At 40.5% G+C, this 72,089-nt stretch overlaps 4 protein-coding genes across 4 annotated transcripts; 1 reads left to right on the top strand and 3 right to left on the bottom strand.

Annotated features, from left to right (window-relative positions):
• Positions 1-22,094: 22,094 nt before the first annotated feature.
• Positions 22,095-24,090, top strand: LOC104096033 (two-component response regulator ARR22-like). Its single transcript, XM_009602316.4, has 3 exons — positions 22,095-22,255; positions 23,028-23,301; positions 23,684-24,090. Exons 2-3 carry the CDS (start codon positions 23,032-23,034, stop codon positions 23,861-23,863), a joined length of 450 nt encoding a protein of 149 aa, XP_009600611.1. The 5' UTR covers positions 22,095-22,255; positions 23,028-23,031; the 3' UTR covers positions 23,864-24,090.
• A 307-nt stretch (positions 24,091-24,397) lies between these two features.
• LOC104096034 (abscisic-aldehyde oxidase-like) lies at positions 24,398-31,619 on the bottom strand. The gene is made up of 10 exons (XM_009602317.4): positions 31,227-31,619; positions 28,780-30,435; positions 27,681-27,940; positions 27,378-27,587; positions 27,052-27,270; positions 25,957-26,922; positions 25,766-25,861; positions 25,461-25,559; positions 25,134-25,323; positions 24,398-24,921 (listed from the first exon to the last, which is right to left on the bottom strand). The coding sequence occupies exons 1-10, from the start codon at positions 31,366-31,368 to the stop codon at positions 24,698-24,700; spliced, it is 4,062 nt and encodes a 1,353-aa protein (XP_009600612.1). The 5' UTR covers positions 31,369-31,619; the 3' UTR covers positions 24,398-24,697.
• A 6,805-nt stretch (positions 31,620-38,424) lies between these two features.
• On the bottom strand, positions 38,425-38,820 carry LOC138901887 (uncharacterized). The gene has a single exon (XM_070189684.1). The coding sequence runs from the start codon at positions 38,818-38,820 to the stop codon at positions 38,425-38,427; it is 396 nt and encodes a 131-aa protein (XP_070045785.1).
• A 6,810-nt stretch (positions 38,821-45,630) lies between these two features.
• Positions 45,631-47,840, bottom strand: LOC138901886 (uncharacterized). Its single transcript, XM_070189683.1, has 3 exons — positions 47,298-47,840; positions 45,991-46,470; positions 45,631-45,894 (listed from the first exon to the last, which is right to left on the bottom strand). Exons 1-3 carry the CDS (start codon positions 47,838-47,840, stop codon positions 45,631-45,633), a joined length of 1,287 nt encoding a protein of 428 aa, XP_070045784.1.
• Between the last annotated feature and the right edge of the window lie 24,249 nt (positions 47,841-72,089).

Below are 72,089 nucleotides of genomic sequence, written 5' to 3'. Positions count from 1 at the left end.
TTCGGATGCGGCTCCGGATGCTTCACATCCGCAGTTCACTCCTCTGCCAGCCTTTGGTAATTTGGTCATAACTTCTTGTAGAAATGTCCAAATGACTAACGGTTTGAAGTGTTAGAAACTATAATCAAAGATCTTTCATTTGATAGGTTGTCCATCACATAATATATATATATATATATATATATATATATATATATATATATATATATATATACTCGTATTAAGTTAGATCTTGTGCCGAAACATAACAAATCGATCTGGAATGACCTCAAATTTTGCACACAAGTCATAAATGACATAACGAAGCTATTCAAATTTCTAGAATCGAAGTCGAAGCTCTATACATCAAGGTTAATTCCCGGTACACACTTTTCTTTTAAGCTTCTTAAATAAGGATTGTTCTTCCAATTTAATTCTGAACCTTCCAAAACCAACCGCAACCGCACACGCAAGTTATAATATATATTACGAAGTTGATCGGGACCTTAAGTTGCTGAACGGAACGTTAATTATCAAAACAATAGTCGGGTCGTTACATTTGTCTTACCAATTTTGTCCATATTTGACCACTTGTGGTTCTCATTATGTGTTTCCTTATTGTTGCCTCTTTGCTTAAAAGTCTGTTATTAGCTGTGATGATCCGATAGGTCATTTATAGTTTTAAGCTTCATTTCTGTGTTCTGAAACCTCAACTAGCTCCATTTAGCTTTTCTTTATTTGCGTGCACAGTCCGTGTCTTTTTCCAAAAGGGTTTTATGTGAAAATTTTATAAAAATATGAAATCGTACTTTAAAAATCATTTGAGTTGACTTCGGTTAACATTTTGAGCAAACAGACTCGGATCAGTATTTTGACGGTCCCGGTGGGTCCATATTATGATTTAGGACTCGGGCGTATTCTCGGAATCAAATTTGGAAGTCCTTAGCTTGAATTATCGCCATTTGTTGAAAATTAGAAGTTTAAAGGTTTAAAGAAATTCCAAATTTGACTGTACTTTGACTTTCTTGCTACCGGTCCAGATCCGGGTTCCGAGACTTGGTGTTCATTACTATATTTATGACTTTTCTGTAAAATTTGGTGCAAAACGGAGTTAATTTGACGTGATTCGGATGTCCGGTTGAAAACTTACAAGTTCTTAAGTTTCATTGAAAATTTCATTCGTTTTGGTGTCCGATTCGTAGTTCTAGGTGTTATTTTGGTATTTTGATTATGCGAGCGAGTTCGTATGATATTTTTGGACTTGTTTGCATGTTTAGTTTAGAGCCCCGAGGGCTCGGGTGAGTTTCGGATAGTCTAGGGACCATTTGGACTTAAGAAAATTTTTGGTTTTTAACTTCTAGTGTCAGATGGTGTGTCTTTCTTCGTGATCGCGAAGATACTACCACAATTGCGAAGAGTTGTTGGGACTGTGGTGGATTTTCTTAATCGCGAACGCAGAGCAATGGGGGATTTACCCTTCGCACACACGACCAGCTGTTTGCGAATGCGTAGGGCTTGGACCTGGGAAAGGGGACCAATGTTTTACTCTACGCGAATGCGAGCATGGGCTCGCGAACACGTGAGTAAACTCGCGAACGTGTAGGCCATTGGGCTGCAGTGTATCGCGAACGCGGCAGGCCCTTCGCGAACGCGAAGAAGGCCTGACGCCCAGACCTTAAATATTTCCAAATAGGGAATTTCACTCATATTTCGCCATCTTTTCATTAGAGCTCGGCCTAGAGGCGATTTGAAAGAGAAAATTCATCATCCTTTCATAGGTTAGTATACTTTAACTTATTTCTGTCACGACCAAAATTCACTATAGGCCATGATGGCACTCAACTTCGCCGTTAGGCTAGTCAACACTTAATTATTCATTTTATCATTTTTAAAATCATAGATCTTTCTTGGATAACGAGGTTAGTGCATCAGAATAAATCGTAGTCATGTACCGTTTCGTGAAAATAATAAGTGAATCAGTGTAAAACAATCTATGACAAATCCTAGAACAGCCCCAAAATCTGGTGTCACAAGTTCATGAGCATTTATTAAGGAGTACAATAATAATACAACATCTATCCAGAATATAAATAAGACAGGATAAAGTAAATGGTACGATGGAGACTCTGTGGGCTGCGATACGTAGCCTGGAATGCAGCTCACCATAAAGTCTCCTCTCTAGCTGCGCCTACGCGCCAAAATGACTACCAATTGAACCTGTCAGATCGTGCACATTTAGTGCAAAAGTGTAGCATAAGTACGTAAATCAACGCGTACCCAGTAAATATCTAGCCTTACCCCAAAAAAGTAGTGACGAGGGGTCGACATCGACACTTACTAGAGGTCCAACAAAGCAATATAATAAATCATAAGTAGATGTGAAGCACACAACAATAATGGGCTAAATTTGTAAATTACCTAATCTTCCAAATATTTCTTTTAAAGTATGAATTTCTCAGTCTTGTATTCTACCTCAACAGCTCAGATTTATCAAGTACCAGTAACAAACGGATAAGAAATACCATATAAAATGCCGGACATCAGTGGAAAGATAATCTCGTGAATGTTCAGACTACTAGCGATATAACGCACGATTATGCCGAGGTCGTTCGGCCCAATCCAGAGTAATGTGCACACTGCCGAGGGTCAAGCGGCACAAACCATAGATGCATCTATTATACTGCCGAGGCGTTCGGCCCGCTCCACAAGAAAGGAAGAAAATTACTGAATTACGAGACACGTGCTTACAATACAGTACATGAGCACAAAGTGAATATAACCTTTACCGTTTCTCAAATAACTTGCCAACAACTCAAGGTGATAAGGCTCAGCCTAATATATACATATATTTTCACATCAATTTCAATTATAAATTAAATTAATTAAGCCAGCATAATGAGTTCAAATAATTCAAATATTACATGATAAAGTCCTAAGTCTACCCGGACATAAACATACTTTAGCCACGTATGGACTCTCGTCACCTCGTGCGTACATAGCGCCTACAACTAGTAGCACATAACAATTACATCACCTAGGGGGTAGTTTCCCCCTCACAAGGTTAGTCAGGAGACTAATCACGCTCTGAAGTTCCATAACCGGCTTCAATGCCTCTTTAACTTCTCAACTCAAATACAAACGATCTGAAACTAGTCAAAAAATATGCAATTCAATCAAAATATACTCCATTGTTTATAATTAATCATTTTATAAAAATTCCCTAATCCGCTCGAAAAGTCAATAAAGTAAACCCTCAAGCTCACGTGCCCGGATTCCGAAAATTTTCAAAGATAAACTTTACCCATGACGCCACGAACTCAAATATATGATTTATTTCAAATTCCATGTCCAATTTCGTAGTCAAAATGCAAAAATACCAAACTCTACATTTTCTACAAAAATCCCACAATTTCTACAAATACTCATATTTAAATCCTTATAGAATCCATGTATTTAACTTATAATATATAGGAATAACTTACCTTACAATAGATGATAAAAATCTCCACTGCACATCGACTTTCTCACATGCGGTCAACTAGCCGCTTCTGTGGCTCTGCACCTACGAAAAAGCCATCGCAGGTGCGGCGCCAGCTCAAGTCAGCAGCCCTCACTTCTATGCCCCAAGTAGCACATCTGCGCTTCCGCTTCTGCAGACCACAAGCGCTTTTGCGCTCATGCATCTGCGTGACCAACTCTATTCCTGTGGCCCAGGCATTCTTAGCCAACCTCTACTTCTGCGATCTCATCTCCACCTTTGCGACTTTGCAGGTATCGAAGTTTCCTCGCACCTACGCCCCCAGACATCCTCCGAGAAAATCGCACCTACAATGACCCCTACGCACCTGCGGCCACTCCTTCTGTAGGTGCGATTACACCAGTCTTCAGCATCACATCATCTTCTCAAATTTGAATTCCAATCCGTTTTCAAATCCGAGGCCCCCAGAAACCCATCCAAACGTACCAACACATCCTAAAATACGATACGGACTTAGACAAAGCCTCAAATCACATCGAACAATATCAAAAATTATGAATCAACAAGCAAAACTTTCTGTAAACTTTCAAACATTCCAACTTCGTTGAACGCGTCCGAATTATGCTTAAACAACCCAGAATGACGCCATATTTTATGTGCAAGCCACAAATCACGATACGAACCTATTCCAAGGCTCGGAACTCCAAACGGATATTGATAACATCAAAATTCATTTCAAATCAAACTTAAGAAATTCTTAAACTTCCAAAATGCCAACCTTCCATAATAGACGCTGGAATGCTCCCGAACCACCCGATACTCAACCCGAACATACGCCCAAGTCTGAGATCATCATACAAACCTATATAAACCTTCAAATCCTGATTCCGAGATCGTTTAATCAAAAGTCAAACCTTAGTCAATTCTTCCTACTTAAAGATGTTGAATTTAGAGTTTTTCATCCGAATCAACTCTGAACTTCCCGAAATTCAATTCCGACTACGCATACAAGTCATAAAACATGAAGTGAAGCTACTCAAGGCCTCAATCCGCCGAACGACATGCATGAAATCAAAACGACCGATCGGATCGTTACAGTTTCCTTCCATTTCAATCCTCACCCATTAATTTCTAGCCTTAATATTTGTTCTTTCATGGTAGAAAATTAGGGATTTGGGACGAATTGGGGGGTTTTGCAAATTTTGGATTTAGACCTCAAATTGGGGTCAAATTTAGAAACTAATTACATAATCGGGCTCGGGATGAATGGGTAAATGGGTTTTGGTCCGAATCTCGAATTTTGACCAAGCGAGCCTGGGATTGACTTTTGTGGAAAAGTGTAAAGATCTTAACTTTATGTATTGTAATTTAATTTCCTAGCATTATTTGATGTTATTGAGTCGATTTGGGTTAGATTTGATTGGTTTGGATGCAGATTTTAGAGGAAAGGCCCCGGTAGAGCTTTGATTTGCTTGTGGAGCGCGGTAAGTGTTGGATTTAACCTTGATTTGAGGGAATTAGGAACCCTTGAGCTATGTGCTATGTGAAATTCATGTGTAGCGGCGTATATGCGAGGTTACGAGTGTATATACGACGCCAAAATACTTGTTTCCCTGCTTTTTTCCGTATTTCATTAATTATTTCATTCTATGTCTTAACTGTTACATGCTTTAAATGCTTCCCATTCTTTTATTTGCTACTTTTTATTTATAATTCTCGTGTTAAAAATGTTAGATTCTCCCATGCTTCCACGATTTACTACTACTTGCCTTAATTGACTTACTTGTATCCTTTAGTTGTCACTTATTTGACTTGTCTTACTACTTAGTATTAATTATAGCGAATTATTAATTTGGGACGAGATTTCCTTCTGGTTCTGCTTCATATCCGTTAATCGCAGAAATTCTTGTGATTCGAGTTGTCAAATTGGTTGCACTTATTGATTTATTTATATTAATACGGTGGGATCGGGTTGCGCGCCGCAACAGGTGAAATAAGGGTGGATTGGTATGGTGAAATAAGAATGAATTTATATTGATATGGTAGGATCGGGTTACACGCCACAACATGTGAAATAAGGGTGGATTGATATGGTGGAATAGGGGTGAATTATGATATTGATTCTAATTATATGATGGGATCGGGTTGCGTGCCGCAACATATATTTACTTATTATTATTGATAATTATATGGTGGAATAAGGGAGGATAGTGTTGTACGGTAGGATCGCATTATGCGCCGCAACAGTTTATGTGTTTGTATTCCTTGTTGTGTTGTGTTGGCTTCGGTACTTTCATACGAGACTCTAAGGATTGGTATTTCTGGCATTTACTGGTTTTCTTCGAGGATTGAGTTATTTTCATGAGTTAACTACTTTATTTTGTTTCCGTATTTTCCTTTCATGTCATTATTTTAGACTGCGTACATGTTATTGTAAGTGGCCCGCCTTAGCCTCGTCACTACTTTGTCGAGGTTAGGCTCGGCACTTACAGAGTATATGTGATCCATTGTACTCATACTACACTTTGCACTTCTTGTGTAGATTTTGGAGTCGCTTCCAGCGGCGGTAAGTAGATTGCTCGGGTTGACTATAGTGTGGAGACTTGAGGTACAACAGCTCAGTGTTCGCAGCCCTGAAGTCCCCTCCTACTTTATCTTAGTTGTGTATTTTTCTTACAGACAGCTTTACTTTTATTCATACCTTTATATATAGTATTCTAGTAGCTCGTGCACTTGTGACATCAAATTCAGGGTTGTATTAGATATTTCAGTTGTTATGGTTTTTCGCACTTTACTTCAGATTTATTTCAGTTATTTCGGCTTCATTATTATTGAATCTGAACTGTTAAAAATGGATAAACTATCCTAATGTTGGCTTGCCTAGCAAGTAAAATGTTAGGCACCATCACGGTTTCGAGGGTGGGATTTTTCTATCGTGACAAGTTGGTATCAGAGCACTAGGTTGCCTAGGTCTCACGAGTCACGAGCAAGCTTAGTAGAGTCTCGAGGATCGGTATGGAGATGTCTATACTTATCTTCCAGAGTCTATGTTGTTTAGGAAAAATAATGTCACTTCTTTCCTACTCTGTCATGCGATTTTATTCTATCATTAATGATTGAACCCTTCAATTCTTGTTCTCTCGCAGATGGCGAGAACACGCACTGCATCTATCGCTATACATGAGCTGGATCCCCCTGTGGAAGCTATGACTAGGGGCAGAGGTCAAGGCCAAGGTCACGCCAGAGGCTGAGGATGAGGCAAAGCTCATCCTAGAGATTGAGCAGGAGCACCGACAGTGGAGCCTTAGGTAGATTTTGATGAGGAGGTTCTATCCCAGACTGTACCTATTGGACCAGATCAGGTCCCGGAGGGGTTCATAGCCATTCAACTACTTCAGGATGCTCTATTCCATTTGGTGGGCCTTATGGAGAATGTGTCTCAGACCGGTACCTTTCCAGAGGCACCAACTATCTCTCAGACTAGGGGGAGGAACACAAACTCCTACTACTCACACCCCAGAGGAGGTGATTCCCCAATATCAGACTGCAGCAGCCCCGCCAGTAGGGGTAGTTCGGGCGATTGTTGCGGTACAGGCCGGTGATAGGCCCACTTTGTCTTCTAAGGCTATGTTGAGGTTGGATAAGTTCACCAAGCTCTTTTAAGGCTATGTCTTCTAAGGCTATGTTGAGGAGATAGGGAGTGATATTTCCTTTTAGACGACCGTCGATATTCCCAGATGTATCGAGTTGGTTCATGCTCAAGAGAGGAGCCCTGTGTCAGATAAAAGGCCCCGTCATTCTGGTAGTTTCAGTGGTGCCTCATCTGGAAGCAATAGTGCTTTTGGTAGAGGCCATCCTCCCAGGCCATTTCATTCAGCGCTTCAGGCATCTCATAGTTATCATTGTAGTTATCCGGGCAGCCAGCCTACAGTGCACCATCAGCTCCCATCAGTATGCCTTCTATTCAGAGTTATCATTGTAGTTATCCGGCCCGTTCGGTTCAGTTTCAGCTTCAACAACCACAACAGCAGGATGGGTATTTTGAGTGTGGTGGTATTGAGCACATCAGGAGGTCCTGTCCGAGATTATTAGGCGGTATGCCACAATAGAGTTCCCATGCCATTGTTTCGGCACCGGTTGCTCCATCGCCCGCAGCCAGCCAGGGGCAAGGGTCAGGCAGCTAGAGGTGGGGGTCAGGCTGTTAGAGGTAGAGGTCAGGCCATTAGAGGTGCAGGCCAGCCAGCTAGAGGTTGTTCCAGAGATGTAGTTCAGAGTGGTGGGGCCCAGCCCCAATGCTATGCTTTCTCAGCTAGACCTGAGGCCGAGTCATTTGACGTCGTTATCACATATATTGTTTTTGTTTTCCATAGAGATGCTTCAGTTCTATTTCATCCGGACTCTACTATTCCTACGTGTCATCCTATTTTTCTTCATATTTGGTTGTGCCTTGTGATTCTTTGAATGCTCATATGTATGTGTCCATGCCTATGGGAGATTCTGTTGTTGTAGATCGTGTCTATCGCTCGTGTGTGGTTATAATTGGGAGTGTTGAGACTAGTGTAGATCTTCTACTTCTTGATATGGTAGATTAGAGTGGATAGGGACTCCTGGCCACTCTACCAACAGAGTTATTTCTTATGTGAAGGCTCAACGTATGGTCGAGAAGGGGTGTCTAGCTTATTTGGCTTATGTCCATGATTTTAGTGCGGAGGTTCCGTCCATAGATTCAGTACCAGTTGTTCATGAGTTTTCTGAGGTATTTCCTGCAGACCTACCGGGGATGCCACCCGATAGAGATATTGATTTCTGTATTGATTTGGCTCCAAGCACTCAGCCCATTTCTATTCCCCCATACCGTATGGCCCCACTGGAGTTGAAGGAGTTAAAGGAGAAGTTACAAGATTTACTTTATAAGGGCTTCATTAGACCTAGTGTCTTGCCTTGGGGTGCGCCCGTGTTGTTCGGGAAGAAGAAGGATGGGTCGATGAGGATGTGTATAGACTATCGGCAGTTGAACAAAGTCACTATCACAACCAAGTATCTGTTGCCGAGGATTGATGACTTATTTGACCATCTTCAGGTTGCCAAGGTGTTTTCGAACATTGATTTAAAGTCTGGCTACCATTAGTTGAGGATTAGGGCATCCGATGTCCCTAAGACGGCTTTTCGGACTCGGTATGGGTATTATGAGTTTCTAGTAATGTCGTTTGGGTTGAAAAATGCCCCAGCAACATTTATGGATTTGATGAACCAGGTGTTTAATCCCTACTTGGATTCTTTTGTGATTGTATTCATTGATGATATCTTGATCTACTCCCGCATTCGAGAGGAGCATGAGCAACATCTTCGGATTGTACTTCAGACTCTGAGAGATAACTAGTATTATTCCAAGTTTTCAAAGTGTGAGTTTTGGTTAGACTCAGTCGCCTTTTTGGGACATGTTGTAACGGCAGAGGGCATAAAGGTGGATCCTAAGAAGATTGAGGCAGTTCAGAACTGGCCTAGACCTACTTCAACTTCAGAGATCTGGAGTTTCCTGGGTTTGGCGGGTTATTATCGTCGGTTCGTGGAGGGGTTTTCATCTATAGAAGAACGCCCTATTGACTAGATTGACCCAGAAGGGTGCCCCGTTCAGATGGTCGGACAAGTGTGAGTTGAGCTTTCAGAAGCTCAAGACTGCTTTGACTACGACGCTAGTGTTGGTATTACCCACCAGTTCAAAATCTTACACGGTGTATTATGATGCATCTCGTATTGGGATCAGTGCAGTATTGATGCAGAATGGTAGGGTGATTGCTTATGCGTCGCAGCAGTTGAAGGCTCATGAGAAGAATTACCTTGTTCATGACTTAGAGTTAACATCCATTGTTCATGCGTTGAAGATTTGGAGACATTATCTTTACGGCATGTCTTGTGAGGTATTCACTGATCATCGGACTATACAGTATTTGTTCAAACAAAAACATCTTAACTTGAGGTAGAGGAGATGGTTGGAGCTGTTGAAAGACTATGATATCACCATTTTGTATCGTCCCGAGAAGGCCAATATGGTGGCCGATGCCTTAAGTATAAAGGCAGTGAGTATGGGTAACCTTGCGTATATTCTAGTTGGTGAGAGGACGCTTGCAGTCGTGTTCAGTCGCTTGGTGAGAGGACGCTTGCAGTCGTGTTCTAGCTTGCGACTATGCAAGCTAGAACACGACTGGACTTGCAGTCGTATATTCTAGCTTGCATAGTCGCTTGGTCTTCCTTATATGAGCGCATCAGAGAGTGCCAGCATGATGATCCCCATTTGCTAGTCCTTAGGGGCACGGTGCGACATGGAGGTTCCAAGCAGGTTACTGTTGGAGATGATGGGTTTTTGAGGATGTAGGGTCGTATTTGTGTGCCCAATGTGGATGGGCTTCGTGAGTTGATTCTTGAGGAGGCCCATTGTTCCCGGTATTCTATTTATCCGGGCACCACCAAGATGTATCAGGACTTGCGGTAGCATTATTGGTGGAGGAGGATGAAGAAGGATATAGTTGCATATGTAGATCAGTGTCTGAATTGTCAACAAGTAAAGTACGAGCATTAGAGACCTGGTGGTTTGCTTCAGAACTTAGAGATTCCTGAGTGGGAGTGGAAGCGTATCACTATGGATTATATTGTTGGACTCCCATGGACTTAGAAGAAGTTCAACGCGGTATGGGTCATTGTGGACATATTGACCAAGTCGGCACATTTCATTCCAATGGAAGTTACCTATTATTCAGAGCGGTTAGCTGAGATCTACATCCACGAGATTGTCCTTTTTCACGGTGTGCCCATGTCTATCATTTTTGATCGAGGTATGCAATTCACCTCGCACTTCTGGAAGGCCATACAATGTGTGTTGGGCACGCAGGTTGAGTTGAGTACATAAGTTCACCCTAGACAGACGGACAATCCGAGCGCACTATTCAGATATTAGAGGATATGTTTCGCGCTTGTGTTATAGATTTCAGGAGTTCTTGGGATCAGTTCTTACCGCTTGCAGAGTTTGCCTACCATAATAGCTACCAGTCGAGCATTCAGATGGCTCCTTATGAGGCATTTTACGGGAGGTGGTGTCATTCGCCATTTGGATGGTTCGAGCCAGGGGAGGCTCAATTATTGGGTACAGATTTGGCTCAGGATGCCTTGGATAAGGTCAAGATTATTCAGGATCGATATCGCACCGCTCAGTCTTGGCAGAAGAGTTATGCTGACCGTAGAGTTCGTGATGTTGCATTCATGGTTGGAGAGAGGGTGTTGCTCCGGGTTTCACCCATGAAGGGTGTGATGAGGTTCAGAAAGAAGGGCAAGTTAGCCCTAGGTATATCAGACCCTTTGAGATTCTTGAGAGAGTTGGTAAGGTGGCCTACAAGCTCGCATTACCACCTATTTTATCAGCATTCCATCCAGTGTTCCATGTGTTCATGCTCTAGAAGTATCACGGTGATCCGTCCCATTTGTTAGATTTTAGGTCGGTCCAATTGGGCAAGAATTTGACTTATGAGGAGGAGCCGGTGGCTATTCTAGCCCGGCAGGTCCGACAATTGAGTTTTAAGAGTTATCCTTTAGTTCGAGTACAGTGGAGAGGTTAGCCGATCGAGGCATCCACATGGGAGTCCGAGTCGGACATGCGGAGTAGATATCCACACCTTTTTACCAGTCCAGGTACTTTTCTATGTCCATTCGAGGACGAACGTTTGTTTTAGAGGTGGAGAATGTGATGACCCGATAGGCCATTTATAGTTTTAACCTTCATTTCTGTGTTTCGAAACCTCGACTAGCTCCATTTATCCTTCCTTGATTTGTGTGTGCAGACCATGTCTTTTTTCGGAAGGTTTTAAGTTAAAATTTGATAAAAATGTGAAATCGTGCTTTAAAACTCATTCGAGTTGACTTCGCTCAACATTTTGAGCAAACCGATCCAAATCACTATTTTGACGGTCTCGGTGAGTTTGTATAGTGATTTGGGACTCAGGCGTCCATACCTATCTTCGAGAGACTACAAGGCATTTAGGATAAACTTCCCATCTTTCTTTCATTATCGTGCGACATATATTCACCTTGAAGCGTAACTCTTTGAATTCCTTCCACGCACTTGTATGCACATGTGAGCGCTCGGTATCAACTGTGCATCATTGGCTTGTGGATCCCATGAATGAGGTGCAAGATATGATTTTTGTGTTTTGGTGATGGTCCAGTCTGGAAGACTTGAGGCCCGATTTGGACCGCAACTTAGGCTCGGTAGTTTCAGTTATGTGAGCATATGCTTTTGGACTTCCATGTACAGTGGTGTCCCTATGAATGAGACTGGTGGATCAGTGAGTGGTTTGATGGCTATATGACGAGAAGGATGTGACTACGGGATGTGTTCAGCTGGTTTGAATATGACGGGGAGAGTTTTCCTGAGATGTGAAAAGGACTATTGGATGCTCGATTTCTGTGGATGTGTCATACAGTCTTGAGTTATGAAGAGTTTTGAGATATTCTTTCATGTTATTTCAGTTTGAAGCTAAGTATGTGGGTTATCACCTGCGCTGTAATCTACGGATATGTGATCCTTATGATGTTATGTGGAGTCTTTCTTTTCTACTAGTAGGTATAGGTGTTGCGATTTGAGTTTGGATTGGTTGAGAAAGTTGACCCGACCGTCGCGAGGATGAATGCGAGATTTGTAGATGATTTGAGATATTAGATGGTTTGTGTTACACGAGCTTAACAAGGATTTAGTTGAATCTCATTGCGGTATTATGGAAGTAATAGGGTATGGTTATTGTAAGTTATCAAATGTTTTATTCTATGGCTTTGAGCTAAGTGGGGGAGTCTGTTATTGACGATTTGATTGCATGGTTACGTGTTGTATTGGTTTCGGTCTGAGGCATACTCGTGTATCGGTTATGACTTGTAGAGGCTAGTTTGGAGGATGACTTAAACAAGAAAATTTCTAGATGCATGGTGTATTACACTTTATGGGTATATGGAAATCATGGAATGATTTGAATGGTTATTCATGAGGGATGTAGTGCGCATGAAGTAGGAATTTACTCGATTACTTAAAGGTGTGGATTACTTCTTTGGGTGTTATTGTGTTAATGGGGCATAGGTCGTTCGGCCCGTTTGGGTGGTGCAATTGAGGTTTGGGCAGAATATATGACTCTCGAGAAGGTTCTAATGGATTCAAGATTTATATTTAACAATTGAGAATTTATTCGGATTTGTATATGGCAAGAACTAGGATCTGTATCGGATGGTGTCGAGACTTGCGGTATTTATGTATCACTATGGATTCTACATTTCAATATCAGGAAGGTAATGGAAACAGTTTTAGGTTCACATGAGGTCTCTTTAGAGTGGGTGTCTCGATTGTGGTACCTTGGGGTGCTAAGAGGGAATACATCGTCTTATGGGCCTTAGGGCGGTGTGGTTTTATGCTAGGGTCTTGTGTGGTTAGTTTTGGTTGAGGATCGTGGTGTTCTGGCAAGGGGAAGTGTCAACTTGAGGGTAATTTGGAAGGAACTCAGAGAAATAGGACAACTTGGTAGTAGTTTGGATCATCACGGTAATGGATATAATCAGTTCTTTGGGTACTTATGATGTGGTGAGTCTCTACGGGTGTTTTGGGGCAATACTCTTGGGTTTGGCGACCTGCGTGACTTGGTTGAGTTAGAGAGATTCAGTTCTGAGGGCTTGGTTATATGCAAATTGGTTTCAAAGAGTTCTCGATGATTTCTACCACAGTTTGAGATGAATATTTCCTATCGGCGTGAGGAACAAGTTGAGTATAGTGATTTCCTACTGGATGGGATCAAGTGAAAGGTTCCTGGCTAATTGAGTATGTAGTTTGCTTGTGACTCAGGGTTGATAATGAGGTTCTCGTATTTTCATAGGATGGCATGATAGATGCGATGTGGCGTGTGGTAATGAGATTTGCATATGCCAGGTCACAGTTCAGTTTGAAGGGAAGATCATGAATTCTTAGACAACATGGACGACTTTAGATGATTAGATGAATGCTATTACTATTTGGTATTTCCTGAGAAGGGTGCGCATTTTAGAAGGTGCGCTGTGTTTTGGCTTACGGATGCTTCATTAGTATTGCGGTACTCGCTTGTTTGATCGAGTGTTGATGTTTAAATTTTTTATGTAGCATGTAAGAATTATAGAAGTATTTCTCGTAGGGATGATTATGTACGAGGGATGTGTTAGTCATTTGAGTGATGGATTTGGGATCGATTATGGTAATTCCGGTGTTCTATAGATTGGGAGACTGGGAGTTCTCAGAAGTAGACTATTTCGCAGTTGCGAACTATGAAGGTGTAGCCAAAGTTAGCTAGATGGTGGTATGTGTTATGGGTAGATCATTGTGGACTTTTGGAGGGCTATTTATTCATTTGGGGATGGCCGGAGTTGATTTGGGGGTCCCATTGGAGGGCCCGAGGAGGATGTGTATTCTACACCGGGTCGGATTTGTTGACTTGGCATCGTTATTGTTGGAAGATGAATCATTTGGTTAGAGTGAACTTGTTCATGTTCCGATAAGTTCTATGTGTTCCTCTTCTATGTCATGAGGAGTTGTGATTTATGGATTATGTGCACACATGGTGCGGTTCTGTTTGGGCCTTATGGCGGAATTCAAGCGGGATGGTGATTTGAGGTATGGAATGGGTTATTGAGCCTTGGTTTGGTTCTCTATGGTTATGGTCATGCACTTGTGTACTTGGTGTTGAATTGCTTATGGTTGTTGATTTTGACCATTGGGGGCTCGAGGTATTTCATATGGATCGTTGTTTGGATGGGTCACGTATTGTAGCTAGGTTATGTTAGGATATGATCATTTGTGTTAGATTCGTTTGTTTTGGTTCTACGGTGTGATGGGTTCTTAGCATTTTGTTGTGGTGGTACTTGTTGAGCTTGCGGAACAGTTCTCTCATTTGAGTCATTTTTTATTTTTGAGTACATTTGAATTGTTGCGTATTGGTGCACGGATAACACGGTTTGTGGCTCTGGTATTATTGGTATGTTATGTTTGTGGAGTATCTTGTATTTGATGAGATGAAGTCTTTGGTCCTGAGGTGGTTGCTATCGAATTTGATTGCGGTGTGTTTGGAAGAGTAATGTCGGAAGTCAACTTAGAATTTGGGTTATGGTTCTGGTTAGGCGAGAGAGTTGCATGACTTGTTGATCTGATGAGTGGTTATGAGTTCCTGCATGTTTCTTTCATCATCGGCAGTGTACGAAGGTTTTGAACGATGTTATGTTTGATATGAGGCTTATTACTGGTACCAGATTTGTCTTGACCAGTTATTGTGGTCGGAAATTATTGCTACGAGTATGCGAGTTATGTAGTATATCATGTGATTACATCTTGGGTTATGGTTATGGCTTGATACAGCTTGTTCAGACTTATATAGTGTGTATATGCGAGATTCGGGTCTTGTAGGAAATTTTGGATGTTGGAAATTAGATTCTGTGGTTTACGGGATAAGGTTGAAGTAATGATCTTCAGTTATGTTGTGTTGTCGGAACTATACGGAATAGGGTGACGTGGGATCACCCTCGGGTATGTAAATGGTAAGATTACACGCCGGTTTGATGTCTTTGGAATGACTCTTGGCACGTTCGAGGACAAACGTATATTTAAGTGCGGGAGAATGTAACGACCCGACCGGTGGCTTTTAGCATTTGCATTCCGTTCAGCTATTTGAAGTCTTGAGTAGCATCGTATGATGTATTATGATTTGTGTGAATCGTCGGTTTTAGTTTTCAAGTTATTTGGAATTGATTTGGAAGAATGAATTTCATGATTTAAGCTTAAAGTTGGAAGAGCTGACCAAGTTTGACTTTTTAGTATTTGACATTGGATTGGAGTTTTGATGGTCTGTTAGGTCCGACTGGTGATTTTGGACTCGGGCGTGCGCCCAGATTCGCATTTGGATATTTCTAGAAGGTTTCGGTACTAAGTGGCGGAAGTTGGAAATTTGAAGGTTTGGAATATTCATAGGTTTGACCGGGAGTTGACTTTGATGAACTCGGGTTCAGGTTGTGGTTCCGGCAATTGAAATAGTTTCGTTATGTCGTTTGGGACTTGTGTGCAAAATTTGAGTTCATTCCGGATTGATTTAATATGTTTTGGCACACGTTTTGGAAGTTGAAAGATTCAAAGTTCATTAAGTTCGATTTGGGATGCGATTCGTGGTTTTGATGTCGTTATGCATGATTTGAGGCCTCAAGTAGGTTCGTGTTATGTTATGGGACTTGTTGGAATGTTCAGACGTGGTCCTGAGGGGCTCGGGCATGTTTCGGATTGATTTCGAACCATTTCTTCTTCATATTGCATTGCTGGTTTCTGCTGAAGTCTGGTGCGCCAAATGGTCTTCGCGATCGCAAAGTGTGTGATGTGATCGCGTAGAGGAAAACTTGGAGTTGGGCAGTTTCTTAATCGCGGTCACGATTGGAGGGCTGCGATCCTGTAGCTTGGACCTGGATATTGTCCGCATTCACATGAGTCAGCCCGCGTTCGCGTAGTGATGAGTTCAGAAGCTGGGGGCAAAAGATTCTTTTTCGAGTTCGCATTGATCTTGTCGCGATCGCGTAGTGCAGGTATATGTGTTCATCGCGTTCGCATGTTATGTTTCACGAACGCGCAGGGTATTTTGGAGGCTGCTGAGTTTGTTCTTCGCGATCGCGACGAATGTCCCGTGATCATGTAGGGTATTTCTGTCTAATGAATATAAAGTACTCTATTTCGGAGGTTTCAGACATTTTATCATATTTGGAGCTATGGAGCTCGGATTGAAGTGATTTTTTAGGCGATTTTCACCATATGAATTGGGGTAAGTGTTCTCTACTTGGTTTTGGTTATATTTCGTGAATCTATCTTCGTTTTTGGTAATTGGATTGTGAATTTTAAAGAGAAAATTGAGGATTTTATCTAAAGTTTCATAGAGGAAATTTTCGAGTTTTGAACATCGATTCGGAGTCGGATTTGAAAAAAACTTGTATGGTTGAACTCGTAATTGAATGAGTTATCGGATTTTGTAAGTGTTGTCGGGTTCTGAGGTGCGGTCCCGGGTTTGTGTTTTTGGTTGACTTTGGGCTTTTGAGTAAAGATTCGACCTTTATCATTTGGAATTGCTTCCTTCGGCATTATTTGATGTATTTGAGTTACTTTTGGCTAGTTTCGAGCCTTTCGGAGGATGGTACGCGCGGGATGGAATTTCTAGAGTATTTTATGGCTTGCTCGGTATTAGAATTGGCTTGTTCGAGGTAAGTAACACTTCTAAACTTGGTGTTGAGGGGATGAACCCGTGAATATACGTGTTATGTGTTGGTGTGGTAGTGACACACATGCTAGGTGACGGGCGTGTGGGCGTGCACCGTGTGAATTTTGACTCGGTTGTTTCTGTGATACGGTATAGTTACCTGATCTTGGTTTTATCTATGAGGTCTCTATGTGCTAGAGTGATTGAGTTGTGATCCATGTTAGAAATTATGTTTAGGCTTTATGCTTATTCTGTTGGGACTCATTGAGGTCATACCTGCTATTGAGTTATTTGCTTAAATTGCAGTTACATACTCAGTCATGCTCATTCATTTGCATATCATATCTCAGTCTCTGTTGTCATTTATTGATACATCATATCATCATTTTTGGGATGATATTCATGATATTGTGAGCCCGAGAGACTAGAGAGATTGATGACTGAGTGAGGTCAAGGGCCTATTTATGAGTGATATTGATGGGATCGGGTTGCACGCTGCAGCAGGTATTATTGATTCATGATGGGATCGGGTTGTATGTCGCATCAGGTATTATTGATTCATGCCATGATTGGCTTATTATAGCGCTTGGGCTGAATCTTCCCCTCCGGAGTTTGCACACCCACAGTGAACGTAGGTACCTACTAAGTGCCGAGTACGAATGCGAGTGCCGAGTGATTGGGAGGACTGAGTGATTGTGAGTACTGAGTGACTGGGAGGACTGACTGAATTGATACTCTGAGAGTATGCATATGGTTTTATCATTGCTTTGCATTGCATTCGACAAGCACACTTGATATACAGGCATAGAGATGCATTTTCCTCATGTTGTATGGTATTGCATCATTCATGACTTCACATACAATTTGACATGTAGGCATTAGAGATGTACTTTCCTCATGCCATTTGATAATGAAATATCCTACCAATTGTTCAAAGTTTTTGGGAAAAATTACAGTTTTTTAGATTTATTCATATTTTGGTGATTTCAGTAAAAGATCTGGGTTTTCACCGATATACTTGAAAAGCATGCTTATTTTCCGGAACTGTGAACGAGTTGAGCATTATATCTCTGAGTTATTTCTTGTACCACTTTTATTATATTGTTATGAGATGTTCTTGGCAATTGGTGTTGGACTCTACCCTTTGTCCCAGCTCGTCACTACTTTCAACCTAAGGTTAGGTACATATGGTCAATTTTACTCATACTACACTTCTACACATTGCGTGTAGATGTTGGATGTTGATGGTGTTGTGTATGGAGGGAGCTGGATTTGAAGATGTGCCTGCGTCCGATCATAGCTACCTCTTGATCTTGGTAGCTTTAGAATTTTTAATCTGTTCATGTACATTGCAAACAGATGATGCATTTTATTTCATACCAGCTTTGTAAATTCTAAATTATAGAAGCTCATGATTTGTACTACCAGTCCTTGGGAAATGTATAAAGGTTCAGTTATTTTATCATTAATTTGTCTCAATAAATCTCATTAAATTAGATAGTTGTTAATTGGCTTACCTAGTGGGTTGGGTTAGGTGCCATCACGACTAATTGGATTTTGGGTCGTGACACTTGTGATTCTAGTTGTCAAATTAGTTGCACTTATTGATTTATTTATATTGATACGGTGGGATCGGGTTGCGCACCGAAACAGGTAAAATAAAGGTGGATTGATATGGTGAAATAAGGGTGAATTTATATTGATACGGTGGGATCGGGTTGCGCGCCGCCACAGGTGAAATAAGGTGTCATGACCCAAAACCCAACCCGTCATGATGGCGCTTATCGTGATACTAGGCAAGTCGACCTTTCCAAAACACTTTCAAAATTTAACATAAATGAATTACGACATTTAAAATAACCAGAGTTTTTCATAAAAACGGGGGTAAAACCCAAATAAAACATAAAACAAAAATAGCCCGACATCGGGGTGTTACTAAGTCATAAGCATCTAATAACCAACCTAGAAACAGAGTCTACTACAGTTTGTGCCAAATGCCAATACAAGAGAAAAAAGATAATAAGAAAGGAGAAACAAGGACGAATGCCGGCAGCTACCTCGTAAGTCTCCGATAATCAGCCCACGCACGAACTCAGCGACCGCCAAAATCATACACACCTGAATCTGCACATGAAATGCAGGGTATAGCATGAGTACAACCAACTCAACAAGTAACAGAATAAAATAAGGAACTGAGAAGCAGTGACGAGCTATAATAATACAGATCATTTCAAAAGTTTTCAGTAAAGAGTGAACATGCTTTCAAATCCAATGGTGTAAGTCAAATCAGTTCGATCCCAAGTAAGACAGATATGAATCTTCAAGAAATTTCACAACAACATCAGATAGCAACTAAGTGAAATAATAAATAAAAGCAAGAACAACCTCTCGAGGCAGCAGTCACTCAACTCATCTCATCATCTCATACTCTCGGCTCTCAGCCCTCAATACACACTCTCAATAGTTACTTGTGCTCACTGAGGGTGTACAAACTCCGGAGGGGATCCTTCAGCCCAAGCGCTATATTGCTGCGGCGTGCAGCCCGATCCAATATTATTGCGGCGTGCAACCCAATCTAATATTGTTGCGGCGTGCATATATATATATATATATATTTCCCGAAGGCTTGTTGCAGCGTGCAAACCGATCCATATACCTCATAGCTCGTAGCTCGGCACTCAGGCCGTACCTCGGTCACTAACCTCTCCAGCCCCTCGGGCTCACAGAATATCATAATAACTAACCCAAGCAGAAAATACAACATGTATCAACAAGAAATGAGAGGAAATGGAGATATAACATACAAGTAAGCCTGTGACTGAGTACAAGACAACAATTAGCAGTCAATTCAACAAGTATACGACCACTGCGGGTCCCAACAGTGATATCATATGGCCTAAGCATGGTTTTTAACATGAAAGGTAGTCAATTGCTCAAAGAGGAGGAAAACAAGTAATAACAATGGCTATTCAACTTTACAGTCTCACGGGACGGACCAAGTCATAATCCCTCACGGTGTACACCCGCACGCCAGTCACCTAGCATGTGCGTCACCTCCAATTATTCATATCATACAAATTCTCGGGGTTTCATACCCTCAAAACCAGATTTAAGACTGTTACTTACCTCAAACCGAGCAAATCTCTACTCTGAAATGCCTTTACCTCTCAAATCGGTCTCCAAACCTCCTGAATCTAGTCACAAGTAGAACAATATAATCAATATAGGCTAAAGGGATCAATTCCACATGAAAAGTCCTAAATTATAGCCAAAAATTCGAAATTGGCCCGAACCCGACCCCGGACCCACGTCTCGAAATCCGACAAAAGTCACAAAACTCGAAAGCCCATTCACTCACGAGTCTAACCATACCAAATTTACTCAAATCCGATAACAAAATCCCATTCAATACCTCAAAATCCCAACTCAAGAGTTCTTTCCTCTTTTTTCCCAATTTGACACCCCAAATCACAAATTAGATGATAAAATTAAAGATGAAATCATGAGATTTAACCAAAACCAAGTAAGAATCACTTACCCCAATCAACTCTACGAAAATCCCTTCAAGAATCGCCCAATTCCGTGTTCTCTAGCTCAAAATATGCAAAATGGGTTCAAACCCTCGTTGTTGAAATTAATACTGCCTGCCCAGATATCCTTCATCGCGATCGCGGAACATTCCTCACGATCGCGAAGCACAACTATGCTGCCCCATATTTTTACCCTACGCGAACGCGGAATCACCCACGTGATCGCGGATCACTGCCTCTCATACTTACGCGATCGCATCCTGCCTCACGCGATCGCATAGAGCATTGGCCACACCTCCCCTCATGCTCAAATCCTTCTACGCGAACGCGACCTTAGCCACGCGTTCGCGAAGCACATCTTCGCACAGATACACGATCGTGTTCCTAACTCTGCGATCGCATAGAAAAACTCACCTCTACCCCAAATAAGCTTACATGATCGCGAATGAATCCCTGCGATCGCGTACAAGGAAACCAGAACCTGCTGAAACCAAAACTTCAGCTGTCAAGCCAAGTCCATAATGATCTGTTAAGCATCCGAAACTCACCCGAGGTCCCCGAGACCTCAACCAAACATACCAACCAATCCTAAAATACCATACGAGCTTAGTCGAGCCTTCGAATCACTCAAAACACCAATTACACCCAGATTCAAGCCTAAAGAACTTCTAAACTTTCAAATTCCACAAACGACGCTGAAACCTACCAAACCACGTCTGATTGACCTCAAATTTTGCACACAAGTCATATTCAACATTACGGACCTATTCCAACTTCTGGAATCGAAATCCGACCCCGATATCAAAAAGTCACCCCCCGGTCAAACTTCCCAAAATTTGACTTTCGCCATTTCAAGCCTAAATTAGTTACAGACCTCAAATTCACAGTCTGGACACGCTCCGAAGTCTAAAATCACCTAACGGATCTAACGGAATCGATGAAACTCCATTCCGGAGTCATCTTCACACACTTCCGACTACGGTCAAAATCCTGAGACTTAAGCTTCCGTTTTAGGGACTAAGTGTCCCGAAACACTTCGAAACCAAAAATAAGACCTCCCGGCAAGTCACTTAAGCAAAAACAGATACGGTAAAAAGAGTAAATAGGGGATCGGGGTTAATACACTCAAAACAACCGGCCGGATTGTTACATAAGGGTGGGTTGATATGGTGGAATAAGGGTGAATTATGATATTGATTATGATTATATGGTGGGATCGGGTTGTGCACCGCAACATATATTTACTTATTATTATTGATAATTATATGGTGGAATAAGGGAGGATAGTGTTGTACGGTAAGATCGAGTTATGCGATGGAACAGTTTATGTGTTTCTATTCCTTGTTGTGTTGTGTTGGCTTCGGTACTTTCATACGAGACTCTAAGGATTGGTATTTCTGGCATTTACTGGTTTTCTTCGAGGATTGAGTTATTTTCATGAGTTAACTACTTTATTTCGTCTTCGTATTTTCCTTTCCTGTCATTATTTTATACTGCGTACAGGTTAGCCTAGTCATTACTTCATCGAGGTTAGGCTCGGCACTTACAGAGTACATGGGGTCGGTTGTACTCACAATACACTCTGCACTTCTGGTGCAGATTTTGGAGTCGGTCCCAGCGGCGGTCAGTAGATTGCTCGAGTTGACTATCACTACTATTAGGCTACAATTATTGAAAATGCCAAAATTCAATATATTCACAAAGTTCTTATATGTCACGTTTATCGACATTATTATACTAAAAGTCAAAGAAAAGAAGCGTTAAGATAATACCTTTAATCCTGATCTCATCTGCTAAATGTCGTGTTGCTTTTTCAACTTCCCAATAGCAAATTTAAGCAAATTTCATTTATGTTGAGTTGCTATTTTCAATTTTCCAATGGCTAATTTCGGCAAAATTCATTTATGAAACTTCTCACATGGCTCCTATTTAAGTGCGCATCAAATTATTTCGAGTATACATGCATTCAAGTGTTTGTTCTGAGTACGAGAGAGGTATGTACTAAAACTCTCATTCAAGAATTACATAATTGTGTAGTGAATAGTTAGAATTTATGGTTTTATCAATAACATCATTTATATGTTTTTTTTTTCTACAAATTAATCAAAAATATATCCATTTGGTCCCTTTTATATGTGATACATGTAAAAGAAAATTTTAACAAGAACCTAGTGTTACAATTACTGGCTTTATATTGTAGAAGTCCTTAGAAGTCTCCTGATCAGATTAAAGATAACCAATTTGTCATTTTGTTAAGAAAAATTGAATTTCTAGGAAAGATTCATTATTTAAGCTTCACAACAGAACTACTAGATTTTGCCAACGCTGTTTTCACTCTCTAGTAACACCTTCATGAAAGGAAATAAACGATGTAGTTGATATTGTTAATTACGTGGTATGTGTTTTTTGGTTTCTCACCCGGTGTCCGATAGTTGTATCGTGGTCCAGCTAAATTCGGATTCGCACGGGAAGTCTGCATTGAAGGGTTTGCGCTTCCTAATAAAGGCAAACCCGAGACATTTGATTAAGAAAGAAAGAGTACTTACTGCTCTACCATAACTATTGTTGTTACCAAATATGCTTTCTATTTCTAAATGAAGACTTAACACAACAAACAAATTTATTAACGTAATAAGTTTTAATCACGCATAGATTACACAGATTATTTATAGATTATACATATTTTATATATCCTTTGTCTATTTTTTGATTAAATACGGTTGTATGGCGGCTATTTAGGATAATTCTTCTTACTTTTTTTGGCAGGAAAATGTCTTCGAGCGCGAGTGCTTCTTCTTCAAAGAGTAAGAAAAGAGTTGGACCTGATAATGACTTCAAAGTTGGGAAACAACTCAAAGTACTCATAGTTGATGATGATGACGTGTCTCAAACAACGTACATTTTATTTCTTCAGAAGTGCGGAGTGGAAACTTTGGGAGTGAGAAATGGAAACGTAGCAGTCAATATCCATGATATTACACAAATGCGTTTCGATTTAATCTTTATGAACTCTGTGCTGCCGCTTATGGACGGTATCCGGGTAAGCTTTCTGAAATCGCAAGATTACTTTCGTAAACATCCGAGCCCGCACGGGTTGGCTGAGTTGGTTGGCTAGGTGGTTTCTCACATGGGAGATCTGGGATCAATTCCCCTCACCAGCAGTCTCCTCGGTCAGAGTCCGTTCTATCGGACTTGCCCACTGTTATTTACATCTCTGGTGTGGTTTGCGAACTATTACTCCGGTCTGTATGGTTTACGAACTATGGCACAGTGAACAGGCACCCGAAGGATAGCGGCCGCAGTTTCCTGGGAATTTTCTGGGGAAAAAAAATTAATCGATACAAATAAGTTTTTATCATTTTATGTATGTGTGGAACATGTTTCCATTTAAAAACAATTTAACCGAATCTTTCCATATATAGGCAACAAAAAAGCTTCGAGAAATGGGAATTACAACTATGATTGTTGGAATGACTAATGTGAATGACAAGGAAGAAGTTCGCAAAGAATTTATGGAAGCTGGTCTTGATGATTGCTACGAGAAGCCATTGACCCCTGAAATATTTCGCAGCCTTCTTGAAAAACTTTCCAACAAAGCTTAAGATCAAGTCATCTCTTATCAGACTAAAATTATATGTTGTTATTTAGTTAATTATCTTATTATGAATTATATGTAGTGATGAAGTACTCTAGGGTTCATGTACTTGACCTATACAAGTACCTTCAAAATGCAGGTATGTATCAAAGATGTAGCAGACATATGATTATGAATTATGATGCTATGTCCTTATTGCTATGAACTATAATATTTACTTTTAAAATGTTGAGTAGTAGTTTTAAAATTTCAATAAAGTACTACACCACTTAATTTATTTTTGTGATTTTCTATTCGTTATTTGATACCCGCTTTGGGGTCTGATTAATCTGAATTCTCGTCGGACAGTCTTATTTTGAGGATAAACCACGCTCTACCAAAGGTGACTCGAGACTCAAATTTGAAATCTTTTTATAATAGAAAGAGTGTACTCTTGGTCCCAAGTTGGGTCTAAATAACCAAAATAAACAATGAGGTGAGATATAAATCCATAAGAAGATTGAATAATAGGATATCACAAGTTTCCAGTAAAAAATTCGACTTGATCCAAAGATGAAATTTACTACAAAACTCTTTATTTCTCTAATTCTTCAACTATAATTCAGTTGAATACACAATACTATTATTTTTACTGCTATACAATCTGAATTTACACTAAGGTTGTTATAGACAAAATAACAAAAGAAACTTTAATCATCCACTTTTTGGAAACAGAACAGTTCAAATTCTTAAGAAGATTTGAAGAAAAAACAAGTATTCAGTATCATTTGAGACATGATGAGCACTTGTCCTTGTGATCCAGGCCACAGAAAATGTCTCCAACTGTGTGATATTCCGCGATTTAGTTAGATTTCTGAGTCAGTAAACTTTCTAAGTATTTCTCCACATAATCTAGACCACACTGCGTCTTCACAACAGGTAATATGGCAGGAACATCCAGATAGAATTCTGAAGCAGACTCGTCGAGCTTGCCCCAAACTTTGAGTTGTTCTCTTGCTGCTTTAACAGCCGCTCTTGTTGCACAATGGACTGAAGCTGCAAGTAGCAGTGGCGGTTCGCCAGATGCTGCAAAATAGTAATTAATCATATTAGGTTCAACAGTTTGTACTAATGAATATACATATATGATATACTATCTTGAAATGAGTTTGCGACATTTTCCTCTCAACTAAGTGAAGAATCAGTAGAAAATTTTTCATGATTTTTGCAGATATAAACGAACAAGCAAAGAACTTGGTGAACTTGTTTGACAGAAGGGTAGGGAAAATAAATAATACCTTTGGAAGAGAGAACACGTTTTTCGTGATGTCCACTGTTTACCAAATGAACGTTGAAATTCTGGGGTATGGTGTCGATTGTTGGGATCTTGTATGTCCAAGTGCTATTTGAGACCATCAACCCATCGTCGTTTGTAAGATATTCTTCATGCATAAAAAATCCAATTCCTTGTACATAAGCTCCTTCAATCTGCAAGGAAAAGAAAAAAAATTGCCGCTATTTAGAACATTTTACGATCAAGAATAGATTATGATGCACCTCTCAATTACACAAAAATTCCAACTACAAAATCTAAATTATACAACAAAGGCAAGACTGTTATGAACCTGTCCCATATCGACAGCTGGATTCAAGCTCTGCCCACAGTCGTAAATAATATCCGACTGCAAAATGGTAGTCTCTCCAGTCAGAATATCTATATCCACCTGCAAAAAGAGCTTTTGCTATTACTAAGAATGTTTTTCAGAAGAATAAATTGGCCGCAAAATTATCCACAATCAGAGTTTCCAGCCAAGTGTTGTGCACTCAAACATACCGAAAATCGATAATCATTGAAGCAGACTGAAGCAGGGAACGCTACCAAAGACATGGATAGTCAAACCGGAAAAAGCAACAGAAAACACAAGTTTACCTCACTGACAGCGGCACCAAAGTTCAAATAACTCATGGAACTGGATTCTGGTACATAATAAGAATTTGCTGCTAAGTTTACTGCTTGCATTTGTGCCTGCAAAAAGAAGGGAGGTGGGTGGGAGAGAACTCCAAACTCAGATATTTAACACGCGAGAAAGAGTGACCAAGTGAAAAATTGGGAAAACAAACCTGGCGAATGAGCGTTGGCCAATCAAGAGAGCCATTTTGTTCCTGCAACTGTTTCTTCAGAGGAGTCAGTCTTTCAACCAAGACACTACAGCAACGTCTAACTGCTTCACAGCTTGATTCCGATGTAGTGCTTCCAGCCGTATACCCACCTTGCACTAAGCTTAAGCTGTCTGCTTGTATGACTCGTACTTTCTCTACAAGTTCTTCACTCCAACTACTTTCAATTAAACCAAGAGCATATGCAGTCATCTGTCTAACCTTTGTCCATAGCCCTTGGCCGATTTCAATCCCTCCAACCTCTACAACAATTGATCCATCCGACAGGATACTGACTTTTCCTGGGGTCGGTCGTTGCATAGCTTCAAACATTATTGGCAGTCGAGAAATACCCTTTTTCTTCCATGTGTTTTTCTGGTTAAACTGTTCCACCATCTTGCTACGTTGGAAAAAGCTCGAGGACACGGCCAACTTATCCATGATACTAGGCAACGTATATTCTCCTACTTCAGTTATGATGTTATCATAGAATAAATTAATGCTTTCCAATGTATGAACATTATTATTTCTGACAGAATCCACCTCCTTTGACAGTAAACTCGCTACATGCTCTATTATAGCTTCGGCAATATAAGATCCTTGCACCTCCCCAGGGGCCCGCATAGCTGATTTGCTGGTAAGATTCGTCTTGCATACTTTTACATCAAAAGATAAGGCACCCCAATCATATTTCTTTAATGCTTTAATCACATTTGATGGTAGGAGGGGGCTTATATCTTCCGAAATCCCAGCATTTATCAATATATCAAGATGTAATGCTGTGATCTTTCCGCTTGACTTGAATCCTACACTGTATGTTACTTTCATTGGGTGTCTTCCTCCTGTCATTATCATGTCGCTGTTCCGGTTGACATTTATCCTCACAGGCCGCCTTAACTTGTATGCTGCAAGTGCACAGGCTGTCGAAACCTGAAAATCATACATAAACTTTGGCATCAGAGCCGGAATTCTCTTCTGGAACAGATCGAGAAAGAAACATCCACAGGCATTATTAGTACTACTTTTTATTATTATTACTAATTTTTTCCATATACTCACAGGCATTGCTCTGACTGCCTTGCCCCCAAAGCCACCTCCAACCCTTCTTGTAATAACACGGATATTGTGTTCAGGAACACCAAGACAACTGGCAATCACATTTTGCGCATACTCAGGGCACTGGCTTGAAGTATAAACAACCATACAGTTGTCTTCATCTGGAATTGCAAGGGCAGTCTGTGTCTCCATATAAAAATAGTACTCGGAACCAAGTCTTACCTGGAAATGATCATTAGAAGAAGAGCCAATCAATAGAAAATTTTAACCTTTAGCGTACATCTACTACAGTTAGACATGCTATGGAACTATAGAGAAATCAAAATTACCTCAGCAGAGAGAATCTTGTGATCAGCTTCAGCCATTCCTTTTGAGAAATCGCCAACCTGTTTTGGATATAGAAATGGCGGGATTTGGAAAAAGCTAGATTTCTCAACAGCTTCCTCGACAGTTAAAATCGGTGAATTTACATTTACAGTGTCATATTCAACAAGGGCTGTTGTGGCAGCCACATCAGCAGACCTCTGAGTGTCAGCAACCTATGTCATTAGATCGCCATGTTGAACAACAAAAAGAAATAGTTAAAAAAAAATTTATGGATCAAAAGTGTATGAGAAATTAATGTTTCATACCGCAACTGCAATTCTGTCGCCAGCACATCGGGCGAGATCGTCTGCGAATAAAGGCTCAGGACCAAACATTGTAATAGATCCTACATTTGACCCTCCACTTGGGATATCCTTGAAAGTAATAATGTCGGTGAATCCATCTGTTAATGAATTAGACTCAAGATGGATTCCTTTTACACCTGCTAATGGTTTTGTGCTGTAGATAAATGCTCCGTGCAGGCAGTTTGGTGGTGACGGAATGTCATCTACATAAACAGCTTCACCTGCAAAATATATTATAAACCAGAAGATGAATATTGCAGAACAAAGTTATTGTTAAAATAAGAGGCACATAGACTATTTTGTGTTAAACCAATAAAAGCATGGAAGGGGAAATACATGACAACAAGGGCTACAGAAAAGGAGAAGAAATGACCACAAGAGCTGATCTGAGAAAATACTGAACCATTTACAGAGGGAAAAAACATCAAAAGCTCAAGCCTCTTTTCACTTTAAATATCACTTATCAAATTCACAGTATATAAAGCTCAATCATCCATATGGAATGTCCAGAACATCTCTTAAGAAACAAAAAGACCTGTTCATGAGAACACATTTCTACCCTTCACAAGCATCTAAACGAGATGTCTGAGAATCTAAATCAATTTTTCTTAGGTTACAACGACAAAAGTTTCTCAAAAGTTCCTAGTAATTGTTGGTCATATAGTCAGGTTCTGATGAGAAAATTTGTGTATACTCAAAGTAGAATTTCTATTGAATTGCATTTAATTTAGAGAAAATACATAAAACATAAGCAGATGTTAGGGAACGCAAATATAGTGAATGTATAAGACGATTCATTATCGGAAACCGCCTCTCTACCTTCCCAGGGTAGGGGTAAGGCCTGCATATTCAGTACCCTCCCTAGACCCCACATGTGGGATTCCACTGGGTTATTGTTTGTATAAGATGATTCATTCATCTAGACAAGAAGTTATAAATTTGCATGGTTAAAGTGAATTAACTTAAAACTTAACGATTGTCTAACACTCATAGGCCTTTAATAGATGACCGTGTCCTAACATGCACAAGATGAAATAAAATACCAAAGGAGAGTACAAACCAGCAGCTTGCATGGCAGCTCCAACCTTCTTCATTGGTTCACCCACTGGATAGTGCTCGCTACTTGATTCCACAACCTGCTTAGAAGAAGACAGTAGTGTTTGTTTTCTCCCCTGACTATCATTACTACTTTTTGAAACTTCCTCGAGTGAGATGTCATTGATTCCATTGACAATAGCAGAATGAACATCAACTAAGGGATAAAGAAACTGAAAAACATAACTGACGGCCAAGCTTGATCTATACTCTGGGTGTAAAGTCCCATCTTCCGGTACCACAGCTAGTTTGACTAATTTAAGTGCTTCACTTAAAACATGTGCATTTAATATTTTCCCTGTTAGATATTCCTCTACCATTTTAGCCCTTGTTGCATGTTTTGTACCATAAGCACCAAACGCCAGCCGGATATCGTTTATCAGGATGCCGTTCTGGCAGAGAGAAACATCAACCCCAAAAGCAGCATTTACATATGCTATTGCATTCCCATGAGGTCGGGGAGCAGCTCGATAGGTCTCAAACAAAAACTTAGTAAAGGTTTTGAGAGAACTCTCTTCTTTAAATGGGATCCAAACACTTAGAAGCACGGTCCTTGAGTCTATTGGCGGTCTCGATAATAATTCCTCCCATGTGAGTTTTTCAAGTCCATGACCGGTCATCAAGCTAACGGTAGCACCCACACCAAGAAATAATGTAGCAATATCTGAAGGAAAACCATTCTTTTGTGCCATAACCAAATTTCCTCCCACACTAGCAGAGTTCCTAACAAATGGTGAAGCAATCTTCTCCATGTGGTTAACCAGCTTTTCGGACACCAGCTTCCCATATGGACCCAAATTGACTTTGTTTTCCTCTTTCAAGAATGCTATAAGTTTAGAGATAGTCACAGTTGCTCCCACTTCAATGCCTGTCTGATCTCTTTTGATGATTGAGAGTTCAGGAATATACCTGAGATCAACGTAATGATCATATCGCTGAGTTTCCTTATAATAACCTGTGCCTGTATTACCAACGACCAGTTTAAAGCTCGCAACATTATCCGCCACACTGGAGTTCAACAAGCTCTGCAGCTCTTCAATGGAAGTAGGACTGTACCAAGGGTACCTTGTGGAGTCCAAATTTGTGGCGCATTCACTTTTCAAGAACTCCGGATATGTACTAAAATTCTTGGTTGGATCATAAGGAGGTAATTTACTTATTTTCAATTCCTTGGAATCTCCCTTTTTCCAAAAAGAATTGAACCCCAAATCCTCTATATCAATATCAGCAGCAAAAGTCTTGCAGGCATCAGCAATAGGCCGGTATCCAGTGCACCGACAGAGGTTCCCTGCTATGGCCTTTTCAGCTTCAGATGAAGTAAGCTTAGAAAATCCTGGTGGAGGATCCGGCTTGTTTCCTTTATCGGCATTGACAAGAGCTGAGAAAAATGACATACACATTCCAGGAGTGCAAAAGCCACATTGAGAAGCATGGAAACCAGCAAATCTTTCATGAATAGAGTGAAAACCATCTCTGGTGTTCCCAAGGCCTTCACTTGTAGTAATTGAGTAACCATTTAAACTACAAAGAAGTGTAAGGCATGAACTCGCGCTAAAATCTTCGACCTTTTTAAGCTTAGGATCATACTTTGAGACCAGAACAACACAAGCCCCACAACCACCTGTAATCATAAGAATTAAATTAAGTTCTTTCTGAACCCAAAATTGAGAACTTGTTACAAAAATACTTATGAAAGGGCAGTTGCGGAGCCACTTTAAGCTAAGGGGTGTCATTGAAACCATTTTGCCCGAAAATTAATACACTGTGTAGCTAAAGAAAAATATTATTTTTATGTATATATACTATATGTTGAATCCCCTTATTTTCTTCATGTGTTTACTTCTTTATATATACTTTTGCACCCTTTTGTGAAATTTCTAGCTCCACTACTGCGAAAGGGGCATACTATCAACTTTGACTAAATGATGAACTAACACAGAATAACAGAATTGGAATCAAAATTAATGATGGAAGGTGAAGAGATGATACACCTTTAAAAAGCTTATGAAGAGAAAAGGATTTCCATCTAGTCTCAAGTCAGAATATAAGGAACAAAATATAGTATCATTTAACATGTATTGTACATTGAAAAACTACAGAAGTTAGCCTAGTATGTATATAATCATGCATATATTAAAAACTTTAACACTTTTTTTTTTATAAATATTTTTATGATAAGTAACCTTATCTCTCAAGATATTGAAAAGAAAGGCCATATCATTTGGAGAAAACTACAGAAGAAGTTGTCAATTTCCAAGCAAAGTGCAGAAATAAAACAAAACTAACATGTCCATTGAAACACCAATATAAGTAAATCCAAAGCTTTTAGTATTCCTTATTATATTAGCACCAAAACAAACATATTGTATACATGCAACAGAGTGGTTAAAAAAAATTAGGAGAATTAATTACCTTCACCACAACCAAGTTTAGGACTCTTGAAACAAGTCTCAGAACGCAAGAACTGAAGTAAAGTAGTAGAGGGGTCAATATTTGGCAACTCAAACCTCTCTCCATTTACTGCAAAGACTAAATTCCCTTTTTTCTGTTCCATTAATAGCTACTCCTTAAAACCAAGATTCTTGGGTTAACTTAACACAGACCCTTTATCAAATTCCTGCTTTTTTTCTACTTTTTAAGCTGGGGAATGATCAGTTAAAAGAAAAAGCAACAATCTTGAATTGAATTGAATTTGGTGTCCAAAACTCCAAATAGTATCTCCCAAAAGCTTTATGCCACATGCATAATGGTCAAACAGCCAACTTAATATTTTGAACTCAACATGTTCTTTTCATTTCTCGAAGCTATTTAATTGGAGGAAATAAATTAACAATTATTAATTATATTATTTAAAGCATCTATGTTTTCATGTAGTCCACTACTTGAGAAGTTTCTAAGGTAAGAGGATTTGAAGGGGACGGCCATCAATTTTTTTGTACTTTCTTTTTGTTTTGACTTTTTTGTATAAGAATATTTATATATGGCGCAGTAGCATTAAAAAGATGCCACGTAGGCTTGTGTTTTGAGGAAAAGAATTAAGCAGTAAGTAGTACCATTTCAGATAAGGAAGAAACATGTCAGAGAATCACCGCGCACTTTCTTTATTTCATTTCCTATGACGATTTTTCCACTCTGGATATTAACTTCCACACATATTTAAAAAATGAGACGTTGATTCTGAATTTAAATGTTGATATATAATAATAATTGATTATAATTAAATATTTATAATTATCTAGTAAACTTTTTAATATACATACAAGATTTGTGTATAGGTTATTTGGTTCACTTTTTAAAATTTTAATTTTTAAAAGTAATAGTAGTAGTTAAAGAGATATGATTTCCCAAAAATAGTTTATTTAAAATAGAACAACGAGAATATGATTTTTCACATTATGTTTCTATCCTTCCCTTTTTCTCTATTTTTACTTGTAAGTATTTTTTTTCTTTAAAGAGAGTTGTAGAAATGTTTGAAATTTCTAGGGGACCAAAAAAAATGAAAATTAGAGAATTTCTTGCTCCTTGCTCCACCGGCTTTCTAAAATGGTCCCCAAGTCTATCTCTATTATGATTTATGTAGGCAGATCACAAAATTTGTTGTCAAAGGACCAGACTAGGGGTACGTAGTGAATATAGCGCACCCTTATATACAAATTAGCATCGCAGATGGTCCCGGCGAAATATTCTTATTTTTTACGGTCTTAATAAAATATTTCTTTTTTTACTTGAACGTTGTAGTTCTTCAACTTTTAAAAGCTTGAAATTCTTGTTTGGTGATGAAAAGAAAAAGTTAATGATCGATTATTGCTAAAACCATTTGAATGCTGATAATTTGTGGTTAAATTTTTAGTTCAAACACAAATTTTAGTAATTTACTACAAAAATCTCAAAATACAGATAGGTAGAGAAAATATATCATCAAACTCTACCGACCTGATAGAGAAATCCCTGAAAAGCAAAAGTATGACAATTCGATAGACTTCAATGAACAATTAGATATGTAGAGTAATAATAACATCAACTCCAAGATTGATACAGAAATCCCGAAGAGCAAAATTACGACAATCGGATCGACTTCAATCTACAATTTAATCCGCTATAGAAACCCCTTAAGAGCTTGTGCGAATCCAAAATTATTTTTTAAATACTATTAATTTTGAGGACATTCCGCTAAGATCACCCCAAAAAGTCCTTTTTGTGCCGATCACCCCACTCTATATGAACCATTAATCCTTGTTCCTAATATTCTCAAAAATATGCCAAAGATGTCAAACATGACATACACAAAATCTCAGAAAAAGACAATAATTTTTACATTATACATTATGTCAAGTTAAATCCTAGAACATATCAACTAGACGTGCGATGCAAGGTTCTTGGAACTTCTAAGAGTCATAAACATTGAGACATGTGGGATCGCCACCCAACTAACACTCGGATCGGAGGAGGAGAAAATACAATGTCGTATACAAATTTTTTTGTAAATGACGCTAATAGATAAATTACTGTATTTAAAAATTGTGTCTTCTTTTACATTTATATTCAATATTTTTATTTTTGTATTATTTCTATATATATATATATATATATATATATATATATAATAAAATTGATGAACAAGATGTGATCCTTACCACTCGGACTAGGGGTGCTTATCGAGCGGATAATTATGTTTAACGGTTCGGCTTAACGGTTATCGGATTATAAATATAATAATCCGCTAGCCATCCAATAAGACAATGGGCGGATTGGTATCGGATTAATGATTATCGGGCGATTTATCGGCTAACCCAAATAGAAAATTTTTGAACAATCAATACCAAACGGCCATAGTAAGATGACATGTCGATACTTTCAGACTTATGTCAGATTCAAATTCAAAAGATTGTCTTGTTAATCTAGCAGTACTTTTGAAGAGTCGCCTTAGAATCTAGTACATGCAAGAACTACTTATAAGGAAGACATAACACATACCGGCTAATCTATTCAAAGAACATAGTTTCAGTTCATTGCACTATACAAAATCCAGATGAGCATCCTAAACATGAAGAAAACTAGCTTTATCCATCTTACTACAGCTCCGCCTAATTTTACTGTGCTATAATATGAGCTAAATGTCCGGCTTTTATCATTTCAAGTTGAATAACACAGAAAGCTCAAACCAGTTGAACCAACACAAAAGCAGCTGCATAGTCATTTTACATAAGGGTAAAAGTATCAATATAAAAATTCTTACCGGTTAACAGTTTACCCAATAAAAAAATTGAGTAATCCGCCCCCAAAGTATTAAGCCGTTAATTATAAAATCTCAATCTGTTCATCATCCATTACCCCGATAATTCGATACCAATAAACTAATAAGCCATCAATTCGAATCGGCTAACGATTTCGATTCGATTTTGAATGGCCCTAACTCGGACTATAGGAAGAGTGCTCAATTAGTAGGCTCGTCCCGGACTTTTGAATCAGTAAATATGTAGTGTGGAATGGAGTGAGTTCACCGACTCAACAAGAGATAATTCTATTAAAATCTAAGGAATCACAAGTTAATATTTTGGTCGTAAACTTAATTGCTTTTCTTAAAGTATGTAAATTGATAATTCAAACCGCACTCAAACTTATATGTGCATTTCTATCTATAAGAAAATAACAACATAATACAAGCAGTATGTCACGACCCAAATTTTTCCTCTGTATGACATTGTGACGGCACCTAGTCTCTACGACTAGGTAAGCCTAACATTTGCGGAGTAATGAAATGAAAATATAATTTTAACAACTAACTGTTCCGAAACCCGGAACATCATGAATCACAAATTACAGAAGGAAAATCTAGTGTCTCTATACATCAGAGTCTATCTAAAGAAAATACAGAAGATAATGAACATGGGGAAGAGTAGAAGGGGACTTCGAGGTCTGCAGACGTGGAAAATATACCTTGAAGTCTCCAAAGCTGGCGTGGCTCACTGATAGTGCGGCTGATAAGGAGCACCTGGATATGCACACGACAAACATGTGCAGAAGAGTAGCATGAGTATACCACAATCGGTACCCAGTAAGTTCCAAGCCTAACCTCGGTCAAGTAGTGACGAGGTCAGGTCAGGACCCTACTGGTATAATTAATAATAAGGCAAGGCAAGAATGAAATATCGCAGAAAAATAAAGACTGAAATTTAACAAGAAAGAATTCATAGAAGGTAATAGCTCAGTACACAGAATACAACAGGGGATCTCACGAGATACCGTCTCGTAGTCCCAAACATAAATGTACATGGAGATCTCCCGGAATACCGTTTCGTAATCCTAAAGTAAATATGCAAGACAGGGGGATCTCCTGAAATACCGTTCCGTAGTCCCAAAGTAAATATACAGTACAGGGGGATCTCCCAGAATAGTATTTCGTAGTCCCAAAGTAAATATGCAGTACAGGAGAATCTCCCGAAATACCGTTCTGTAGTCCCAAAGTAAATATGCAGTACATGGGAATCTCCCGAAATACCGTTCCGCAGTCCCAAAGTAAATATACAGCGAAACAATAGAATTCAATAGTTACGACACGAAATCCTACAGTTCAACCTAAGTACCAGTTAAGGAAAGGCAGGTAAATTCACTAAATATACTGCACGTGGTTCAAGTAAACAGTTAATGCAAGTAGGCATGTTATTCTAATCTAGCAGGATACTATACATGCTGATGAAACTCAAATAAGATAGATATCAGGTTATTACTTAGTAGACAAATCGGGTTTTTACACAATTAGCATGTGTACGTACTCGTCACCTCACGTACACGACGCTCATATATCAAATCAGTACAAATCCTACGGGGAGTTCTCCCCCCCCCCAAGATTAGGAAAGCCACTTACCTCGAACCAAGGTCAATCAATCGGTCAAAATGCATTTTCCACGAATATCCGGTTCCGAATGGCCCAAATCTTGCCAAAAGTAATTACATATCATAAATACAACCATGATAGACTTATCTAATTAATGAAATCAATACTTTAATAAAAATTCCGAAATTCGCCCTTAAATGTTTACTCGGACCCACGTCTCGGAATCGGGTAAAAGTCACAAAATCCGAATGCTCAGTCACTCATGAGTATAACCATATCAAATTTACTAAAATCCGACACCAAATGGTCCTTCAAATCTACCAATCAAACATTCAAAATCCCTAGCCTCAAACTCCCAAATTTCACCTTAAATACACACTAACGAGGTGGAAAATTAAATGGGGAAGTGAGATTATCGATAAAAAAATAAGCACAAGGGACTTACCTCAAGAAATGCCTCGTAAATGCTCTCAAAAATCGCCCTAAACCGAGTTTGCAAAGTCCAAAATGAGAAAAATCACAAAGCCCTTCGGTTTTAAACATTTCCCAGGCATTTCCGCACCTGCGGAGCCTGGGCTCGCACCTGAGCGCCCGCTGGTGCGAAAAATGTGGGCGCACCTGCGAAAATGACTAACCTTGGCTGGTCCGCATCTACGCTATCGCAGGTGCGAAGAAACCGTCGCACCTGCGACCTCTGCTGATCTCCACCCCTTCCGCACCTACGCTCAACCAACCGCAAATGCGGCCTCACACCTGCGGCTAATACCCTCGCAAGTGCGATCATACCAGCAAAAGACCAAACTTCAGAAATTTCTCAACTTCCATTCCAAGTCCGTTAACCACCCGAAACTCACCCGAGGCCCCATGGACCTCAACCAAACATACCAACCAATCCTAAAATACCACATGAACTTAGTCGAGCCCTCAAACCACGTCAAATAATGCTAAATCACAAATCATCCTCTGATTCAAACTTAAAGAACTTGAAACTTCCAAATTCGACAACCGATGCCGAAACAAACCAAACCATGTCCGATTGACCCCACATTTTGCACACAAGTTATATTCAACATTACGGACCTACTCCAACTTCCGGAATCAGAATCCGACTCCGATATCAAAAAGTCCACTACCGTCAAAATCTCCAAAAATTCGACTTTCGCCATTTCAAGCCTAAATAAGCTACGAACCTCCAAAACACAATCCAGACACGCCCCTAAACCCAAAATCACCTAACGAGCTTACAGAACCGACAGAATTCCATTCCGGAGTCGTCTTCAAACAATTCCGACTACGGTCCAAATCCTAAGGCTTAAACCTCTATTTAGGGACTAAGTGTCCCAAAATACTCCGAAACCAAAAATAAAACCTCCCGGCAAGTCACATAAGCATAAAAAGGTCCGGGGGGAAACAGTAAATAGGGGATCGGGACTATTACTCTCAAAATAACTGGTCGGGTCATTACATCCTCCCCCTCGTAAAACAATCGTTCGTCCTCGAACGAGCATATAGACATACCTGAAGTAGTGAAAAGATGAGGATAACGGTTGCGCATATACTGCTCGGTCTCCCAAGTCGCCTCCTCGACCGGCTGCCCCCTCCACTGAACTTTCGCAGAAGCAATGTTCTTTGACCTTGGCTTTCTCACCTGCTTATCTAAAATAGCCACTGGCTCCTCAACATAAGATAGATCCTTGTCCAACTGGACTAAGCTAAAATCCAATACATGAGCCGGATCACCGTGATACTTCCGGAGCATCGAAACATGAAATACCGGATGAACTCCTGCTAGGCTGGGAGGTAAGGAAAGCTCAGAAGCAACCAACCCAACACGTCGCAACACCTCAAAAGGACCAATGAACCTTGGGCTCATCTTTCCCTTTTTTCCAAACCTCATAACGCCCTTCATAGGCGAAACCCGGAACAAGATCCGCTCTCCAACCATAAATGCAACATCACAAACCTTTCGGTTTGTTTTACTCTTCTGTCTGGACTGGGCTGTGCGAAGTCTATCTTGAATCACCTTAACCTTTTCCAAGGCATCCTGGACCAAGTCCGTACCCAATAACCTAGCCTCGCCTGGCTCGAACCAACCCACTAGGGACCGACACCGCCTACTATACAGAGCCTCATACTACACCATCTGAATATTGTATTGATAACTATTATTGTAAGAAAATCTGCAAGTGGCAAGAACTGGTCCCAAGCACCCCCAAAATCTATCACATAAGCACGGAGCATATCCTCAAGTATCTAAATAGTACGCTCGGACTGTCCATCCGTCTGAGGGTGAAATGTTATGCTCAGCTCCACTCTAGTACCCAACTCCTACTGTACGGCTCTCCAGAATCGTGATGTAAATTGCGTGCCCCCGTCAGAGATGATAGATACCGGTATGTCATGAAGCCTGCCAATCTCGCGGATATAAATTCGAGCCAACTGCTCGGAAGAATAGGTAGTCATCACAGGAATGAAATGAGCTGACTTGGTCAGCCTGTCCACAATCACCCAAACTGCATCAAACTTCCGCTGAGTCCATGGGAGACCAACAACGAAGTCCATAGTGATCCGCTCCCATTTCCACTCCGGAATCTCTATCTTCTAAAGCAACCCACCCGATCGATGATGCTCATACTTCACATGATGGCAATTTAGACATATAGCCACATACTCTACTATGGCCTTCTTCATCCTCCTCCACCAATAATGCTACCTCAGGTCCTGATACATCTTCGCGGCACCCGGATGAATAGAGTATCGCGAGTTGTGAGCCTCCTAAAGAATCAACTCGCGCAAACCATCTACATTGGGCACACATAGCCTGCCATGCATCCTCGATGCACCATCATCTCCAATAGTGACCCCCTTAGCATCACGGTGCTGGATCGTGTCCCTAAGGACAACTAGATGGGGGTCATCATATTGACGCTCCCTGAAACGATCATAAAGGGAAGACCGAGAGACCACACTAGCCAATACTCGACTCGGCTCAGAAATATCCAATCTCAGAAACTGGCTGGATAAGGCCTGAACATCCATCGCCATGGACCTCTCTGCTGCTGGTAGATATGCTAAGCTCCCAAAACTCTCTACCCGGTGACTCAAAGCATCGTCTACCACATTGGCTTTCCCGGGGTGGTACAAAATGGTGATATCATAATCCCTAAGCATCTCCAACTACCTCCTCTAACACAAATTAAGATCCTTCTGCTTGAACAGATGCTGCAAACTCTGGTGATCAGTGTAAATCTCACAAGGAACACCGTAAAAATAATGCCGCCAACCTTTCAAGACATGAAAAATAGCTGCTAACTCAAGGTCGTGGATATGATAGTTCTTTTCATGCACCTTCAGTTGTCTGGATGCGTAGGCAATCACCCTATCGTCCTACATCAACATCGTGCTGAGACCAATCCGCGATGCATCACAATATACAGTATAAGACCCCGAACCTGTAGGCAATACCAATACTGGGGCTGTAGTCAAAGTTGTCTTGAGCTTCTGAAATCTCTCACATTCGTCTGTCCACCTGAACGGAGCACCCTTCTTGGTCAGCCTGGTCATAGGAGTTGCAATAGATTAGAATCCCTATACAAAGCGACGGTAATACCCCGCTGATCGCACCCAAACCCATACCACAATTAAGTAGCGAGGCGATCGATGCAATAATAAATCGAACAAAGGTCGGGATCGATTCCACAAAGAGTTAGAATGTGGGATTAGGTGTATATCTAAGTTAATTACAAGTTTTGAATCTAGTTACACTTCCACAAGTTTGGGTTTGATTTCTACTTCTAACTTTACTCTAAAGATTGTAATAATTGAAACTAAGGACAATATTTTTGGCTGTTTTTTTCAAATGTTTAAAGAGACTAGGGTAGTGATTTCTACCTAGGTGGATATTTAGAGGGTAGCAAAATCTAGGGCAAGCTTCATTAGTTGGGATTATAATATAGCTATCACACCCGGGTACTCACTCTATACCTCTCAGAAGTTTGAGTGATTTTTTCTAATTTGGCTGTTTCAAGTCCAAATGGGTATTCATGCAAATTAAGTGATATTAGCTCAATTTGGGCATTACTATCTCTAGGTTTAACCCTTTAATTAGTGCAATCAATTTCTTGATTTCACCCCAATTCCTTGTTAAGCCTAGTTTTCCTAGACTTAGTCCCTCTTTCTCAAGTAGAGACTAAGTCATAAAGGCATGAATAAAGGTTTGCAACCATTAATGCTTGAGTTCTAGCAATAACTAGGCTAAATATCACTACCCCAATCACATTCAAGGCCTAAAATCAAATAACCATTAAATACCCACACTAGGGTTGGGTCACAACCCTAGCTATGGGTTTAGCTACTCATGGAAATAATAGAAATTAAATATGAAATGAAGATAAAATCCATAATATTAATTTATGGAATGAAAATCTAATGTTAAGAAGTGAATCTAGTACAAATATTTCCAAAAACAGTAAAACCAGCCATCACAGGTGCTCATACAAAACATTACATAACCCTGACATACCCTAAAAATGACAAAAAGTTCTATTTATACTAAGTTGAAAATATAAAATATCTGACAATAATGCCCATGTGGAGGTTGTGCTGCCGCGTAATTCTGAGTGCGGCCGCATAATTCTGATGCGGGCCGCCTTCTTCTCTTTTGGATCTGGGTTGAGCTGAACTTTTACGGACCGCGTAATTCTAAGAGCGGCCACGCCCTAGATTATACGGCCGCATAAAAGTGATGCGGTCCGCGTTCTTGAGTTTGGCTTGAAATCAACTTTCTGATTCTTCATCTTGCGGACCGCATAATTTCGATCGCGGCTGCACAAAGGACTTCCGCGACTGCATAATTCTGGTGCGGTCCACGCTTCTCTCTTTTGCTCAAGTTGTCAGCTCTCTGAATCTCAGTCATCGCAGTCCACGTAATTTTAATTGCGACCGCCAGGGACTTTCATGGTCGCACATTTCTGGTGCGATCCGCGCTCATCAATTAGCCGTAAATAACACTCTTGGATCTCCCTCTTGCAGACCGCATAATTTTGATCGCGGTCGCGTCATAGCTTTTGCGGCCGCACAATATTTGTGCGGTCCGCGCTTCAGACCTCTTTGCCCAGGCTTGGTTCTTGTTTAACTTTTGACTCCTTTGTGAGTTGATTTTGATTCCTTTGGCTCATTTTGAACAATTCCTGCAAGCAAGTATATTTCATTAGTTTCCGGGAATACCTTCAAGCATTTTTGGCCTAAAACACAAGTAAAAGAGAGAAAATAATAGGTTAAAATCCCTAATTATCAACTCCCCCAAACTTAATCTTTTGCTTGTCCTCAAGCAAATGAGTTAATTCCAACCTCCACTAGAAAAAATAATATTTCAGTTGGCCTAAGTTGAATCAATCATGCATCTATTGGAACTAACAATTAACCTCAACACAAATGAATTATCAACAACACCATGTTTTGACCATTTGAGTACCATAGTTCTAATGTAACACTAGAGCATCAAGAGTTGACTTAATTCACCAAGGAAGCTCGCTCTATCACGTAGGTCATTGTGGAACCCAAACTCCTCCTCCTCTACTCTCCATGAGCAAATCTCACTTTAGAATGTAACACTCAAAACAAGGATTGTGAAAAAGTGTGCTCATCTTTCTCAAAAGAATGTCACAAGTCCTGCTCTAAGTACCATAAGCTCGCCCCTTATGTAAATAACTACTAATGTAAGCTCACTCAACTTGAAATCATATAGGGCTTTTGCGGGAACGTAATGAAGGTTTTTGGATCAAGGTAGGACTTATCGGCATATGATAGTTTTATCTTTCCTTAAGCACTCCATTTCCTCTTTTTGGCTCATACTTCCTTGACTCTTTGAGTCATTTTCTTCTTCCTTAGGGGAACTAGAGAGACGTAATGTCACTCTTTCTTGCTCATGACAATCATTTTTCTCCTTTTCTAATCACTCCATGCTTTTCATCCTTGCTTTCTTTGAATCCCTTCAACTTTCTACTTTATTCACTTTCTTTTTGGCATATTTCTTTTTGGCCTTTCTTTCTTTTCCTTGCCTTCCCTTTTCTTCAATTTCTCTTTTTTTTGTACCTTTTATCACTTTCACATTCCTCGTCAATCCCCCAAACTTATGATTTTGCCAATTGTATCAAGAATGCTAAGGAAAGATCGGGTGCCAAGAGAGGGTCATTATAAAACGGATAAAGACTTATAACATGGCTATTGAATGAAAAAGGGCTTCGGCTCAAAGGGGTTGACTAGGGATATTACATTGGTAGGCTACGGAAGCTTTCAAGTTTCAAATTGGATCAAGGAGAGCCTAAAATCATTTCTCAAGTCGAGCTACACTTAGAATTTCGCCTAGACAAACATTCAGGGCAAGTTCTAGACTTATTGGCACGGAACTTGGATTTGCAATTCAATACCTCACCTCTCAAGCTGCTGGATTGTTAAAGAGAACAGAGTCGAGGACTGGGGGACTATGGGATTGTTGAGCATCTGAATCAGCTCCGCAGCAGTGTGTGTAGTGGTAGCCGGCTCCTCAGACTGGCCAGATGCTGCCTCTGATGCCTCGGGCACTACTGCATGTGCTGCTGGGAATGTCTCCTCCATGAGCACGTCCAGTGGAATATCACCAGTAGAAGCAATCTTCTCAACCTCTTTGTTAAACTTCTCTACCGACTCCTTAGATGCCTGAGGCTTCCGCATCTTCTTTATCTGGTTCCCCAAATCCTTGATAATCCTCCCATGTGTATCAAGAGTCTCCCGGATCTTCTTCTGGTTGTCTAGAATCTTTTTCAAAGAGTCCTCCACTAATGGAGGTACCTGATGCTCTGATGGGGCTGAAGACTATGCTGCCACTGCACTAGATATAACAGTCAGCTTTATGGTAGCTGCCTGCATCCAGTTGTTGAGACTGGATAGTGTCTGTGAAACCCGCAGTGTAGTCTGAGGGTAGGTAGAAGATGTGGGCACTGCCAGTGGCACTGAGAGGGATGGTCTAGAGGAAGGAGGAGGCATGACAGCTTCTCCGGCAGAAGTACCGGCTGTTGTGGAGGGCTCGGCAACTAACCCGGTGGCCACTACCCTTGGCTCTTCAGGCTGGCCAGTGGAGGTAGTGGATTTACCCTTGAACTTAGGGTTGTCCGCAACCTAGAGGTGGTACCATGAGAAAGGCTTTTTAGTCTTCACCTCCACATCAAAATGTCTCGGCTCTACCCCTTGGTCTTGGAAATACTCTGTGAGGAAGTTGGGGTAGGGATACGATCTTTCTTCTTTCTGGACTGCATTGGAGATGTTTTAGGACATCAAGTTTCTTACATTAATAGGATAGCTTGTCATGATGGAAGCTACCAATACTGCCCGGGGGAGTGGAAGGACATTCTCATGCTGGCACGGGTCAAGACAGCTGCACACGAATGTTGCCCACCCTTTTGCTTCAACGTTAAGGGTGGCTCTGACAATTTGAACTCCTGTTGTGAGCCATGCAGTTGTTGTCCCAGGAATAGAAAGTATCTCAGCTAGGCATGGGCGAACTGCATCATCCAAGGCTAGCTTCTCCAGGTATTGCACTGCCTCGATATCCTCAAACCCTATATATGTGTTCAGTGCGTGGCCATCAAACCGGATTTTCAAGTTTCGGACCTTCGTTACCTTTGTATCCTCTTTGATGTGGGCAACATTGGCCTAAAATTCCTTGACAAGGTATTCATTTGCATCATGCATCCAGCAGGTGAACCATTTCCATCCTTTTCTCTCCGTAAATTGCTTTAGTACATTCGGATTGTGCTGGATTAGGTCTTTGGTTATGAATTGTCGCTCAAGAGTGAGCGACCTTTGGGGCCACCATTCCCGAAATTTTCCATACGCCTTCTCACTTACAAATCTATCAGACCACACCTCTGGCTTTCTTGATCTAGCCAGGCCTCCCACAACTGTGTCACCCCCTCTTTCGTCATCCGGGACCTTATCATCATCATCTAAAATGATTGGGGTAGTTATCGTGGCAGGTGTTGTAGCAGGTGGGGAAGATGGTTCAGATGCCTGACTACCTCCCTTTGAGCCATTAAAAGAACTAGAGGAGGAGGTAGGTTCATCGACTAAACGGAGTCTATCGGGGAATTGTTGTGATTGTGCCCCCGATTGTGGTTGTACAGAATTCCCCTCAGACATTTCCCGGGATGGGAGGTATTCACTAGTGTCTGAGGATTCCGGAGGTGGTCTACTGAGAGTAGTCTTTTTGCCCAAGACTTTCTGGACTGATAGTGGCATGTTAGGTTTTCCTCTACCCCGGCCTCGGGAGGATTCTGCCCTCCCTTTGGAAGTATCACCTCGACTGCATGAATGCACCAATGTCTGCAACAAACAAGTAGTGAAAGTCAGTTACAATTGGGGTTCAACATGGGTTATTGAATTATAGTTGGAAAGAAAGGCACTGCTTCTCAGAACAGGGCAGCGCGGACAGCACAAAATTGAGTGCGGCCGCGGACTGCCCATCGCGGACCATACAAAAATGAGTGCGGCCGTAGATTGCCCATCACGGACCGCACAAAAATAAGTACGGCCGCGAAAATCCCAGGTTCAGACTATTGGTTCTCTGAAGTTACCTCAGCGCGGACCGCATACGTTTGAGTGCGGCCGCGAAAACTCGTCGCGGACCGCACAAAATTGAGTGCGGCCGCATAATCGATTTGTTGGGTCTCTGAAGCTTAATTGTGCGGACCGCACAAAATTGAGTCCGGCCATGAAAACCAACCGCAGATCGCACAAAATTGAGTGCGGTCGCACAAACTTAGCAATGATAAGTGCCTTCAACCTAGGGTATTGTGGACCGTAGAATTTTGTATGGCGGCCACATACTCTAGCGCGGACCACACAAAAATATGTGCGGCCGCAAAATTCAAATCAGAGTGGCACTGAAGTACGATTAATACTAGGGTTTTCACTAATTAGGTATGATTTTTGGCAATTGAACAATAAAGGCTACTAACTTCAAACACTACCAACATGCTTTTAAACAAGATTTAAGCATCAATTTGACATTTTTGGCATGAATTTAATCCTAGATAAAAAGAAAACTACAACAAAGAGAAAAGAAAAGAAAAAGATGAAATTAATTCATTGAAATTAACATACCAGTAATGAAATGTAGTAGGAAATCAACAATTGATGAATATGGGATGATATTGAAAACAACAAAGAGTGCACTGTGCTTGAGAGGTCAAAGTGTGTAAAGTATGAATTGTCTTAAAAAGTCTTATTTATACTCGACCATGTCCACACTCTTTACCTTTTCTAACTCAGCAGCTGATTCAGTGGTGCGGTCCGCGTAAAAATGGTTGCGGCCGCACAATCTATATGGTCCCCAAAATTTTGATCGCGGCCGCGAATCCTTAAGGGATTTTGTTAGGTCAAACTTCAGAGAGTTGTCATTTTACATCTTTCAGCTGTGGGACCGCACACAGAATTGTGAGGCCGTGAAGGGCTTGTGAGGACGCATAATTCTAGCGCGATCTGTACAATTTCACCACTTGGCCAATTTTTGTCTTGTCCATTTTCTGCACTGCACACCCAATTCCTGCATACACTTCACAACCAGTTGGTCTAAAACAATGCCTAATCTAACAAGAAAATCAAAAGAAAGAAAAACACATGGGTTGCCTACCAAAAAGCGCCCAATTTAACGTTGCGGCACGATGCATGTTACCATCATTCATTTGAAATGGAGCAATGCCACAACGTGGCCATCATCAACCTTACCAAGGTAGTGCTTCACCCGGTGCCCATTGACTCTAAAGATCTCACCATTCTTATTTTTCAAATCAATAGCACCAAAAGGAGTCACATGTACCACTTCAAAAGGACCACTCCACTTTGACTTAAGCTTTCCCGAAAACATCCGTAACCGAGAGTTGAATAAAAGAACAAGGTCACCTTCTTTGAATTCTTTGTTCCTGATATACTTATCATGTAGGTACTTCATCTTGTCCTTATACAAGGACGAACTGGTGTAAGCATGGACTGGAACTCATCAAGTTTATTCAATTTCTCCACCCGAAGATTGCCAGCTACATCCCACTCAACGATCAATTTCTTCAATGCCCACATGGCCTTATGCTCTAATTCCACCGGAAGGTGACATGCTTTCCCAAACACCAACCAATACGGAGACATACCAATTGGAGTCTTGTAAGCTGTTCTATAGGCCCAAAGAGCATCGTCAAGTTTCCTTGACAAATCAGTCTGATTTGCATTGACAGTCTTGGATAGAATACTCTTGATCTAACTTTTGGAGACTTCAACCTGTCTACTTGCCTGGGGGTGATAAGAGGTTGACACCTTGTGAGTGACACCATACTTGGAGAGTAAAGTGTCAAAGGCTTTGTTGCAAAAATATGAGCCTACATCACTAATGATGGCCCTTGGAGTACCAAACCTTATGAATATGTTCTTCTTCAAGAAACCTAACATACTCCGAGCTTCATTGTTGGGCAAAGCCACAACTTCAACCCATTTGGAAACGTAATCCACTGCTACCAATATATAGGTGATTCCACATGAGCTCACAAACGGACCCATAAAATCAATGCCCCAAACATCAAAAATATCAATCTCCAAGATGGTGGTGAGAGGCATCTCATTTTTCTTGGAGATCCCACCGGCCCTTTGACATTCATCACAACGTTTAACGAGCTCGCTAGCATCTTTGTACAAGGTAGGCCAATAAAATCCACAACTTAGGACCTTTGTGGCAGTTCTCGCTCCACCATGTTGACCACCATAGGGCAAAGAATGGCAAGATTCAAGAATACCCAATTCCTATTCTTCTGGAACACATCTCCGGATAATACCATAAGTGCAAATTTCGAAGAGATATGGCTTATCCCAATAGTAGTCCAGGCAGTCCCGTTTGAGCTTCTTCCTTTGGTTTGAGGAGAACTCATTCGGAACAATGCCACTCACAAGATAGTTGGCCACATCGGCAAACCATGGCATCCCAGTCATAGAAATGGAAATGAGTTGTTCGCAGGAAATGAATCATTGATCTCAAGGCCATCATGTGGCCTCCCCTCCTCCTCCAATCTGGACAAGTGGTCCGCCACTTGATTTTCACTACCCTTTCGGTCTTAAATCTCTAGATCAAACTCTTGCAATAGAAGCACCCACCACATCAACCTTGCCTTAGAGTCTTTCTTTCTCATCAAATAACGAAGTGCTGAATGGTCGATGTGAAAAATTACCTTTGTACCCATTAGGTACGGGCGGAACTTCTCCATAGCAAAGACAATGGCTAAGAGTTATTTCTCTGTCACCGTATAGTTGACTTGGGCCTCGTTCATGATCTTGCTAGCATAGTAGACTGGATGAAGGATCTTATTAATTCATTGCCCCAATACCGCACCAACTGCTACATCGCTTGCATCACACATGAGCTCAAATTGTAATCTTTAATTTGGCACGGTGATAATAGGAGTGGTAGTCAACTTATACTTGACTAGTTCAAATGCCTTCATACAATCTTCATTGAAAAGGAACTTGGCATCTTTCTCCAAGAGTTTGCACAAGGGGTTTACCACCTTAGAAAAGTCCTTGATGAATCGGCGGTAAAACTCTGCATGACCTAGAAAGCTTCTCACTCCCTTTACGGAAGTAGTGGGAGGGAGTTTGGATATCACTTCAATTTTTGCTTTATCAACCTTAATACCATTCTTGGAAATCATGTGATCGAAGACAATGCCCTCCTTGACCATAAAGTGACACTTCTCCCAATTCAGCACCAAGTTAGTTTCTTCACAACATGCCAATACCTTATCCAAGTTATCCACGCACTTTTTAAAAGAATACCACACGATAGAGAAATCATCCATGAAAACCTCAATAAAGTCCTCCACCATATCAGTGAAGATGGACATCATACACTGCTGAAAAGTTGTTGGTGCATTACATAACCTGAATGGCATCCGCGAGAATGTGAAAGTGCCATATGGACAAGTGAAGGTGGTCTTCTCTTGGTCTTCGGGTGCAATAAGAATCTGGTTATATCCGGAATATCCATCCAAGGAGCAATAATAAGCACGTCTGGCTAACCTATCTAACATTTGATCAAGAAATGGAAGCGAAAAATTGTCTTTTCGCGTAACTTTGTTGAGCTTTCTATAATCCATGCACACTCTCCACCCGGTGACCATTCTTGTGGGGATCAATTCATTTTTTTCATTTGTTATCACAGTCATGCCCCCTTTCTTTGGGACACATTGCACCAGCGAGGTCCACGAACTATCGAAAATGGGGTAAACTACCCCGACATCAAACCACTTGATGATCTCTTTCTTTACTACCTCTTGCATGGCCTCATTCAATCGTCTTTGATGTTCCACGGAGGGTTTGGCATCCTCCTCAAAAATGATTTTGTGTATGAAAAAGGTGGGGCTTGTACCCCGAATATACGCCAATGTCCAACATATTGCTTTCTTCCACCTTTAAAGGACCGCAAGGGTGGCATCGACCTGCACGTTAGTTAAGCATGAGGAAAGAATAACAGGTACAGTGGAACAAGGGCTTAGAAACTCATACCTGAGGTGTGAAGGCAAAGGCTTTAACTCCAATATGGGAGGATCCTCGATTGATGGCTTTGTTGGTGGAGTCTTCCGGTTTTTGAGATCCAAGGAAAGTTTTCGGGGCTTATAAGTATATGATCCCATTCCTTGCAAAGCATTGACACATTGTACAAAGCCTTCCTTGTCATCCTCATTATGATTCAAAAACACAATTTCCAAGGTATCTTCCACATTTATCACAACACTTGTGTCATCAACAATTACTTCAGTCACAAGATCCACGAACGAACACACTTCGTTGTTATTTGGCTGCCTCATTGATTTACAAACATGGAACACCACATTTTCATCGCCTACCCGGAAGGTGAGCTCTCCAGCTTCCACATCAACTAAGGCCTTCCCTTTAGCAAGGAAAGGTCTCCCCATAATGATTGGAACCTCGTAGTCAACTTCACAGTCAAGTATCACAAAATCTGCGGGAGGGATGAACTTGTCGACCCTAACTAATTATCCTCAATAGCTTTTTCATTATCCGATCCGCCATTTTCAACCTCATGTATGTGGGTCTTGATTTCCCAATCCCCAATGTTTTGAACACAGAATAGGGTATCAAGTTAATGCTTGCCCCCAAATCACATAAAGCTTTGGCGAAATCGGCACTCCCAATAGTACACGGGATTGTGAAAGCACCGGGGTCTTTCAACTTTGGAACCATGGAGTGCACCATAGCACTCACTTGATGTGTCCTTTTGATTGTTTCACAGTTCATTGATCTCTTCTTTGTTGCCAAATCCCTCATGAACTTGGCATATCCCGGCATTTGTTCTAAGGCTTCAACCAACGGCACATTTATGGACAAACTTTTCATCATATCAATGAATTTCTTGAATTGATTCTCATTGTTTTTCTTTGAAAGTATTTGAGGGTATGGAGGAGGAGGCCTTGGCATTGGTACCTTAGCCGTTGGCACTACCGGTTCTGGCATGTCAGTCACGTGCTCCCTAGACGGGTTCAATTCTTCTTGCGTCTCCTTCATATTTTCATCAATATCAATCCTCGCTTCTTCATTAGCTTGAACATCATTGCTTGTCTAATCATCATCTTGCACCAACACATCATCACCCACATGTCTTCTTTGGTTTGAGGTACTAGCAACTCCACCTCTCCCACTTCTTGTTGTCACGGTCATTGCATGCCCCGTATTCCCACCTTTTGGGTTCACCACCGTATCACTAGGTAGTGCCCCCTTTTGTCGAGTATTTAAAGCTTGAGAAATTTGGCCAAGTTGAACCTCTAAGTTGCGGATAGAAGTATTGTGGGAGGCTAATTGGGCATCGGAGTCAGCGTTTTTCTCCATCATTTGCTTAAACATGTTTTCAATCCGTCCTATTTCACTATTGGAAGAACTAGGACCTTGCAAGGATATGGAGGTGGCCAGCCTCGCCTGTTTGCTTGAGGCTCGGGATGAACCTCATCCACTTGATCGTCATCTACCTCCTCCCCCAATGGTAGATTTACGAGAGGCTCATTGTTAAGGGCCATTTTGTACCTAAAAGCAATTCACAAACAAAATTAGTGACTCGGAAGGAAAGAAAGAAAAAACATACAAATACCTAGATATATAGCTAAATTTGTTTAACTCCCCGGCAACGGCGCCAAAAATTGATCGCGTCCAAACCCACACCACAATTAAGTAGCGAGTCGGTCGATGCAATAATAAACCCAATAAAGGTCGGGATCGAATCCACATGGAGTTAGAATATGGGATTAGGTGTATATCAAAGTTAATTGCAAGTTTTGAATCTAGTTACACTTCCACAAGTTTGGGTTTGATTTCTACTTCTAACTTTACTCTAAAGATTGTAATAATTGAAACTAAGGACAATATTTTTGGTTATTGTTTTTCAAATGTTTAAAGAGACTAGGGTAGTGATTTCTACCTAGGTGGATATTTAACGGGTAGCAAAATCTAGGGCAAGCTTGATTAGTTGGGATTGTAATATAGCTATCACACCCGGGTACTCACTCTATACCTCTCGGTAGTTTGAGTGATTTTGCCCAATTTGGCTTTTTCAAGTCCAAATGGGTATTCATACAAATCAAGTGATATTATCTCAAGTTGGGTATTACTATCTCTAGGTATAACCCTTTAATTGGGGCTATCAATTTCTGAGTTCACCCCAATTCCTTGTTAAGCCTAGATTTCCTAGACTTAGTCCTTATTTCTCAAGTAGAGACTAAGTCATAAAGGTATGAATCAATGTTTGCAACCATTAATTCTTGAGTTCTAGCAAGAACTAGGCTAAATATCACTAACTCATTCACATTCAAGCCCTAAAATCAAATCCCCATTAAATACCCACACTAGAGTTGGGTCATAACCTTAGCTATGGGTTTAGCTACTCATGGAAATAACATAAATTAAAGATAAAATGAAGATAAAATCCATAATATTAATTTATGGAATGAAAATCTAATGTTAAGAAGTGAATCTAGTATAAAAGTTTTCACAAACAGTAAAACCATCCATCACAGGTGCTCATACAAAACATAACCCTAACGTACCCTAAAAATAACAAAAAGTTCTATTTATACTAAGCTGAAAATATAAAATATCTGACAAAAATGCCCCCCTGCGGAGGTTGTGCGGCCGCGTAATTTTAAGTGCGGCCGCACTCTTGATTTCGCGGCCGCATAATTCTGATACGGGCCGCGTTCTTCTCTTTTGTATCTGGGTTGAGCTGAATTTTCACGGACCGCGTAATTATAAGAGCGGCCGCATAAAAGTGATGTGGTGTGCGTTCTTGAGTTTGGGTTGAAATCAACTCTCTGATTCTTCATCTTGCCGATAGCATAATTTCGATCGCGGCTGCACAAGGGACTTCCACAGCCGCACAATTCTGGTGTGGTCCGAGCTTCTCTCTTTTGCTCAAGTTGTCAGCTCTCTGAATCTCAGTCGTCGTGGTCCGCATAATTTCAATTGCGGCCGCACAGGGACTTTCGTGGCCGCACATTTCTAGTGCGGTTCGCACTCATCACTTAGCCAAAAATCACACTCTATGGATCTCCCTCTTGCGGACCGCATAATTTTGATCTCGGCCACGTCATAGCTTTAACAGCCGCACAATATTTTTTTCGGTCCGCGCTTTAGACCTCTTTGCCCAGCCTTGGTTCTTGTTCAACTTTTGACTCCTTTGTGAGTTGATTTTGATTCCTTTTGCTCATTTTGAACAATTCCTGCAAGCAAGCATATTTCATTAATTTTCGGGATTACCTTCAAGCATTTTTGGCCTAAAACACAAGTAAAAGAGAGCAAATAATAGGTTAAAATCCCTACTATTCACCCGCAAAACCAAGAAAACTCCGGATCTCTGTAGCTGAGGACGGTCTGGGACAACTCTGCACTGCTTCAATCTTCTTCGGATCTACTTGGATCCCCTCACTCCATACTATATGACCCAAGAATGCCACTAAGTCTAGCCAAAACTCACACTTTGAAAATTTTTCATATAACTTCTTTTCTCTCAAGGTCTGAAGTGCAGTCCTCAGGTGCTGCTCATGATATTCCTGAGTTCGAGAGTACACCAAAATGACGTCAATAAACACAATGAGGAATGAGTCAAGATAAGGCCGGAACACACTGTGCATCAAGTGCATAAAAGTTGTTGGGGCATTTGTCAGCCCAAAAGACATAACAAGAAACTCATAGTGACCATATATGTTCCTGAAAGCATTCTTCGGGATATCTGCCTCTCGAATCTTCAACTGATGATATCCTAAACGTAAGTCAATCTTGGAAAACATTCTGGCACCCTGTAATTGATCAAATAAGTCATCAATACGAGCCAATGGATACCTATTCTTCACTGTGACTTTGTTCAACTGGCGGTAATCAATACACATTTGCATAGAACCATACGATATGGAGGAATAGAGATGGGCTGAGTGCCTAGCAACAAATCAATGCCAAAATCAATATCTCTGTCGGACGGCATGCCCGGAAGATCAGCTGGGAACACATCTGGAAAGTCCCTCACTACTAGAACTGACTCAACTGTAGGGGTATCAATACTGACATCTCTCACAAAAGCTAGATACGCGTCACACCCCTTCTCAACCATTCGTTGAACTTTAAGAAATGAAATAACTCTACTAGGAGTATACTCTATGGTACCTCTCCACTCTAACCGCGATAAACCTAGCATAGCCAGCGTCACAATTTTAGCATGACAATCAAGAATAATATATTGGGGCGACAACCAGTCCATGCCCAAAATAATATCAAAGTCCACCATGCTGAGCAATAATAAATCGGCTCTGCTCTCAGAACCACTAAGAGCAATCAAACAGACCAATACACGCGGTCCACAACAAGAGAATATCCCACAGGAGTAGACACATAAACAGGGAAACTCAAAGAATCCCGAGATACTCCCAAATATGGGGCAAAATAAGAGGACACATAAGAATATGTAGAACCTGGATCAAATAATACAGACGCATCTCTATGACAGACCGGGAAAATACTTATAATGACAGAATCATAAGCGACTGCCTCTGTACGAGCAGGAAGGGCATAATATCTGGCCTGGCCTCCCCCTCTAGGGCGACCTCCACCTCCCTAACCTCCACCTTGAGCTGGCTGAGCAGGTAGGGTGGCAGCTGGCGCTGTAATCATAGCCTGAGGAACCGGTGGAGCACACTGTGGCTAAGAAGTCTGTGGAGGTGTACCCTTCCTAAATCTGGGGCAATCCCTCACTATATGGCGAGTGTCGCCACACTCAAAACAAGCTCTGGGAGGGCATGGCTGTTGTGACTGGCTCGGGCCAGGTCTGCTGGGCTAACCGCTAGGAACACCCCGTGCAGGAGGCACACTAGATATTGGTGGAGCCTAATAAGGCTCCTGGAGCCTAGAAGGAGCTGGAACACCACTGGCGGCTGGAAGAGATGAATGAGCGGGGCGACTCACATAACCCTTACCATGGCGAGCTGCTGGGACATGAGCTCCAGAATAATAACCAGTCTCTTGAGACCTCTTGGCCTCCCTCTCCTCTCTATCCCGGGCAAGCATGCCCTCCAATCTCTTGGCAATACTCACAACCTGTAGATAAGAAATATCCATCTCCAACTCCCTGGCCATACTAATCCGAGTGTTGGGTGGAGTCCCTTAATAAACCGTCGAACCCTCTCTCGAACTGTGGCAACCAAGGCCAGTGCATGTCGGGCCAAATCACTGAAGCGAACTGCATACTCTGACACGGTCATAGCACCCTAGCGCAGCTACTCAAACTTTGCGCGCCATAAGTCCCTGAGGCTCTAAGGGACATACTCTCTCAAAAACATGTCCGAGAACTGAGTCCATGTAAGTGAAGCTGCCTCAGCCGGACTACTCAACTCATAAGCACACCACAACTGATAGGTTACTCCTCTAAGATGGAATGTAGTAAAAGAAACCCCGCTCGTCTCCGCTACGCCCATAGTACGGAGAATACGATGACACTCCTCCGAAAACCCTGAGCGTCATCTGTAGCCAATCTGCTGAATGTAGGTGGGTGGTACTTCTTGTACCTCTCAAGTCTGAGCTGCACCATCTCACAAGTTGTTGCCCTAACCACGGGCTGAGTTGGAGCTGCAGGCTGTATTGGTACACTCTCTGGAACCTGGTCGGCTTGAACTCGCTGCTCTGGAGTACCGGCGACGGGAGTCTGTGCTCCTCCCCCGGCCTGAGATGTGGCAGGGGAAAGTGGAATCAAACCAGCCTGAGCTAAGCCACTGAACATGCTCAGAAACTAGGCTAGAGTTTCCTGGAGGGCTGGTGCAGGAACAGGTACCTCAGGTGTCTTCCCTTCATCTGGAGCTACTGGGGGCTCCTCTGTAGCAGCTCGTGTCGGTGCTCTGGCTGCACCACATGGACGTCCTCGGCCTCTACCCCGGCCCCAGCCCCGGCCTCTCGCGGCTCTAGTAGGGGGCGCGGGTGCCTGGTTATCAGATCCGCTTGTACGTGTCATCACCATCTGTGAGAGAATAGAATACAGAAGTTTAGAATTTTTGAAGTCAACAATTTTCGCACGACAAGGAATCAAAGTAGTGAAATTTTCCTATCAGTTCCATAGCCTCCCAAAGATAAGTACAGACGTCTCTGAACCGATTCGTCACACACTAATAAACCGGCTTGTGACTCACGACACCTATGAACCTAGAGCTCTCATACCAACTTGTCACGACCCAAATTTCCCCTCTGTATGACGTCGTGATGGCACCTAGCCTCTACGACTAGGTAAGCCTAACATTTGTGGAATAATGAAATGAAAATATAATTTTAACAACTAATTGTTAAAAAAAAAAAAACACAACCATCCCAAAACCCGGAACATCGTGAATCACAAACTACACAAGAAAAATCTAGTGTCCCTATACATAAGAGTCTATCAAAAGAAAATACATAAGATAATAGACATGGGGAAGAGTAGATGGGAACTCCGAGTTCTACGGACGCAGCAGATATACCTTGAAGTCTCCAAAGCTGTCCCGGCTTAGTGATAGGTTTGATAAGGAGCACCTGGATCTGCACACGAAAAATATGTGCAGAAGAGTAGCATGAGTACACCACAATTGGTACCCAATAAGTGCCAAGCCTAACCTCGGTCGAGTAGTGACGAGGTCAGGTCAGGTCAGGACCCTACTGGTATAAATAATAATAAGGCAAGGCAAGAATGAAATGTCACAATAAAATAAAGACTGGAATTTAACTAGAAAGAATTCATAGAAGGTAACAGCTTAGTACACAGAATACAACAGGGGATCTCGAGAGATACCGTCTCGTAGTCCCAAACGTAAATATACAGGGGGGTCTCCCGGAATACCGTTCCGTAGTCCCAAAGTAAATATGCAGTACAGGGAAATCTTCCGAAATACTGTTTTGTAGTCCCAAAATAAATATGCAGCGAAATAATAGAATTCAATAGTTACGACACGAAATCCTATTCAACCTAAGTATTAGTTAAGGAAAGACATGTAAATTCACTAAACATGCTGCACGTAGTTCAAGTAAACAGTTAAGGTAAGCAAGCATGTTATTCTAATCTAGCACGATACTAAACATGCTGATGAAACTCAAATAAGATAGAAATCAGGTTATTACTTTGTAGAAAAATCGGGTTTTTTCACAATTAGCCCGTGTACATACTCGTCACCTCACGTACACGGCACTCATATATCAAATCAGTACAAATCCTATGGAGAGTTCCCCCACACAATGTTAAGCAAGCCACTTACCTCGAACCAAGCTCAATCAATCGGTCAAAATGCCTTTCCCACGAATATCTGCTTCCGAATGGCCCAAATCTAGCCAAAAGTAATTACATATCATAAATACAACCATAATAGACTCATCTAATTAATGAAATTAATACTTTAATAAATATTCCGAAATTCGCCCTAAAAAGTCGACCCGGATCCACGTCTCGGAATCGGGTAAAAGTCACAAAAGCCGAAAGTCCATTCACTCACGAGTCTAACCATATCAAATTTACTAAAATCCGACACCAAATGGTCCTTCAAATCCACAAATCAAACTTTCTAAATCTCTAGTCTCAAACTCCCAAATTTCACCTTAAATACACACTAACTAGGTGGAAAAATAAATGGAGAAGCAAGATTATTGATTGAAAATAAGCACAAGGGACTTATCTCAAGAAATGCATCGAAAAGGCTCTCAAAAATCGCCCTAAACCGAGTTTGCAAAGTCCAAAATGACAAAAATCACAAAGCCCTTCGGTTTTAAACACTGCCCAGGCATTTCCGCACCTGCGGAGCCTTGGCTCGTACCTGCGCGCCTGCTGGTGCAAAAAATGTGGGCGCACCTATGAAAATAACTAACCTTGGCTGCATCTACTTCTGCGACCACCTGAGAAACCATCGCGCCTGCGACCTCTGCTGATCTCCACCCATTCCATACCTGCACTCAACCTACCGCGCATGCGGCCTCGCACATACGGCTAATACCCTCGCAGGTGCGATCATACCAGCAAAAGACCAAACTTTAGAAATTTTTCAACTTCCATTCCAAGTCCGTTAACCACCTGAAACTTACCCTAGATCCCCGGGACTTCAACCAAATATACCAACCAATTCTAAAACACCATACGAACTTAGTCGAGCCCTTAAACCACATCAAACAACGCTAAAATCGTAAATCATCCTCCGATTCAAACTTAAAGAACTTGAAACTTCCAAATTCGACAACCGATGGCAAAACTAATTAAACCATGTCTGATTGACCCCAAATTTTGCACACAAGTCATATTCAGCATTACGGACCTACTTCAACTTTAGGAATCGAAATCCGACCCCGATATTAAAAAGTCCACTACCGATCAAAATCTCCAAAAATTTGACTTTCGCCATTTCAAGGCTAATTACGCTACGAACCTCCAAAACACAATCCGTACATGCCCCTAAATCCAAAATTACCTAACGGAGCTAACGGAACCGAAGGAATTCTATTCCGAAGTCTTCTTCACACAGTTCCGACTACGGTCCAAATTCTAAAGCTTAAACCTTCATTTAGGGACTAAGTATCCCAAACCACTCTGAAACCAAAAACAAAACCTCCCGGCAAGTTACCTAAGCAGAAAAAGGTATGGAGAAACAGTAAATAGGGGATCAGGGCTATTACTTTTAAAACGATCGATTGGGTCGTTACACAGTATATCTTTGATACCTTAATATAATAAGCCTCCACTTACATGGGCGTATCTATATGGGAGGGGTGGGTTCCTGTGAAGCCATGCTCCCTTCTCCAGACTATGTATAGCACTTATATTTATCTGATTTTGTTCTTAAATAAGTGTGTGTCTCATGCTCAAGTGGACACTTTGGCACAGTGGTCAATGAGTGCACCTTTAGCCCAAAGCTAGTAGTTCAATTCCTACGTGCTCCCTTACAATACTTAATAAAACATGCTCTAAAGTTATTCTTTAAAAAGTAAACTTACACTAATAATGCAAATCATGTATTTACACAAAAATAGAAGTACATAAAAAGATTTACATAATAGAATGGATGTGGAATTTTTTTAATAATTTTTAACTTCCTCTGTATAACATAAGATATTTAAAATGGTAAGTAATGATTTTATTATTGATAATTTTCAAAGCATGAAAACTAATAATGCTATAATAATATTAATTAAAATTTACTTGTCAACTTGGGTTATCGTAAAAAAAATTATACTGTCAAATCATATATTTATATAGATATTAGTGCACCCATGTTCTTAAAATCCTTGATACGTCCCGCTTAGAGAGTAGCTTATAGGTTTGATAATCTTGATACTGTTTGGCTTCTATTGGAGGGGTTATTTAGTAGCAGGTTAGAGAAGAGTTAGCCACGTACAAGAATTAGAATAACTTTATAGTACATTATTTGACTATAAAAATGGGAAAATATCTCCACATAGAATCTAGCATAAGTTATACAATGTTTGGTTCTTATTTTTCTTTTCCGCATAATAATACATGTATAAGTTATGAGGGAATCTATGTATTAATTATGCATGACAGAAGATGGAATAACTTATACATGTATTAGTAATACTTGTATTAAAATACAAAATGACAAGAATACCCTTTATTCAAATTTGTATTTTTTTTTTGTTTAAAAAAGTAAATTTAAAATATACTAACAATTTTAATAGAATAAACTAGACTAATAATAAATAATACTCACATTGTATTTCTATATTACTAATCCTTATATAATTACCACATAACTATTCCTCGCATAACTAATTCATGCATAACTAAACCCTGCATTTTTAATCACTGTATAATTAATTTCTACATTACTAATACATGCATAACTCTAACCAACGTCCAAACGACCCCTTAAGGTATTAGAGATAATAAAATTGCGAAAACCCATTAAACTTGTGGGTCTTCATAAGAAAATAACGGTTAACTCATGAAATTGGCTATGATAATTAATATCAATAATTTAAGTGAAAATCTTTCCCTTTTAAAACATGAAGGATGTCTTTATGATATCAGAGAAATATAGAAAGTATATAGCCTTATGCAAAAGTCAAGAAGTTATAGAATTGTCATCACTGTAATTACTCGATGCTGACTTTTGAACCAAAAGTTTTGATTAATCTTTTAAAATAAAAACATAAAGAAGATTTCTTTCTTTTTCAAAGAGATACTGTATAAGATACTAAAGCAAGTCAATATGATCAGATGTCGCCATTTCACCAGAGCCAGAGGTATCGTATCTGAATTTGCTATTTTTAAATTATAAAGCATTTATCACGAAAGCTGCATTCAAATTTTCTAATCAAAATAGTGTAGGGGTCAAAATATTTTTTTGATATATTCAAGCCAAGATAGTACTACAGGAAGAGTTTTCAAGTCCTCATTTGTCGAAATGGTCCAATAAGCGGCAAAGTTTGTGGTCGAAGAGTCAACAAGGGACGAAGTCGATGAGTCAACAAGGGTCGAGGCCGAGGTCGAGTACTTTTGACGGAGTTATAACGGCTAGTTCAAGATAGGATATTACAGAGAATATTCTAGTGGATATTCTTTGTACTTGTACTATTAGGATTTTTTAGTAGCATGTACCCTATAAAAAGAAAAAGACACTATGATAGGGGACATGTAATATTCATTTGTAAAGAAACACACTTGGACTCGAAAAAGAGATCTCATTGCTAAGATACAAATATCACATTTTCACTCAGATTCTTGTCTATACTTTTCCACTAGATCCAAGAATAACTCAAATATTCAAGGGATTGTCCATCATTCATCATTGTCAGAAAGAACATTTACTTATTTCATCCTTTCTTGGGTGACTCTTTCATTCTACAACAACAACATACCCAGTCTTATCCCACACCGTAGGGTCTGGGGAGGGTAATGTGTATGAAGACCTTACCCTTACCTTATAAGGATAGAGGGGTTGTTTCCAATAGACCCTCGGCTCAGGAAAGCATACGCACCACATTAATGAAAATATAGACAAGAAGGGATAGTACCAAAAAATAATATAAAAGAAGAATAAAAACAACAAGATATTAAGGTAATCAACAATGAAAAAAAATAATAGTTAGTTATAAAAACATACTGCCCACAGAAAGCGAGACTGCATGCCAATACTACTGTTATGAATATTTTAGACTACCTACTCTACTACTGTCACGATCCGAAATTTTTCACCAACGGGACCGTGATGGCGCCTAACATTTTACTTGCTAGGCAAGCCAAAGTTAGAAAATCGTTAAACCAATTACTTATTTCCATTCAGTAAATAACAATAATTAACTAAGATGAAATATAGTAAGTACGGAATATTATAAAACTGTATTAATTGCTACCACCCGGATCTGGAGCCACAATTCACGAGCATTATAGAATTTACTACAAGTAATAGTCTGAAAGAAATACAACTGTCTAAATGAAAGAAAATGGTAGGACATAAAAGATAAACAGGGACTTCAAGGTCTGCGAACGCCGACAGATCTACCTTGAGTCTCCGGACAGTGGATCAATAGCAAAATCTCAATCAACCCGAGACGGTATCAAAATCTGCACAGAAAGTGCAGAGTGCAGCATCAGTACAACCGACCCCATGTACTGGTAAGTATCGAGCCTAACCTCGACGAAGTAGTGACGAGGCTAAGGCAAAAACCCACAAATCAACCTGTACAATTTAAGAGGAATAGTGAATACCGTAAGAAAAAATGCATGGCATCACCCTTCGTGCTTTTACTCTCAATCTCACCATAAAATTAATAGAAACGGCACGACATCACCCTTCGTGCATTAACTCTCATATCATGGCACGACATCACCCTTCGTGCATTAACACTCACAATATGGCACGCATCACCCTTCGTGCATTAACACTCTCAATATGGCACGTCATCACCCTTCGTGCACTAACACTCACAATATGGCATGACATCACCCTTCGTGCATTAACACTCTCCCTTACTATAATGCAATGTATAAATAACAACAGGGAGATAGAATAACAAGTACAAACCTTACTTCAACATTTGGTTCCATAGTATCAATCTCAACTTTGAAATAAAACTAAATTATCACCAGAAAAATCAGTAAACATGATAAGAACGATAAATTGCACAACACTAGTATAACACGTAGCAATTTGGCATAGGAATGAGACCATATAAGAAAAACAGAGAAAACATGGAAAAACAGGTAAATTGGCGGCGCATAAGTACTCGTCACCTCAAATATATGCCGCTCACATGAATTTCACTTAGCAAGTAATCTAAGGTTCCTAATTCCCTCAAGTCAGAGATAGACACAACACTTACCTTGCTTCGAAGGCCACTTAATTCTCAATCATAGCTTTTCCTTTGGAATTCACCTCCAAACCACTCGTATCTATTCAAAAATGACTCAATAATATCAATATTGCTAAAGGAATTAATTATATTTCATAAATTAAATTTTCCAAAATTTTCCACTAAAAAGTCAAAAAATTGACCCCAGGCCCGCTTGATCAAAACCCGAGGTTCAGACCAAAATCCTTTTACCCATTTATCCCCGATCCCGAATATATAATTGGTTTTGGAATCCGACTTTAAATTGAGGTCTAAATCCCCAAATTTTCGAAATCCCTAGTTTCTACCCTAACCCCTAATTCTACCATGAAAACTCTAGATTTTAGGTTGAAAATTTAAGAAATGTAATGGATAATTGAAAGAAAATGGTTTAGAATCACTTACCAACAATTTGGGGGAAGAAATGACTCTTGAAAAATCGCCTCTCATAGTTTGATTTTTGAGAAAAATAAGTTTTTGGCTAAAATCCCGTTTTTGGGTTCTGTTAAGTGTTGGGCGACAGTGTTCATCGCGTTCGCGAAGTGTATGGGCTGCCAAGCCTTCGCATTCGCGAGACAGTGCTTACGTTCGCGTAGTCTACCCTTCCCTGGTCTTCGCGTTCGCGAGTCATTATTCGCGTTCGCGATGAAGAAAAAGCTGTCTGCCCCTCCCCAGTGCCTAACACTACGCGTTCGCGAGGGGCTTGTTGCGTTCGCGAAAGGTAACGCCTCCATCGCTTCGCGTTCGCGACTAAGCCTGCGCGTTCGCGAAGAAGAAATCCTCAGCTGCCCAGTTTACTCTTCGCGTTCGCGAGAGTACCTTCGCGAACATGAAGAAGGACATGTCAGAACACCTGCTGCAGCAAAATACAAGATTTTCAAAGTCCAAAACATCTTGTGGCCAATCCGAATTCACCCGAGCCATCGGTGCTCCAAACCAAACATTCACACAATTCTAAAAATATCATACAAACTTGTTCGCGCAATCAAATCGCCAAAATAACACCTAGAACTACGAATTTAGCACCAAATCAAATGAAATTCTCAAGAACACTTTAAAATTTTTATTTTCTCAACTGGACGTCCGAATCACGTCAAATCAACTCCGTTTCTCACCAAATTTAACAGACAAGTCTTAAATATCATAATGAACTTGTACCGGGCTCTGGAACCAGAATACGGATTCGGCACTAACAATGCCAAACATCAATCAATTCTCAAAAATAAATAAATTTTCACACTTTTAATTTTCATCAAAAATTTATAACTTGAGCTAGGGACCTCCGAATTCGATTACGGGCATACGCCTAGGTCCCATAATTCGATATGGACCCACCGGGACTGTCAAAGCACGGATCCGGGCTCGTTTACCAAAAATATTGACCGAAGTCAATTAAAATCGACTTTTAAGGCAAAATTCTTATTTTCATTAGTTTTCAATATAAAAGCTTTAGGAAACCTGCCCGGACTGCGCACGCAAATCGAAAAGGGTAAAAATGAGATTTTTAAGGCTTAAGAGCGCAAATTCGAGTTCTAAAACATATGATGACCTTTTGGGCCATCACATTTTCCACCTCTAAAACAACCGTTCGTCCTCGAACGGACATAGAAAAGCACCTGGGCTAGTGAAAAGGTGGGGATATCTACCACACATATCGGACTCGGACTCCCAAGTAGTTGTCTCAATAGGCTAACCTCTCCACTGCACTCGAACTGAAGGGTAACGCTTTGATCTCAACTGGCAAACTTGCCGAGCTATAATTGCCACCGGCTCCTCCTCGTAAGTCAAATCCTTGTCCACTTGGACTGAGCTGAAATCTAACATATGGAACAGATCACCCTGATATTTTTGGAGAATAGACACATAGAACACCGGATGAACTGCTGATAACCTAGGTGGTAATGCAAGCCTGTAGGCTACTTCACCCACCCTTTCAAGAATTTCAAAGGGTCTGATATACCTAGGGCTTAACTTGCCCTTATTCCCGAACCTCATTACACCTTTCATAGGTGAAACCTGGAGCAATATTCTTTCTCCAACCATGAATGCAATATCATGAACTTTTCGGTCGGCATAACTCGTTTGTCTAGATTGAGTTGTGCGAAGTCGATCCTGAATAATCTTGACCTTATCCAAGGCATCCTGTACCAAATCGGTACCCAGCAACCGAGCCTCCCCCGAGTGGCATCGCCTTCCGTATAATGCCTCATATGAAGCCATATAAATGCTCGACTGGTAGCTATTATTATAAGCAAACTCCGCAAGTGGCAAGAAATGATCCCAATAACCTCCAAGTCTATAACGCAAGCGCAGAACATATCTTCCAATATTTGAATAGTGCACTCTGACTGTCCGTCTATCTGTAGATGAAATGTTGTACTCAACTCCACCCGCGTGCCTAACTCACGCTATACAGCCCTCCAGAAATGTGAGGTAAACTGCGTACCTCGATCTGAAATAATAGACACGGGCACACCGTGAAGGCGGACAATCTCACGAATGTAAATTTAAGCTAACCTCACTGAAGAATAGGTAACTGCCACTGGAATGAAATGTGCTGACTTGGTCACCCTGTCCACAATGACCCAAACTGCGTCAAATTTTCTCTGAGTCCGTGGGAGCCCAACAACAAAATCCATAGTGATACGCTCCCACTTCCACTCAGGAATTTCTAACTTCTGAAGCAAACCACCAGGTCTCTGATGCTCATACTTAATTTGTTGACAATTCAGACACCGAGATACATGTGCAACTATATCCTTTTTCATTCTCCTGCACCAATAATGTTGCCACAAATCTTGATACATGTTGGCGGTACATGGATGAATAGAATAACTGGAACTGTGTGCTTCTTCAAGAATTAATTCACAAAGTCCATCCACATTAGGCACACAAATACGACCCTGCATCCTCAAAATTCCGTCATTTCCAACAGTAACCTGATTGGTACCACTGTGCCGCACTTTGTCTCTAAGGACAAGTAAATGAGGATCGTCATCCTGCCGATCTCTGATGCGCTCAGACAAAGAATACTGAGCAACTGTACAAGCTAAAACACGACTGGGCTCGGAAACATCTAACCTCACGAACTAGTTGGCCAAGTCCTGAACATCCAATGCAAGCGGTCTCTCACCAACTAGAATATATGCAAGACTGTCCATACTCACAGCCTTTCTACTCAAAGCATGGGCCACCACATTGGCCTTTCCGGGGTGATATAAAATGGTGATATCATAGTCTTTCAGCAACTCCAACCATCTTCCCTGCCTCAAATTAAGATCTTTTTGTTTGAACAAATACTGAAGGCTACGATGATAAGTAAATACCTCACACGAGACATCGTAGAGGTAATGCCTCCAAATCTTCAGCGCATGGATAATGGCTGCCAATTCTAAGTCATGAACAAGATAATTCTTCTCGTGAACTTTCAACTGCCGCGACACATATGCAATTACCTTGCCCTCTTGCATTAATAATGCACCAAGCCCAATGTGAGATGCGTCACAAAATACCGTATACGACCCTAAACTTGTGTGTAATACCAATACTGGCGTTGTAGTCAAAGCGGTCTTGAGCTTCTGAAAGCTCAACTCACACTCGTCTGACCATCTGAATGGGACACCTTTCTGGGTCAATCTGATCAATGGGCTTGCTATAGATGGAAACCCTTCCACGAACCAACGATAATAACCTGCTAAACCAAAGAAACTCTGAATCTCTGTAACTGAAGTAGGTCTAGGCCAATTCTGAACAGCCTCAATCTTCTTAGGATCCACCTTTATGCCTTCTGCCGATACAACATGCCCCAAAAAGGTAACTGAGTCTAACCAAAACTCACATTTTGAAAATTTGGCATATAACTGATTATTCTTTAAAGTATGAAGCACACTCCGAAGATGCTGCTCATGCTCCTCTTGACTGCTGGAGTAAATCAAGATATCATCAATGAATACAACAATAAAAGATTCCAGCATAATTGCTGCTGGGGCATTTGTCAACCCAAATGACATCACTAGGAATTTGTAATGCCCATACTGAGTCCGAAAAACTGTTTTAGGTACATCAGATGCCCTAATCTTCAACTGATGGTAACCAAATCTCAAATCGATCTTCTAAAATACCTTGGCATCCCTGAAGCTGATTAAATAAGTCATCAATTCTTGGCAGCAGATATTTGTTCTTAATAGTTATTTCTCTAACTCCTTTGGTATTGAAGTATAGGATTATTAAGTAGGCAGACATACCACAAGTCTCAATCTTATCCTCTACAAAATCTCAGGACTTAAACATGTGTAAATTTGGGGAACCTTTCAGTACCACATATATACATTTCAGGCCAAAACTGATATAATACATGACCCCGCAATCCATCCATTGATAGTGGACTTCCCCCCACTAGGGGCAAAGTCATAGTTCACCATATCCGATGATCCACAATAATAACCTTCACAACTCGTATAAATCAACCAGATGCCAAGGTCCGTTGCACCCCTCACATGACTCACTGGTTGATCTCTCAATACTTTCGCATCTTCAGTCGGAACAACACGTTGAGGCAATGTTGAGCATCTATGGCTCTCTCGTAATCCATCTACGGCATCACGAACCGTCGACGCACAACTGATACCGAGTGCGCAATGTCATACACGAGTGGATGCAAAAGAACACGAGATATATGTTTCAAGCTAAATCAATGCCGCACGATAAGGAATGAAATAAGTGATATTGTTCCTAAACTTCATAGCCTCTAGAAGATAAGCACAGACGTCTCTGTACCGATCCTCCAGACTCTACTAAGCTTGCTCGTGAATCGTGAGACGTAGGCAACCTAGTGCTCTGATACCAATTGTCACGATCCGAAATTTCTCACCGACGGGACCGTGATGGCGCCTAACATTTTACTTGCTAGGCAAGCCAAAGTTAGAAAATCGTTAAACCAATTACTTATTTCCATTCAGTAAATAACAATAATTAACTAAGATGAAATATAGTAAGTACAGAATATTATAAAACTGTATTAATTACTACCACCCGGATCTGGAGTCACAATTCACGAGCATTATAGAATTTACTATAAGTAATAGTCTGAAAGAAATACAACTGTCTGAATGAAAGAAAACTGTAGGACATAAAAGATAGACAGGGACTTCAAGGTCTGCGAACGCCGACAGATCTACCTTGAGTCTCCGGACAGCAGACCAATAGCAAAATCTCAATCAACCCGAGCCGGTATCAAAATCTGCACAGAAAGTGCAGAGTGCAACATCAGTACAACCGACCCCATGTACTGGTAAGTGTCGATCCTAACCTCGACGAAGTAGTGACGAGGCTAAGGCAAGGCACCCACAAATCAACCTGTACAATTTAACAGTGTATATGCAAATAATAGAAATAAAGACCTAAGCAGGAAATGTCGGGAGGGGAACATACTGAGGGGAATAGAAGATAGAGAACTACAACAGAATGATCACCGGAGCAGTCAATATACCATGAATTAACAGGAATAGTGAATACAGTAAGAAAAAATGCATGGCATCACCCTTCGTGCTTTTACTCTCAATCTCACCATAAAATTAATAGAAACGGCACGGCATCACCCTTCGTGCATTAACTCTCATATCATGGCACGACATCACCCTTCGTGCATTAACACTCACAATATGGCACGCATCACCCTTCGTGCATTAACACTCTCAATATGGCACGTCATCACCCTTCGTGCACTAACACTCACAATATGGCACGACATCACCCTTCGTGCATTAACACTCTCCCTTACTATAATGCAATGTATAAATAACAACAGGGAGATAGAATAACAAGTACAAACCTTACTTCAACATTTGGTTCCATAGTATCAATCTCAACTTTGAAATAAAACTAAATTATCACCAGAAAAATCAGTAAACATGATAAGAACGATAAATTGCACAACACTAGTATAACACGTAGCAATTTGGCATAGAAATGAGACCATATAAGAAAAACAGAGAAAACATGGAAAAACAGGTAAATTGGCGGCGCATAAATACTCGTCACCTCAAATATATGCCGCTCACATGAATTTCACTTAGCAAGTAATCTAAGGTTCCTAATTCCCTCAAGTCAGGGATAGACACAACACTTACCTTGCTCCGAAGGCCACTTAATTCTCAATCACAACTTTTCCTTTGGAATTCACCTCCAAACCACGCGTATCTATTCAAAAATGACTCAATAATATCAATATTGATAAAGGAATCAATTATATTTCATAAATTAAATTTTCCAAAATTTTCCTCCAAAAAGTCAAAAAATCGACCCCGGGCCCGCTTGCTCAAAACCCGAGGTTCGGACCAAAATCCTTTTACCCATTCATCCCCGAGCCCGAATATATAATTGGTTTTGGAATCCGACCTCAAATTGAGGTCTAAATTCCCAAATTCCCGAAATCCCTAGTTTCTACCCTAACCCCTAATTCTACCATGAAAACTCTAGATTTTAGGTTGAAAATTCAAGAAATGTAACGGGTAGTTGAAAGAAAATGGTTTAGAATCACTTACCAATAATTTGGGGGAAGAAATGACTCTTGAACAATCCCGGGCCGGTCCCAAATTAAACGGTCCCGGGTCAAACGATCTTTTTGTAAGGGCCGGTCCGGGACCGGGACCATTTGGTCCCGGCCTAAACGGTCCTGGTCCGTGGGCTAAATGGGCTAAGTGGGCCCAACAGATTTTAAAAAAAATTATTAAATAGATATTAAAGACAAAAGGATGTTAAAAAATATATCTAAGGCAATGCTTTATAAACTTTATTATAGAATTGTGACCTAAATTTTATTATTCAATATTTAATATCGAATATAGCTTTTATATATATATATATATATATATATATATATATATACATATGACCCAAAATATCATCTTTAAATTAAATAAGTAATTATGTGTTCTAAGACCTCGAAAAATACCATTTATTATTCCTCGACTTGCGTGCACAGTCCGTACAATTTTCCGGAAAGTCTTTATGTGAAAAATGGATTAAAATGTGAAAAAAGCTTTAAAACTCAACTAAGTTGACTTTGGTCAACATTTTGAGCAAACGGACCCGGATCAGTGTTTTGACAATTCCGGTAGGTCCGTATCGTGATTTGGGACCTGGGCGTATGCCCGGAATCGAATTCCGAGGTCCCTAGTCCGAGATATGAAATTTTGATAAAAAATTAAAAGCTTGAAAGCTTAATGATTTGTAAGAAATTACTGATGTTGGATTTATTGACCTCGGATCCGTATTATAGTTTTGAAGTCCGGTATAGGTCCACTATAATATTTATGACTTGTCTGCCAAATTTGGTGAGAATCGGAGTTGATTTGACGTGATTCGGACGCCTGGTTGTAAAAATATAAGTTTTAAAGTTTTCTTAAAAATTTCCTTTGAATTGGTGTCTGATTCGTAGTTCTAGGTGTTATTTTGGCGATTTGATCGCGCGAACAAGTTCGTATGATGTTTTAAGACTTGTGTGCATGTTTGGTTTAGAGCCTCGAGGGCTCGGGTGAGTTTCGGATGGGATACGGGATGATTTTGAACTTAGAAAATCTATTTTTTTCTGCAACTTCAGGCTTCTGGCATTTCCTTCATCGCGTTCGCGAATGTACTCTCGCGAACGCGAAGAGCAAACTGGGTCGGCTGAATTTTCCTTCTTCGCGAATGCGAATATTGGGTCACGAACGCGAAGCTATGGGGACTTTACCCTTCGCGAATGCGACCAGCTCAACGCGAACGCGAAGCTTTAGAGGCCTGGGGGAGGGGTCAGTTGTCCTTCTACGCGAACGCGAGCACTGGCACGCGAACGTGAAGGCCAGGGGAAAAAGCCTTCGTGAATGCGAAGGAGGACTCGCAAACGTGAAAGCCACGGGCTGCTATTCATCGCGAACGCGACATGCCCTTCGCGAACGCGAAGAAGGCCTGACGCCTGTGGCTTAAAACAGAACCAAAACGGGATTTTTCCCATTTTTCACAAACCCTCAATTATAACTCGGCTTAGGGCGCGATTTCTAAGGAGTTTTTCACGATTTCGAACTGGGCAAGTGTTCTTTATCATATAATGATTGTATTTCATAAATCTAAGTCTATATTCATCATTTATTTCGGATTTAGACGGAAGAAATTAGAATTTTTGTAAAACTTTCCAAAAACGAAAAAATTTAGATTTGAAGGTCCATTTGACATCAGAATTGAATAAATTTTATATGGTTGGACTCATCTCGGAATGGGTATTCGGATTTCATAAATTTTTTCGAGATTTGAGATGTGGGTCCCACTGCCGAATATTTTAATGAATTTTGGATTTTTATCCGGAAAATTGGTAAATTCATATGGAATTAATTCCTATGATTCATATTGAGTATATCGAATTGTTTGTGAATAGATTTGAAGCTTTTGGAGATAAATTTAAAAGGAAAAGTTGCGGTTGAGTAATTGATTGGAATTTGCAAAGCGAGGTAAGTGTCGTGATTAACCTTGAATTGAGGGAATATAAACCTTAAATTATTTGTTATGTGAATTGCATGTGAACGACGTATAGGCGAGGTGACGAGTGTCTACACATCGTCAAATTAATTGTTTGCCTGCTTACTTGAAAAATCATAATTAATTAAATCATGAATTAATTATTATAATAATTGTTTCTCTCCTATTCTTTGTCAAATATTAATTCTTGAATTCCTACATTAATTTTTACATGCTATTTGAATTATGTTCCTTAATTGTTATTTGACATGTAGCATATTAAATATTAAACTGCATATTTTCTCTCTGATTTCCATAATAATTTGATATTTGCCTTTGTTTGTTTCATAGTTAAATCATAATTATTGTATGCTTGTTGTCTTATAATTTTATATTAATTGTTGCATTTATTGGGGAAATTTCTTCTATAAAAATTGGTAAATGAAAATGTTGGATGAGCGGGTTGCACGCCGTAATAGAATTAATTATAATGAATATATTGAAGGATCGAGTTGCACGCCGCAATAGACTTATTAAAAGTCCATATTGGAGGATCGGGTTGCACGCCGCAACAGACTTATTAAAAAGTCCATATTGGAGGATCGGGTTGCACGCCGCAACACACTTATTAAAAGTCCATATTAGAGGATCGGGTTGCACGCCGCAACAGACTTATTTAAAAGTCAACATATATATTTATATACTGGGGGATCGGGTTGCATGCCGCAACAGACTTGATTAAAATGAATATATTGGAGGAGCGGATTGTACGCCGCAACAGAATTGAATATGAATATATTGTGAGAGCGGGTGCACGCTGCAATAGAATTGATGGAATAGATAATTGGCTATGACTGCTGAGTTGGCTTCAATTATTATAAATAAGTTACCTGATTTATTTCTATTATTGTTGTTGTTACTAATATTGCGTACAGGTAATGTAAGTGACCCGCCTTAGCCTCGTCACTACTTCGTCGAGGTTAGGCTCAGCACTTACCAGTACATGGGGTCGGTTATACTTATACTACATTCTGCACTTCTTATGCAGATTTTGGAGTTGGTCCCAGCGGCGTACCATAGACTTGCTCGGATTTCAGCTACTCGGAGGAGACTTGAGGTATAACTGCACGGCGTCCGCAGTTCTGAAGTCTCGGTCTATTTTACTTTAGCTGTGTGTTTGTTTCCAGACTACTTTATTTTATCCAGACCTTTATTTGTATTTATTCCAGAAGCTCGTGCACTTGTGACACCAATTTTGGGATGGTATTTAGACACCTTTGTTTTTATGAATTATTTCACTATATTTCAAACTTTGCTTCCACTTTTGTTCCCTTGATTATTAATAATTTAAAAATTATTTAAAAAAATGGTTAATATTATTCTAACGTTGGCTTGCCTAGCAAGTGAAATAATAATCAAGTGAAATAGTAATGACCCAACCGGTCATTTTAACTTTTAGAACCCTGTTCCCTAAAATAAAACTTCCTGTAGGTGCTTGTAATGATTTATGACTTGCGGGGATGGTTGGTTCGGGATTTGGAAGTGTTTGGGGTGAAACCGGAACATTTGGTTCCTAAAGTTGGCCTTAAAGTGCTAAGTGTGACTTCGGTCAATATTTTGAGAAAACGGCCCCAGAATAGAATTTTGATGATTCCAATAGCTCCGTATGGTGATTTTGGACGTAGGAGCGTGTTCGAAATTTTATTTGAAAGTCCGTAGTTAAATTAGGCATGAAATGGCTAAAAACAAGAATTTAAGTTTGAAAGTTTGACCGATGAGTTGACTTTTTGATACCGGAGTCGGAATCCAGTTCCAAAAATTTTCATAGCTCCGTTATGTAATTTATGACTTGTGTGTAAAATTTTAGGTCAATCGGAGTTGATTTGATAGGTTCCGACATTGAATGTAGAAGTTGAAAACTCTTAGTTTCATTAAGCTTGAATTGGGGTATGATTCATGGTTTTAGCGTTGTTTGATGTGATTTAGAGGTTCGACTAAGTTCGTATGATGTTTAAGGACTTGTTGGTATATTTGGTTGAGGTCCCGAGGGCCTCGGGTGAGTTTCGCATGGTTAACGGATCAAAAATTTGAGTTAAAAAGCTGCTGCAATTTTTCCTCTTCTGTTGGACATTCTGGGCTGTGATCGAGCCCAGATATCAAGCCAGATATCGAGCCCAGGTATCAAGCCCAGGGTTGACGAGGTACAGGCTCGAGCTAGTGTATCGAAGCCATGATCAAAGGTCCAACTCGAGGGCCATGATCGAAGGTCCAGCTCGAGGGCCATGATCGAAGGCAAGGCTCGAGGGCAATGATCGAGACCCAAGATCGAGGGTCACAATCGAAGGCTCAAGCTCGATGCCATGATTGAGGCTATGATCGAAGGCCCAACCTCGATTCCCTGATCAAGGCCATGACCGAGGTCCAGGCTCGAGCCTGTGATCGAAGCCGCGATCGAGGCCCAGTTCGAGGACCAGTTCCGAAGGCTGCTGGGCAGTTTTATAAAAATAGGGCATTCGTCCCATTTGCCATTTTTGACGAACTTGAGCTTGAGCAGAGACGACTTTTGGCAGATTTTCAATGGAAAAATATTGGGGTAAGTGATTCTAACTCGGATTTGGTCTACATATACAAGTATATCATTGTTTTCACAATTTAAGTAGTGTTTTGAGATTTGAAATTTGGAAAAGTTTAGAAATCTCATAGAAACAAAATTTTGAGATTTCGGTATCGATTCGGAGTCGGATTTGAGTGAAATTGGTATGGTTGGACTCGTAATTGAATGGGTTGTCGGATTTTATAACTTTCGTTGGATTCCGAGATGTGGGCCCCGCGGGCGAATTTTTAATTAATTTCGGGATCTTTTCTTTAAAATGTAGTATTTTCTTATAGAATTGATTCCTATAATATTTAGTGATTGTATCGAATTATTTTGGCTAGATTCGAGCCAGACGGAGTTGGATAATCGTGGAAAAGGCCTTATAGTGGATTAAATTGGAGCAAGACGAGGTAAGTCTCTTGTCTAATCTTGTGAGGGGGAA

This window comes from Nicotiana tomentosiformis, chromosome 11 (assembly GCF_000390325.3).
Source record: "Nicotiana tomentosiformis chromosome 11, ASM39032v3, whole genome shotgun sequence".
In the NCBI taxonomy this organism is placed as follows: Eukaryota; Viridiplantae; Streptophyta; class Magnoliopsida; order Solanales; family Solanaceae; genus Nicotiana; species Nicotiana tomentosiformis.
Note: the sequence above shows the minus strand (reverse complement) of the source record. Positions and strands in the feature narration are given on the sequence as shown.

Coding starts and splice junctions, on each gene's coding strand:
- LOC104096033 (XM_009602316.4), top strand. CDS start 23,032: ATGTCTTCGAGCGCGAGTGCTTCTTCTTCAAAGAGTAAGAAAAGAGTT. Junction 23,302..23,683: donor CGCTTATGGACGGTATCCGG/GTAAGCTTTCTG, acceptor TTCCATATATAG/GCAACAAAAAAGCTTCGAGA.
- LOC104096034 (XM_009602317.4), bottom strand. CDS start 31,368: ATGGAACAGAAAAAAGGGAATTTAGTCTTTGCAGTAAATGGAGAGAGG. Junction 27,588..27,680: donor GCGACAGAATTGCAGTTGCG/GTATGAAACATT, acceptor CTAATGACATAG/GTTGCTGACACTCAGAGGTC. Junction 24,922..25,133: donor ACGTGTTCTCTCTTCCAAAG/GTATTATTTATT, acceptor ACTATTTTGCAG/CATCTGGCGAACCGCCACTG.
- LOC138901887 (XM_070189684.1), bottom strand. CDS start 38,820: ATGCTTAGGGATTATGATATCACCATTTTGTACCACCCCGGGAAAGCC.
- LOC138901886 (XM_070189683.1), bottom strand. CDS start 47,840: ATGGTCACCGGGTGGAGAGTGTGCATGGATTATAGAAAGCTCAACAAA. Junction 46,471..47,297: donor AACTCCCTCCCACTACTTCC/GTAAAGGGAGTG, acceptor CCAGAAGAATAG/GAATTGGGTATTCTTGAATC. Junction 45,895..45,990: donor AGTATGGTGTCACTCACAAG/GTGTCAACCTCT, acceptor AATGCAAATCAG/ACTGATTTGTCAAGGAAACT.